The sequence below is a fragment of the Molothrus ater genome, chromosome 5, assembly GCF_012460135.2.
Source record: "Molothrus ater isolate BHLD 08-10-18 breed brown headed cowbird chromosome 5, BPBGC_Mater_1.1, whole genome shotgun sequence".
In the NCBI taxonomy this organism is placed as follows: Eukaryota; Metazoa; Chordata; class Aves; order Passeriformes; family Icteridae; genus Molothrus; species Molothrus ater.
The window spans coordinates 69512264-69584352 of NC_050482.2; the positions used below are offsets into that span (position 1 = coordinate 69512264).

General features: G+C 39.4%; 2 protein-coding genes across 3 annotated transcripts in view; one reads left to right on the forward strand and one right to left on the reverse strand.

The window, feature by feature from the left end:
- Positions 1-14370: 14370 nt before the first annotated feature.
- Positions 14371-41568, reverse strand: SLC15A5 (solute carrier family 15 member 5). Its single transcript, XM_036401223.2, has 9 exons — positions 41211-41568; positions 39362-39584; positions 35211-35380; positions 33130-33350; positions 30215-30401; positions 27449-27637; positions 23225-23356; positions 16566-16674; positions 14371-15037 (listed from the first exon to the last, which is right to left on the reverse strand). The coding sequence occupies exons 1-9, from the start codon at positions 41566-41568 to the stop codon at positions 14893-14895; spliced, it is 1734 nt and encodes a 577-aa protein (XP_036257116.2). The 3' UTR covers positions 14371-14892.
- Positions 41569-68885: 27317 nt separating this feature from the next.
- Positions 68886-72089, forward strand: part of MGST1 (microsomal glutathione S-transferase 1) — a 9036-nt gene continuing 5832 nt past the window's right edge. The window contains exons 1-2 of one of the 2 annotated variants that reach the window (XM_036401496.2): positions 68886-69010; positions 71154-71304. In XM_036401496.2, coding sequence (XP_036257389.1) covers positions 71179-71304 — 126 coding nt within the window. In that variant the 5' untranslated portion in view covers positions 68886-69010; positions 71154-71178. Of the gene's footprint in view, positions 69028-71153; positions 71305-72089 lie in introns of both variants that reach the window. The other variant, XM_036401494.2, reaches the window with a different exon arrangement.

Sequence of the window (72089 nt, forward strand, 5' to 3'; positions counted from 1 at the left end):
ATGTATCTTCGAATTCAGCATTTTGGAACTTTTTTCCATTCTCATTCTATGAAAAATTCATTTGTGCTATTAAAAACTGCTATGGCGGGATCCCAAAAACCCAAGCCAATTTCATAATGGAAGGCAATTAAGTTGATTGCTGAATGATAAACACCACATCTTTCTTCAATGGGATACTGGTTTTGAGTAAGCAAACTGCTTTTCTGTTCATGATTTTAAGAGAATGCATCACAAATCTCTCTCTCAAAAGTTCAATGGGAAGCAAACATTGATTAGAGTGTTCTTTAAAATCTCAGCCAATTAAAGAGCTTCTACACCAATGCTGGAGGCAGAAAAAAGGCAAAGTTACTCTCATGCAAAAGTATTTGAATTAGAAAAAGTACCACTAAATCCTGACCTCTAGAACCTCTAGAAAAAGTACCTCTGAATCCTCTCCTGTATTTTTACTTTCCAGGTGTCTATTGATTTTAAAAATGTCTTCCTCTGGAATTTGTAGGTTAAGACTGGAACGAGGGAGTTACTACAGAAGATATAATTATTATATAATTATATTTAAATGGCAAAGTTTATTTCTTAAGCAGGACCACAAATGTGCAAGAGAAACTTATTGATTTATTCCCTTGGTCCAGCCTATGTAAACTAAATAGGTTAAGATCCTTTATTCTGAAAACCAAACCAACCCCCGTCAAGAATTGACTCTGCCAACCTAGGAAATAATACAGAACACAGATAAATTTAGTGCTAGGCAAACCTGAAAAGAAAAATACAAGCTTAAATCTGCAGTAGAGATCAGTTTTGAAAATAAAGTCGGGCAAGAGTTGGGGGCAGTAATTATTATTTGCAGATTCCTAGACTTCAGGATTTTTTTTTTTCTGTAGTAAAATCATCAATGACAAAATGCCAGACCTTACTTTGGTTTAATCATAAAGATCTAAATTTAGGCTCTACCTTCTGTAAACCATACACATGACAGGTAAAATGTAGGAAATGTAAAAAACCCAGACCTGATAAAAATAATAAACAAAACCTTAAAGCAATGTTAGGATTTTTTGTGGTTGAAAAATTCAATAGATCATATTATACTGTGGAAAAGATCTCTTAGACCATCAAGTTCAACCTTCAGGCACACCCTGATGTTCATAAATGACCAATTCAAGCCAGGCAGCAGAATAAAAGCACGTATTAAACCCCAAACAAGGGTCCAGTGCAGTCATGATTCTCATGATCTAAACCAGACAGCATTCACCACCAGCTGAGAGGAAACTCAGATCACATGGAGTGATGTTATCAAATGGCATCAGCTGGAGAAGAGTTTTAATTGACTGGGATACGTGATATTTCTCTTGTTTCTCAGAATTCTGATTTTATTGTTTCAGAAGGCACAGACAAGTTCCTGGGGTCAGACACTCTCCATCTGTTGTATTTGAGCAATACACAGAGAAGCCAACCCTGGAATCTTTGGGCACACTGAGGAAAGCAACAGTGACGCCAAAAAAAGGTGAATATTCGTAGCAAGCTGCTCCTCCCTTCAACTCTCTTCTGTACAGGTGAGGTGAAGTGTTGACTAAAAGTAATACACTATTAAAAAAAAAAAAGAGCATTTTACAGTTCCATTAGGAAAACCCAAGGTTTTTTGATGCTTTTCAGTGTCAAGGGACAGGAGAAGCTCACTGAATTATGTATTTAAAAAGAGACTAAATAAGAACTATTTTGTGAAGCCATAAATGTGGCTGGGATGTGGAAAACAGTAAACAGTGCAAGCTACAGTAACCACTCTCAGAAAAGCCACAGTGAAATACCAGATGACTAAACACAGCAGATTGCAAGGAAGGTATTCCAAGTCAGAAGCCCCAAAACCTACATGAGGATAGGATCACTTTTAAGGCAATCTGAAAGTGTTTTTATGGGAAATGCTGGCTTTTTGTGTGCTGACAAACAGGATCTGGGTGTTTAAGGTGATGTTTCACCAGAGCATGATTTTCATCGAGGCAGCCCAAAGGGGCATTTTGGGTACCCCAAAGGGGCATTTTGACTAGAAGGTCCTGCCAGAACCATGGGAGTGATCCTGGACCTTTCCCTCTCGTTGAAGCTGTCAACTGGCTGTGGTGAATTCAAGGAAGATCAGTGCCTTCAGTAGCTCAACTCAATCTTTGAGATCTCTCTTTGAAAAGATTTGCTTCAATTGCATTTATTTTAACCAACTGCAATCCTCTGCAAGCTGCAACTCATTAGGTTTCTATTTGGGCAAAGACTGGGCTTAAGTAATTTGTGAAGCTCTTAAAAGACATACAGTCTGATAATTAAAACAAAAAAAGTGTGGCAGCTTGACATGACTCAGCAGTCAAATATTTTCATTCAGAGGCATTTAGCATTAAAATTCAAACAGACTCAGGTGCCATTAGTTATTTATGAGGGAAAGAATCTCAATTAAGTATCCTTGATTTGTTCAGAATTCAAGTTACAATGAAGCTTTTATTTCAATTGTAATCAAACAGTGTTATTAGTGCTCAAGGCAGACAAAACAGCAGTATTATCCTTATTCATTCACCATTATTACTAAAAAGTAACAAGAAAAGGCAACAGAAGCCCCCCAACCTCAATCTCTTCCTCCACCCCTCACGATATCCTTTCTAATCCTATAAAAGCATCTGTCTTTGATTTCAAGTGGAGTACCTGCTGTGCAGGATGCAATGCCAATCCAATTTGCCTGCAACAAAACCAAATGGGTTGAAATGAACTCTGCATTTTGAAGATGTTTTTGTTTAATCATCACCGCCACTCCTCCCTAATGAATACATTAATCAAGCAAAACTTCGAGCGCAAACGGAAAGGCTCATCTCTAGAAACGAAAAAACAAACATTAAAAAAAAAAAAAAATCCCAATCTCCACGATATCCCCTGCCACTGTCAAACCCTGCCACACTTCCCTTTGGCAGGGCTGGAAATGCATATTCCTGAGGGTTGTTGGTCTCGGGTTTTGTCTTGCTGAAATGGCTCTTGAGGTATTAAAGAGTCTTTTTTCCCAGCCTCACGATCGAGGAAGAAGTCAGGATGCCTCAGCTCTGGCTCTCAAGGTTGTTTATTTTCCCTCATCTCATACATTCTTTCTCTGACCTGCTGAGATCTGTCCAGCAGGTCGGGTTGAGGCACACTGACTGCCCTTGGGGTGGTGTTGGCTTTTTATACTAAGAACTACCTGTACTTTATTTACAATAATTTTCCAATACCTATCACCTATGTTAGACAGTCTGTCTCTGCTCTAAACCAGTCCAGAAGTGTCACCATCACAGCAGAAGATGGAGGCCAAGAAGAAGAAGGACAGGGCACGCCCAGATTCCTCCACCTTCCCTCTTGAACCCCCATTCTAAAAAACCCCAAAATTCTACTTTTTCACCCTGTGACTAATTCACTATCATTCTACTCAAACCCTTGTGGCTTGTAACTCTTCACACAAAGTTGGGAATTGTTTCCATGGGTTAAAATCAAAGGCACAGGTGTTTGTGACTCTGTGCCAAGGTCTCTGAGCCCCTGCCAGGGTCTGGAGTCCTCCAGGGCAGTCAGGGGAATGTCCTGGGTTCTGAAAGTTGGGAGCCACGGAGCAGCAGCAGAAGGAAGTGGAGGAGGAAGCAGGGGAGCAGCCAGCACTCCACTCAATGCTGATTAATGTGCTGCTGCACAGGATGTGCAGCCCAGCGCTTTCCTGACACCCCCCCAGATGTCCAGAATCCCACTTTATTTTAAGGAAATGATAACAGCCCCCACTGCAGTGTCAGCAGCATGGAAAGGCCACGTGCATAATGTTTATTCAGAGCTGTGAAATGCATTTCTTTCAAAACTCAGAATAATTTACCTTTTCCACCAGACAGCGAAAGGCACAGGGCTCTAGCCTAAAGACAGAGTGGTTTTTAAAAATTAGGCTTTCTAAATGCTCATTTCTGAGATAAATTCAGTCACACCCTTTATTTAGCTTATGATGTTTGTCCATATTTTTGAAGTAGGTACGGAAGATGAATTTGCAGGGAAGAGGAGAAAAGGAGAGAACACCTTCGCTTTTCCTGTCTGGCGTTCCCACCATCTCCATCACCCAGGAAAAAAATAAGGATTTGTTGAAATTTAACCATCATGGTACACTGCAAAAAGCCAGTTATTTCACAAATAAAGTGGAGGTAATTCAATATAATTTGCTTGAATGTCAAATGCATTTTTTTTTTCTTTATGTGAGTTTGCCTTGTTGAAGTTTTCATCCTCTTTCACAGAGGTAAAATTTAAAATCCATTGCTTCTTTCTTCCTTCATTTGTGTAAAGTAAAATTGACTTCTTTCTTACTTCATTTGTACATCGTATTTTTTTCCAAATGATTGAAGCATTTTGGCTGGTCACTGCCACCATGGTACTACATGCAAACCTGGGGAAAAGAATTGCTCCACCAAAGTTGCAGTGCTCCTTCAAAAGGCTTTGTTCCAGAGCTTTTCCAGGAGGAATTATCACACTGCACTCCATTAAAAGATCATAAAACTTTTAAAGGTGTTTTATGATTAGGCCAGTGACCTTTACTAGAGTTTCTCACGTGGCTTCCACAAATTTTATCTCATCATGGAAATGGTAAACAGCAAGGAATAATCATATTGCTTAAAATAATTTGTAATTTGACAACAAAATAAAGGCAGTCTTCCTTATATCAGATGGACTAAGAGAAATGTAGTAATATTACACAAAATTAGAATAAATTAATTTTTAAATATTTAAGATTTTTATGTGCTCTCTCAATCCCTGGAGGGTTCATACCCTTTTTTAATATTTCTGAAAAAAATGAGGGAGCAGGTTTGACCACACTGATGCAGAACAAAAAGGCATTTTGCTGTTCTGGTGCTAAGGTCAATTTGTGCCGTTTTTGGAGTTACCAAGAGAGCAAAGGACAGTTGGATCTTCTGCATGACTATACAACAAATTAAATATATATATTCAATTAATTTAAATAGATTCAACTTAATTTAACAAATTAAATATATATATATATATACATATAGTACAGATTTAGCAGGACAGGATAAGAAGCATCTCCCATCCTCTGATGGAAAGGTCTGGAATTCACAGCTATGCTATATTGTGACAACCGCAGAACAGGTCTATTTTTATTTGTATATTTAAAAATTCTATCTTGTTCAGAATCATTCCAGAAAAAAATACTCAGTTGGGAAAATGGGAGGCTCTGCTTCCACGATGAGCAGGGACTGAATCTGATCACTGCCAAGTTCAGAAAGGGAAGGAGACAGCTCCTCTCAGCCTCATTACAGACGCCAGATGAACCAAGGTGCACATGCATTATGCATGAGGTAATTTGAAAAAGTTGTATAAAAAGTTTAAGTTGTGATGATATTTGTCATCACTTAAAAAAAAAAAAAATTCCCTGTCACCACTAGCAATAACATTTATTTACCAGTTATTCCAGTGTTATGCATTCAAAAGAATAGCTCATATTTTCTTTACTCTTTCTTCCAAATCCTCAATTTGAAAAGCAATTAAAAGATATCCCCAGATATTTGTCTGCGAGAGACTCAACTTCCTGATTTCTGTTGCTGATAGATACGAAGCAACATCACATAAGGGGGAGAAAAAGACGAGAGAAAACAAGTCATCCCAACCTTCTGTCAGACACTTTACAGCATAATGAGCTATGATGAAAAACAAGTCAAACGCTGGGAAAACAAGAAAGCTTGGAAATTTGATCTCCCTGAAGGGATCGGGAGTAATTAATTATAACCCGTGTGACCACTGGATGTCCCCACTGTTCCTGGAATGCAGCAATTCCCTGGCAGCTCCAAAAAAACCAGGGCATCTGGCAAAGAGTGTGCAAGGACACACGGACACTGGCACATGATGATGATTCCTACAGATTCCAGCTGGATTCCTACAGAAATTCCAATTCCCAACGCACTCAGTGGGAGCAGAGCAAGGACCAGGGGAACAGCAGGGCACACTCAGAAACACTCTTTGAATTCAGCTTCCTCCAGGTTCACTCGCTGTCTGCTTGATGGTTAATAATGCAGCACTGAGTGGGGCTGGGTGACAGATCCTCAGAGGGAGCCAGGAAAGCAGAATTATTTCTGAGGAGATGTGAAGGAAGCCTGGATTAGAGCACGGGGTAGACCAAAAAGACCCTTGTGCCACAACAGGTGAGAGAAAAGGTGAGCAGGAGCAGGGATGCCAGCACAGGGCTGCTGAGAGCTGCCTGTCAAAAACAGCCAAAAGAGCTGAAAAAACAAGGAGAACATTTGTAGCACCCTGGGGGGCTCTTCATATCAAAGCTTGGAGAGCACTGGTGGATGAAAGCTGGAGAAGGTAAAGGAAAACAAAAACAAACTCCAAAATACCCAGGAAGACTACTTGCACACATCCTTCTTTGGAGGTCAGGCCATGAAAGGTTTAAGTTCATGTGAAGCTGTAGAAGCCAAGGAGTTAGCATCAACTCATTTTTATTTATTTCCAAAGGTGACAAAAAGCTAGGCCTAGTCCTTCCATCAGAGAAGACCCAAGTGCCTTGCTTACTGTGATGAAAAGGAAAGATCTCATCCTGTTTTTAAAGGAAAGAACTTCCTACAAATAAATTCTAAAGCTAACTTCAAATCAACCATGTGTCTGTTTTGTGGACTTCAAAAACTCAAGCTCCAATAGCTTATGACTTATTTCATTGTTGTAATGAGAGGTTACACCACAAAAAGCACCAGATCTGTCCCCACCTCATGTCATTAGCACAGCTCCCTGACTTTAGATGCTGAGCTACAAAGCTATGGGAAGGGCAGCTGTGGCTCAGACAAAATAATATTTGAAGAGAGTGCACTCTGTGAAGGTGATGTGCAGGTTTGTTCTCCCTCCTCCCTCCAAAATCCCCTTCCTACTACTTGTAGAAGCCTGATCAGGGAAGGGGCTGGCCCACAGCTGGTTTCACCTTGGGCTTCAAAAAGCAAGGCATAAAAACCCTATGAGCCAAAGTACTGGCAGAAAGATACTAAAACCAAATGTAAACTGAAAACAAGTACCTGAATTGAACATTAAACTTGATCATGCCAAACTGGTAATTAGGATTTTGTTTAGCTATTGTTTGTATTCTGATTGGTTACAGAAGCTTTTGGGAGAGCAGAAACACAGAATAAAGGGATCTCCTTCAGTCTGGGTCCCTCAAAGGCTTTACTCAGAAGGCTTTTGTGTCATTTATTCCCCCCCCCCAGTAAAAGGATGACTGGTCTGACACACTGTGGATATCCTTTTGTTCAGATTTCAGATGTTCACAAAACAGAGCTGCTCTGAAAAGGCAGGGGTTTTTAGGGGGAGAGCCCTGGGGGAGGGAAGTACATGAATATATTTGAATAATAAACTAATTTGAGGATTTAATGGTTTGCAATTAAATTAATTAGGCACTCAGGCTTACTGGACAGTGTCTTCAAGCTTGTTCCACTTGTTTTGAAGTGATGCACATGTACAAATGTGCCAGAAAACCTCCATAGCTTTTGTTCCCTCCCCTTGATTTCATTTGTACTTTCAGATCAGTGACTGACCACAGTGCAGACACTTCACAGGGAGAATAAAATGGATAAAGTGATTTGCTGAGATTTCACGATAATAACAGTAAAAAATATTGTTACCTGTTAGGCTGACTTCTGGAAGTCACCACTCTCTTTTGCCGCATGTTGTCTGACAGACAGAATTCATTGTGTACACCTCAGACTCCCAGAAAGTTGAATTACTATCGTGGCTCTTCATCCAAAGATCTGAGATTGCTAAACAACGTCAGGGATGCTTTATGACAGCTGCTCAAATTCTGAGCAGTTTCTTTACAGCTTTTGGCTCTCAGAGAGGATAAGTAACATATCTAATCCTGAGACCTGATAGCTTTCCCAGGTGTGAAAGGGAGACTGTGCACTCTCATTTTCAGACTCACTGTTGGAAAGCTGGCACCTCCTCCACTCTCAAAACAGCACAGATCCACTTGACTCCAAGTTGAAGTCAAGTAAGAGGGCCCGGCACTCTTCAGTGCTCAGTTTTTTGCATCTTAATCAAGTGCTACAATTGCATAGGCCTTAATTATGGCTAACCTGTAAATTTAGAAGAAAACAGTAGCAAAAGCTTAATTGCAACAAATAGTTAAAATCCCTTGAGCCAAATATTTTCGACACAAAAGTTCAAGATCACATCCAGTCTCTTGGGCTACAGCTCAGAGAAGGAAGAGTTTAATTACACTCATGTAAGAAAAACAGGGATTATTGGGGCATTGCTAAGGATCCTCTCAGTGCCTCCACAGGAAAGGTTTTGCCCATGCAAGCCAAAGATAATTGAATGGCAAAGTATTAAAAGATGCCCACAGAAGAAAAATAAAGACAAGATTTTGACCAAGTTTAGTCACACCTTTATTCTGTGGCATTTTTTCCTTATCAGTTATTTTAGCAGATAAAAATTTGGTCCAGAGTTGCTACATTGATCTCTGATGAGTGTTTTAGCTAATCATCTGTGATATTTATATATATAATTTGTGTCTGAAATGTAGTCCAGCCTCAAACCCTCACACTGCCTTCCTAGAGCCCTGATAAACCAGAACAAGGCTGCACAGTAAATCCTGTCTTGCACTAAGGAGTCTCACAAATTCAGTTTTGATTTTTGTAAACAGATTGCTCCTTGAGTTGTTATTATTAGTGTGAGCTGGACAGCTTGAATTAGAGAATAATTTATTCCCTGTGCATTTCTAATTACAGCAAAGAGGTTCACTCACTGACACACTTGTCCGTCTTGTTCTTTCCTGTCTTTCAGGCATGGCTGATTGCAGCTAAATAGACAGACCAGCACAAACTGCACGAGAAACACAACTCTGTCAAAAAAGGACTGAAGTGTTACCATTAATTATTCTGGACCATGTGCTCATTTACAACAGATCTAACACGAGAAATATTCTCAGAGGTGTCAAACAGCCTCAGTTTCATAGGTGCATGGGGGTAGCACTGACTAAATGTTTGACTGACTGGTAGGATGTGACCTGCCAGAGACCCTTGAAGCTTGGGGATTTCATGTGCAATTTGTGTTTCAGCATTCAATAGATAATTTAAATTGGGCCACTCTCTCTGAGCATTTCTGAAGGATCTACATGCCTGAGCCTGTGTCAGAACTGCGCAAATATCTAAAAAAACTCAACAACCCCCCCTGAAAAGCAAACAAACAAGCAAACCAACAAGCCCACCCCAAAACACTCATGAACATCTGTGCAAGTGATTGTTTGGAACTCACTGCATCTTAAAAAGGCTTGAAGAAAGTGAAAATGCCATTTACTGAAGAATGTTGAAAGGTAGGTGTAACAATCACTGAGTGCATACGAAGAGAGCTTGAAAATGCTAACTGGGGGAGAAGAACAAACCCCAAATCACCTTGCTTTAGTTAACCCCTGCTACAACCGGGGCTGTTGTTTTAAAAAATTGAACAGAGAATAGTTCATTGCAGCCATTAATCAGATGAACAAACTTTGCAAAGGCAAGAATCAATTGACTGCCAATTCACACTTGAACTGTCAGGAGAAACAGCCCTGGATTTACTAAGTTATACCCTTCAGCTACTTAAGCCAGAACTACAAAAGCATCATTTTCTGGTAATTTTTTTTTAGAATAATAATAAATAAACAGATTAATTTAGGTGTGCCCTTACTGCCACTGTATTTAGGATTTTTAGCACCTGTGCAATCTAACAGACAAGACCTTCCTCCACTCGCACATAATCTCATAAACATGAATTTCCTATCCCAAGGAGCAGCAATCAAAATCTTCAAGGAATAAAGTAACACCATTTTCAAATGGATAATAATCACCTCCTTCCCCTCTTCATACAGTTTGCTGTTCTCTATTCTTGAAACTGTTTGCTTATTTTTGCAAGGCCTGCATAATTTCTGTACTTGTATCTCTGCAATGAATTTTTTTCCCTGAAGTCACAGACATTCTCTGGTTCTTTTTTACAGAATATGTAAGGCTGCATAATATTTTTGCTGTTAAGGTTTTACACAATATTCTCACCTTTAAAGTTTAGTTTACAAACAGCTTAAGTTTAAAGAGCATTTCCATTAAATGACAGCTCTTTATAACCAGTGACACAGCTTGTTGAGGGGGTTATCTTCTGTCAGCATGATGTTAAAATCTCTCTGGTTTTTCCCCTGAATACTTTAAAAGGGAACAATTTCAAGACAACAGCAAAACTCTGTGAACTAAGATGAAGAAATTCAGAATTGCATGTAATGCTGGATTTGCTTTCAAGCAGCATGCTCTTGCAACCTTTGGTTTATTATTCAACAGTAGTTTTGAATTAACAATTTTGCTTGTTATCAAAGATTGCTCCATCCTGCCAGGTAAACAGGTAGTATCTTCATATCTCAGCCATTGACCATGCAAAAAATGAAACTGAGAAAACTCACTGTGCCTTTTTATTCAGTGACTACTACCCCCAACCTCATGGCAATCTTGCTTCTGAGCTTCACACAACATGGCAATAAAAGCATTTGGGATCTGCTTTCAAAAGATGCTTTTTATCAGGCTACAAAGCAGATAGGACAAACATCTACTGCTTTAAAGTTTGTTTTTCTGTTGATGTCCCCACTGATTTCTCCTGGGTGATTGGGTTTTTCGGATTGTTTGCTAAGAGTTTCAGCTTTCAAAACGTTTCCTCTGATCTCAAAGGAAAAAGAATATATATTTTTAAATAATAAAAGGAGAATCCAGAAAATATGCATAATCCGCATTCAGGTCCGACTGATCAGCACACTCTGCTGGGTATTCAAAATGAAAATTCAGTTGCAAAACCTCTGCTCAGAGCTAAGCTGTGACAGTGCAACCTCTTGAACAGAAGTTTCCCATATTAACAGGAAAGAGGCTTAACCCACAAAAATGCAAAGCTAACATCTGCAATATTTCCTAGACTTAAGCATTTTCTCAGAAGCAAGACAGGAATGAGGACATTTTGGCTCTACATAAAATTGTGGTAAGGTTGTGGACTACCCCTAAGTCAATTATAGATGTACAGACTCCTATTCCTTTATTTAAGCTATGGACAACAAACAAAAAAAAAATTCAGCCTCAAAACAAAATAAACAAAATCAAAGTAGGAAAAGATGTTTGTCATACAATATTTTAAAAAAAGCTTCGGCCAATTTTATTTTTGAAATAAAAAACAAATCTATAGACTGTATTTACAACTTGGTAGTCTTAGGGTGCAATATCCAGTACTCTAGAGATGAAATATCTCCAAAACACTGAAAAAATCTCCAGCAGAGCAGTTTCTTTCTCTCTTATTGCCACTGAGTATTAGAACTGATTAAAGAGCTAACACCAATACTAGTAGATTTCATAAGGTTTAGATGTCAACCCTCTCTGATTCATGGAAATCTATATTTGAAGTTACTGACAGAGATTGAAACTAGAATAATTTAAAGTACCACATCACCAGAATGCAACTTCTGTGGTGACACTTTCTGGAGACCAGGTAGATAGAAAGGAAAAGGTAATTTTTATTCTATTCAGAACAGAGAAATCATGAGGAGACTTGTGAATTTCCTTTTCTTTTCCAGATTAAAAAAAAAGCAGACTTTCAAAACATCCTCTGGAAGGCAGCTGCATTTGCCCTTGCCAAGACAAATCTGATACATGTTATAACAAACAGACTCCAAGCTCAAGTTAAAAGCTTTAGTTCTGCTCTGCAGTCCCACTCTGTAATGCCACAGGGAAGGGATTCTCCTACCTGACCTTTCCAACTCACAGCTCCCACAGGAACTGAACAAGGCTGGTTTCCATGTCTAGTGGATCATGCACCTCTTTCCTCCATCCCTGGCAGGAAACAAGCGATTCAAGAAAATTTACAAGAATTTTCAAGATGCTTCCACTAAAAGAGGGGAAAAGAAATCCAACATAGAACAAGACATCTCAGTTTAGTGCTGTGAAATGACCTTCAGGGTACTTTGATCAGACATTCTCAGAGTCCTTTAAAAAAATAAATTAAAAATTATAAAAGTTATTCTTTCTTTCCTACTCTAGGGAAACTGATTGAAACAAATGAAGTAACTTGCACAAGGGTATTCAAAGCCTGTGTAATTGTCTAATCTAGGTTCTACCTTCTGACTACCACTACTGAGCCTTAACAACTCCCTCTTTCCTCCACAAAGCTGCAGGCTTCAGCAAACAAAGCATTCCTTATAGCTAATTGGTATTACACAGAAACTCAACTGCTCTTATTTACAAAACTACAGATTTATGTCAAGCAAAGCCAATTATGCTTAATGTTTAAACTATTGCAGGTGCTCAGTGACATTGTGCTAGGCAGTAGAAGTGAAATTGCTCTTTTAATGCATCTTGTTCCAACTGGGAGCATGTGTTTTATAATCAGTGCAAACTTAACAGATGGAGATCTTAATCCTCTCCCCATCAAGTTTTCTTCAGTCCCCCCACCCCCCCCCCCCCAAAAAAAAAAAAAGAAAGATGTCCCATGCATTTAGACTTAACTGTGGAGGTCTATGGGTCTATGAATTGTCTAGGACAGAATTTGCTTTTTTTTTTTTTTGTAAGGGTGTCCATGAATACAGTACAAAACACACATTTAACCATTAAAAGACACCCCCAAACTGTACCAGCAGAAATCAGAAATCCATCTGTCTGTGCAAGGCCAGTAATGACTTCTGATGAGCACTCAGTTAAAACCAGCACAAACTCAGTTAAAACCTGCACAAAAGCAAGGTTTTCCAAGTCAAGGCTGAATCCAGAGTCCTTCATACTAGTTACAAGGGAAAATTACAGTGAGAAAATTAATTACAGTTAGAAAATTAAGGCAGTAATCAAACAGAAAACTGAACTGGGATGTTTCTGGCCACTCCTAATCTCATCTAGGAGGCAACTTTTTCCACAATACATTTCAGAACTATAAACCTTTATGATGAGGATTAAAACATGAGCATCCTAAATTTACTTTGTGCAAAGCAATCCAGACTGGCAACAGGTGACCTCAAACCCAAGCAGTCAGATCTGAGTGCTTGCTGAAAACTGCCACGGATCAACAAAAGGCTGAAAGAAAGCAGGTTCTCCTAACATTTCCCAGCTGTTTATTGCATCATTTTGTATGCACACACACATCATTTTTTCTGTCCTCCAATTTTTTTTAGTGTAAAAACTCACTATATTTTTCACAAGTGGAAAGCAGCTTCCTTCAAAGAGCAAACTTTTGGAGTCTTTTATATTGATTTATATTGTGTGCTGGCACAAGATTTATACAATTTAGGCAGTGCCCTGTATGCACAAAGGATTCCATCACTTTGAATGGAGTCCTGGATGCTGCAGTTCAAGAAAAATTCCTGTCTGTTGGTTTGGAGTGCTAAATTGCTCTGTCATAACAGTGAGATTGATTGATTGATTGATTTTTGCATGTAGTTTCCTCTGCTCCACCAAATGAACTAAGGCCAAATTCAGCATCCACTGCCCCCTTTTCTTCTGCCATCCATCTGAAAGGCCAAATACTTTATTAAATCTGATAGAAAAAATATTTCTCCTGTCCATGTCAGTATAGTCAATATTCAACTCTTCAGCCCAAAGCCCATTCTAAGGAATTCCTATCCAGGGAGTTGACTAATCCTCTTTTTTTGCAGAATCTTCATCTGTCCCTTGCTGGGAAGGGGTGTACTCATTACATTTTTCTCCCACTCCCACAATGCTCACCCTAAAGTTACAGCATCAAGTGTGGTTAATGGTGCAGAAGAGATTTCAGATTTTTTTTTTTTTTACCAACTCTTGCACAATTTCAACTCACAAGCTGTGAATTCCATCCTTTTCATGTAGCTACTCCTGTGGTAGAGCATTCCTCATATCTAGCAAGCATTCTGACTTCACTGTCCCTTCTGTTATGAACACCTTGATATCAAAGTATAAAGAACTAGCCTTTAGTTTTTTTGGGTTTGAGATGTTTTTTTATCACACAAGGACCTCACTTCTCTCATCACTATTTTTAGTTCTATGACTTTTGAATAGAAATATTAAGGGTTAGATTAACTCTCACAATAACAAAATCAGCCAGTTTTGGGAGTGTTTAACACTGTGTAGATCCTTAAACTGGAAAGCATTTTACTAATAATTATTTCCCCACATGTCCAGCTGCATCTACCTTTTCCCAATCTTCTTCTCCTAATTCCCTTCACCCCCTTCAGCTGGGCTGCAATTAGTAATTTTGGTGCTAATATATTCCAGTCTCCCATTAGCAATTTTCTTCACATCATCATTCAGGAATGGCAAATCTCACAGCGTTGCTGTCAAGTGAGACTGGATGCCCCAACATCAATGTTTCATGGCACACATTATGGACTGATGGCTGGTGTCAGGTTTCTAAGTTTTATTTTTGGTAGATTTCAAAGCAATTTGTAAATAATGTTTGTGTCCATTTCACTGACAGAGAAACTAAAGCAGCAAGAGCCAAGAGCAGTACACAAAACTCCCACCATTGCAAACATCAACCAGCCAATAGCAGATTTCAAAATCACTTGTAAATTATACTGCCACAAAGTAATTTGCTTAACAAACAAATTAGCATGTTTATTCATTTTTGACCACTCCTAAATATAAATAGATGTGGATACCTATTTCCATATAAAGATTAAAAGCCTCTCTCCAACTGTGGCAGGCAGTGAGCTCTCCTTGGCCTCCATGTGAATTATGACAGTGCAGCCTCCTTCAAGGCCAAATCCTATGAATATTGCTATGTTGTTAACTTCTAAAGAACATTATTATTCACCAGATAATTCATAAATACCAGAACATTGTTCCACTTAAGTGCGCTGGTCCTTTATCCTTAGATAAAAACCAAAATTTAGGGTTGAAATTTCATCAGGGTGAAAATTTATCAGGTTTTCTCCACAGGAGACAAAAGGGGAGAACTTTCCTGGACAGAATTATAATGCTTGATGGCTTTTTCATGCTTCAAAAGTTTTTCTCCAGGAAGACTTCCTCTGAACCCATTGGTGCAATCCTCATGAAGATTGTTGTATCTGGGGGGAGATATAGAAGGAAAATAACAAAATAATTATACTTTAAGGTATTAGCTTCACCCATTGTTTATACATAACTTTTTATATAATATATAAATACCTATATGATACTTTTTAAGTTAAAATGCCTTCCAAGTCCTGGGCTTCAAGGCAGTCAAAAAAAATAGGAAAATGCAAATATGCATTTTCCTAGAGCCTTTCAGAACTTCAGGATTGGAAGAATCAAACTAGGTGCAGATGTTAATACCTGTACTACGTCCTTTAAAAAAATAATTAATAATTAACATTCTTTGTTCCCTCAGAAGTTTTAGTGTATTTTTTCTTCTTACAAGTTTTAAGGTCTGTTTCCCCCCCTGCCTAAATCAGTTGATCTGAATAGTCCTCACTCTTTTTCCTCCCTGCTCAGAGAATTCTTATTCTTCAAAAAAAGAAATAACAATTTATTTCAAAAAAGCATATTTCTAGTAAGTCAAAACTTGTATTATTGAAAAATTAGATACCTTTATTCTGAAGTGAAATTCTGATTTAAAATAAACTTTTTAAAATGTTTGGTTTTCTATTTTCAGGAAGACTTGAGGTCAAAAGATTTCTTCATAAAAATGTTAAGCTGTGGCACATTTTTTTTTTAGTTTAAACCAATTTTATGTTAACATTTTGACAACCAAAACCTCTTAGTTTTCAGCAGTAAATGCCACACATGAAAATTTCAATTTACAGTAGAATAAAATCCCATATGAGGAGTACAAAGTACACTCAGGAGAAATGTTTTTAGTTGTGGCCCAGTTTAAAAAAGGAGAATCACATTGGGATAATCAACAAGATTAAATTTTGGTTGGTTGGTAAACCAGCTGCAAAGCTCTTCTTGACTTTATATTTATAATTCTGACAACAGAAAATGTATTTATTTATACTGCTGCCAACAGAAAATCACCTGGGATTAAATGCCCAGAATTGTGAGTGTTCCTGCATTTTACAGGCAAAACACAGGGATTAAACCCAGGCTCTACAGGTGGCATAGAGCTCTCTTGCCTCCAGCAGGAAGTTGCTTCCCTCCCATGCCCAGTAGAGTACCAGAAAATATTTGGGGGTTGTTGTGTTGCAACTGCTGCACACAAGCAGCAATGCAGCTTTCTCCCCACCCCTGTGTCCCACACTGAAGGTGTGAGCTCTCTGGGAGAGCAGCAATGCTTTCTGGAAATGGCTACAAAACCAAGGCCAGTGGAGGTCAGTTCCATGGCCAGTACAGCTTTGTGTTCCCATCTGAACTCCCTGCCAAAAAATTAACACCCTTCCAGAAAGAATATGATGAAAGTAAGAATACGACGCTCTTCTTTCTCTAGGGCTTTTTGAATTAAGACCCTTTGACTATTTAAGGTTAATTACATCAGTTTAGTTTAGGTTTTTTTTCACCCCTCCACATGTGATCTATCACTACCAATTCTTTATTACACACTAGTCCACAGATTTTATTAGAATTTCTACCTGCACCTACACACAAAACACCAAGTTTTCATTTTCTCACACGTACCTGTGTGCAATGGCCCAGAACCCCAGGGTGTTCACCATCATTAAGGATGCCAAGAAGAAGAAGAACCTCTCCAATTTACCTTCATGCAGCAAGTGTGGGAACCAGCTGCCTGGTGAAGGAGACATTTGCAGCAGAATTAGTTTGCTTTGCAGCAGGAGATGCATATCAGAGATCATTGGGAGATTTAGATGAAAAGCATAGCCCTGATCTGAACTACAGCAGCATCAGTGTGCCCAAAGTCACCTTTCCCCTGCATGAAAGTCTGGTATTAAATCCTGCCCATCTCAATAATGTGGCAATCCACCCCTTGAATGAGCTAATGGGAAAAGAAGGAAACCCAGACGCCTTACCACAGCTATATTGTAAAAACCTGATGGCCTTAACAGATCTTTTGGCCACTAATGCCACTTTTGCACACTGATTGCCATCCTTAGATTGTAAATATTTTTCTAATTAGAGACAAAGAGCAGTTCCACAGCATGGGAGAGACACCAAAGGATTACACCCTGCCAAACACACATTGATATATTTACATTTTTCTCTTCTCTTCACATCTTAGAGCTATAAACACATTTCTTTTCAGAGCTGTTGCCTTTAGTTCTCCTGGGGCTGACAGAGAACAAATGCCATCAGTTCTTCTAAGCTCCTGCAGAGCTCTCTCCATGCCACGTTACATTTTCGCCCATCACAGAGCAGCACCACCACACCTCTGCCTGCTCCCTTCCTTTGGCAGCATTATCTCAGAGCCAGTTTTAAAAACCCATCATCCCACACTGTAAGTGACTGAGCTCCTAGGTGCTGTAACTTCATTTTAGTAGCTTATAAACTTTTACTGTCATCATTCACAATCAGGTAGTTTTTCATTCTGCGTCATTTTGCATCCCCCAGGGGCCAATGGAAGGCAGAGCCAGAGCATGTGGATGTGATGAAAGAGAAATCATGCATGGGGGTCTGCACGGCAGCTTGCCAAAGCAGAGTTCACACTCTGCTGGGTTATCCACCTTGGCTGGGCTAACTGCAGGAGCAGCAGGAGCTTCCTCATGGAATGGCATTTACAGTGGAACCTGAACAGAAAACATATACTTAAAAAGTTGATAAAAACAATTTTGCAGCTTCTGAGTTTCAAAGGTCCATTTGCACCATTCTCTGTGTTATCACTGATAAAGACACCAAAGAAAAGCACTGAATTCCACTCTCACTTCTCCATGGCCTGGGTCAAAGATCCTTGCTTTCTCTCCTCCCTGATCTTTTAGGTGTTACCAGTGTTCAAACAGTGAGGCCGGGATAATGACAGAGAGCCTTTAGAAAATCCAAATTATCAACAGCACAGGCAGGGACAAAATCAGGCAGTATATTGGTGAGATACAGGTGAGGTTCCAGCTGCCATACAGCACACAATTTTTCTCTAGCTTCCTGCTCTGTCCAAAGCAAGAGCTGGGATCAAGGTTTTCTTTTCCAATCAGAGCTGGGATCAAGGCTTTCTTTTCCTCACAGAGAGGGACAACGAGCCTTGTTGTCCCTTCTTCTACAGGGGAACAAGGATGGCAGTAGTCTTAAGGATATCTAGACTATAATCCTTCAGTATACATTTTCATCAGTGGATGCAGCAAAAATTAATATAACCCTTCCCTACTTACAGCCAAAAAATAAGTACTTCTCACTCCTTTTTTCTCTTTCATTACTTTTCCTTTTAATTTTTTCTCCCCCATGAAATAGGGGATATACCTGGACTATATTTTACACCTGCTTATACTCACTTTACAGAGAATCCTCTCCTCTGCTTGCAGGAAGTCTTGAGAGAAAAGTCATCAGTGCTAGAACTTCACCCACATGTTTCAGGCACCAGAACTCCCTTCAGATGCTCTCACCCCTGACCCTCACCAACGCCTCCCACAAGCTCTCTGCAGGCTGACTGCCTTTGGGGTTCATCCTCTCAGGATTTCACCCTCAGCCATGAACACCAGCGTCTCCCTGGGCCAGTTTTCTGGTTTTGCTGTAATCAGGCACCACGGGCACTGCTGTGACTGAAGAGTCCAGCACTTCCCCATCCTTGCCCCAGCATGCAACATGCTAACAATTCACTTTCCCCCAAAAGATACTGCCTTTGGGCTCTGTGGAACTTCTTTTCTGTGGAGATCGCCAACAAAAGTGGCAATTACAAGGTTGGTTTGTCACACAGATAATTGCTCACTGGGAATTAACTTTCTGCAACAAGCTCCTGATTTCCATTTTTATTCCAACAATAGAAATACTTAGAAGCATGAATCACCACAAAGAAACAGAAAGTTTCCTTTAGGTACATTCTTTTAAATAGATTTTCTCTGCTGGTTAGAGGTGAATTACTTATGTATTTTATGGCAAATTTAGAACAAGTTGGAAAATGAAGCCTAGGCAGAGTCTGATCCTCAAGTCTGCTCTGCAATCATGGAAAGAAAGCACCTGGTAAATTCTCACTGACATTTTTGAGTCCTTTTGTATCAATTTTGCACCAAAAATCGCTCAGTTAGTCCAAGAAGAAGGGATAATTTACAATACCAAGAGGAAACAACTGATCCTTCCAAAACAGGCAGAGATGGAGGTGAAGCAGAGATTAGGACATGGACAAAAACTTTCCTGGGCTGTTTCTGGTGGGTGACTGACAGCAAGAAGCTGCTGGCAACACCAGCCATCGAACAAAACCTAAAAAGGGCCAGTCTTAGACAAATATTAGTGCACACAACATTTCTGCTTCTCTGGTGGCACCCTCAGAGAGCTCAAGGAAAAGTTGCACAGGGAGGCATCCAGGATTTTTTGCACTATTCTATTTTATTATGGGGAAAACCTTGAAGAAAAAACAAATGCCAGAAGTTATTCTATCCTGTAACATTCCTGCATCTTTGCAGCTATCCTGTAACCTATGCTATGATTATAAAAAAAATTAATTCTCATTTTAACAAGGTTTGTATTGCCTTCCTTGATTTCATCAATTTAGTGGACGCATATTTAGTGTTTGATCATATCCAAATTAAAGTCTCACTCTGCCTCTAATCCCTATTAGCTAAGTAGGCACCAGTGGCCACCACCATCTGGACTGCAAGAAATATCCTTTAGCTTTATCATCTTTGGTATTTAGAATCGCACAAGACTAAAATGATAAAAAGAACCAAAAAATCCAAACTCAAACCACAACACCCCCCCCCCATGATTCTCTAAATACAAGCAGGAAAACCGTGTCTGGGACAGCTTCCTTCCTCTGACCTTTTTTTATTTTTATTTCTTTCTTACATATTTATATTAATATTTTTAGAGAAATGTATTCTGAAATGATTGGCATAAGAGGACAGGTTTTGTCTTGCATCTTCTTCCGTTAAAATGTTAGGAGAGGTAAGAGATCCAAAAGAAAGCAGTTTCCCAGCTTGTACTGAAAATATCACTGTCACCCATCATCTGTTTGCACTCGTCAAATTTTTTAAAAAAAGTCTTATTTTATCATATTCACACCATCCTCCATAGATGCGTTAAAAATGATTAATGCAGCTTTGACTGTGACTGATATCTGATCAACTCTGCCAATAAAAACCCAAATAAAATTCTAAACTAGTGGCATAAAATAGGATATAAAAATGTTTAAATTTTGTCAACACCCTCTGTGCTTCAACACTTCAAAATACACAGTGGAGGATCTACTTTGCTGCAGGAACATGGAAAAACATGGTCTCAGTGCTAGAGATGGGAGAACCAGAAATAGTCTTGGCTCAGGTTTCAGTGAAACAAGAATCATGGGACAAGACAAAAGCATCCCTAGCCCAGGAGTCACTCATAAGCACTATCCTCTCTTGCTGCAAAAGAGAAAGAACTTGCTCTTCCAATATAAATAAATTAGTAAATTAGCTGAGCCTTTTTTAGGAAGAAAAAAAAAGTTCTGGTTGGTTTGCTTTACTCCCAGTTTCATAAATTGTCCAGATACTGAATATTTACAAGCTCTTTAAACAGACCTGAAAAAGTAAAAAGCTTAATTTGTGTCATTGGAATTTAATTTGACTTAAGAGAGGCCACAAATTTGTTCCCTATAGCAGTCATCCTTAGTGCATTCATTAGGCAACCACTAGGTTTTAATAAATTAAAAAATATTATTTTGCTGATTGTAATGAGCACCAAAGTCCCCTGTAAGAAGCTGTCCACTGTAAAAATTGTGTGTATAACATTTCCTACCAAACTAGGGGAAAACCAAAAGGGAGCCTAAAATGCATTTTTGTTTTGCTGTAGTCTATCCCCCCCTCCAAAAGTCTGATCCTAAACCTACTCTGATCCAGGAGTCAGCAGGAGAACGGCCTGGGATGAGCAGAGGAGTGTTAGAACACAAATGAACTCCCAGGAACATCATCACAATTCACACCTGTGAATTGTGTGGTAATTTGGAATTATTAATCTTATTCAAGGAACACTGAGAAAGAGATACCCAGTGAGATCCTAATTTTTCTTAAAAATAAAAAGTGAGAGCCCGGTAATATGTTGTTTACATATTAATAGGAAAAGTAATCTCTAACACTCTCCTAACTAGAGCCACAGAGGAATCACCAAGCATTTTTCACTTGATTTTCCCTAAAGCTTTTCAAGTTTTGCAGAGGACTTTTCCTGCTTAGCAGTAGTCATTCCCATCACAGCATCTTAATCTGAATACAGAGTGTCACTAATTCCCTTGGAAATTCCAGAGTGACTTTTGCTCAGGATAATGGTGCACTCAATTCCACCTACAGGAACAGCAGGTCTGACAAAGTTAAACAAAGACAGCTTTGGAAAAAGAAAAAAAAAAAAGAAAAAGAAAAAAGCTAAGTTGAGAAGTTTGCCACCCAACTTTCTAAGAGTAAGGAATATTTTAGCCAGGAAATTTTTCAGTTTGCTCAAGAATCCTGAACAAAAGGGGATAGAATGTGGCAACTGCAGCCTGTGGAGAATTTAGAGTTCAGGCTTCTTGGTTTCACCATCTCACCATCACTGTTAAAACACTATTTCTGGCAAGAAAAAACTTTTTATGAGTCAATTAAATGGTTTCACAAATAATGGATTAATCACCTTGATAGAAAACCATAAAAAATCTACTGAATTGCAAATCAAATGCAAAAATCGGTTTCCTCTATCACAGAGTACAGAAATACTCAGTAAAGAAATCAATTACATAATAGTGACACAACACAGGCAAAATATTTTGGTGCTGACATTATGCTTGATTATTTTGCAATTATTTATTTCCAAAATCAAATTACAGTAAAATGTCATTTTTACTAAATACTTCAGTTGCATAAAAATTAATAGTTTCCATACTTCAAAGAGGGGAAGAGAAAAATTCAGCAGCAGTCTGTCTTAAAATGTTTGTATAATTTAACCCATATTACACTGAACTCAGAATAATGAAAAACAACCTTTTCCACCAGGGGATATTCAAGGAGCTCAGTTCTCCACACTGGATGGCTTGGGGCTTAGTAGTTCTTTACCTGGTTCATCTGTGTAGACATTCCTGTTTTTTACCCATCTCCAGGTGATGTTTTATACCTTGTAATAAAATTTTAATTGAATTTTTAACTTAAAAACAGGACTGCATGTCAAAGCATCATTTGTTTGTTTAGATCTTGTGAGTAGGAATAAAAATTTCTTGTCACACTTTCAAAACACCCATTTCTGCTTGGTTTTAAATTACATGATGTAGGAAAGAGAAGAACCCAAAACTTTAACCCTAAACAGTTACAAAATCCTGCACCAATTGCAGTGGTGCCATGCATTAGGGCCAGCAGTTGTGGTTTCTAGTGGAAAATTCTCTGTAAATGTTCCACCAGAGCTTGGCGATGGCATCTTCAGAAATATTCCTTCAGCAAGTGGGACTATTTCAAATTTGTGAACAAATTTGGGATGCCTGTCTCTCAGTTCCTTGTGGAACAAGTCTTTTCTGTATTGAACAAAGATCAGCAGCAAAGGAAAACCAACTTTAAGACATTGCTGGTTGATTTTGAAAGTCAGTAACCCAGGAACAACAAGTTCAGAGCTTCTACTAAATGTACCTCAACAGGCTGAACCTGCAGTAACTCCTTTTGAAACTGGAAGATTTGTGGGAATTGCAGCATTCATCTGCAAAAGGACAAGCCCACAGTGAGACAGCATTGTCACAGAACCTGGCTGTTCCAAAAGCTGGGCAAAGCCAGAGGAACCAGTGGGTCCAGGAGAATGAATTCCCCAGACAGCTTTGAAACCCTCAGCCCTGAAACCCCAATCCTGTCCCACACTGGGACAGACAGACAGGAATATTTCCCATTCCTTAAAGCCCAGATCTTGCTCTCAAGGCCAGAGGCTTCCATGTAAGTGTGAACAACATAAATGTACTCCTTCATGAACACAAACAAGGTGCTTCCTAGCCAATTATTTTCAGTCTTCCATAATAGAAGTACAGAGATTGGACAGGAGGACTTCCTGCAAGATGCCATCCTCTAATTACTCCGACTACCAAAATTAAGATGACTCATTAAAATTGGATGAATACAGCTGGAAGGCTATTTCCTATCTTAATTCCATCTTAATTGTGAGAGCAAATCAATAAAACTTTGGCATCCCTTTTAATTCTGCTGCCTGATTCTCCAAATCAATAATGTTAGAAAACTGCTCAGGAGCACTCACCATGAGCATACTCTTACCTTGAGTGCCTGCATGGGCTGTCTGAACAATGAGAGCTCCCATAAAGCAGCCAGCTCCATTAAAGAGAGCTAAAAAATGCATGGAAATCCCTCTCATTCTTTCAGGCACAAGCCAGAATGAAAGTAAGGAACCTTAGGAAGGAAGAAAATACAGTTACAAGTTAAAAAAAACCCCAAAACAACAAAATAGTTAAATTATGGTAGAGCATAGATCATACAAAAATTTCAAAGCATCTCTATCAGTGAATATCCATATTTTATGCAGAGAATGTACTTTCTGCAAAGGGGCAATCAGATGTACCCTACAACATGTTAATATGTACCCTGTAACAACACATTATCTAAACTTAAATGAATATCTGTAATAAACTGCCCACACACAGCTATCTATATTCCACAAGTGCAGAAAGATCTTTCACCCAGACATTTGCTTGCACCTTTCAAAACCTCAGCCATGAGCAAGAGCAGAGAAACACCACCACAGCCAGTAAAGAATGAAGACAAAGGATGTGATATTTAACTGTAGAACAGCAGGACCTCCTGTCTCAGAGCCAGTGCAGCACAGCCACTTGTAAACACTTCCAAAATCTAGAGCTTTGCCTTAATTTGGACAGTTAGCTTGCTTTACCTTAAGGCTGGACAATGCTCCTCTTCCCTGGAGTGCAATCCCTAGGATCACTGGCTCATTTTTAAGACCTCATTTCTCACTTTCTTGCCAGAAGGCTGAACCAGAAGCAGCAGCAGCTTTGGTGGAGAGGGGAAGCTGCAGCATGCTGCTGTAGCATGGATGACTATAAATAATCCCACCAGCTTTAATTTGGCTGTAACAGCAAGACTTTATGATAGCTGTTCTTTTTGTGCAATTTTCACTAACACCAAGAACTTTTCTTTCCTGATTTCACTCCTTGAGTTCTCCTCCACAATTTTTCTCCCAACCCTGGAGTGTCCTCGCCTGCTTTATTTGTTGAATTAGAATGACCTTCAGCTTGAAAAACTTGCCAGCAGAGGGTCCTATTTGGATGCTGAGTTGCCTGAAGCCCCTCTGAATACAAATGAAACTTTGCAATCACCATCTTTCACCATTCTTAATTCGGATGTCCAAATGAGAGCTTTGAAAACACATGAAAGAAAAAAATACCATGGATAGTGTTTTCTTCCCAACTCACAATAGGAACCAGAAGCCTGAGGGCAAGAGAAAGCAGGTGAGCCTGGGTCACCATCTGTAGAGGCAACAGCCTGAAGCATTGTACAGCTAACTGGAGACCCTAAAAGACTTAAAAGTTTCTGCTTGTTCCTCCCTTCTAAAAGCAGGGGTGCAAAACATGCATCTTGGTCAAATTCAGCCTGGGTAATTGCATCCTACTTACCTAAATTACCCCTGCTGTTTCAATAGCCTGCTCCCCTCCTCCCTTTCCCCACAGTGCTGCTGAGAGCTGTTAGACAGCTGCTGCATTTCCCCCTAGAGACGATTGCAATTTATTGGTGGGCAAAGCCATCCCCAATATATCCTCTAACTAACAGAGCTGTGGCTTCCTGCTTTAAACCAAGCTGGGGTTACAAATTCAGCCTGTCAAAGGCTTGTGAGAACTTTGCAGCACTGTTGAGGAGAACAATATCCTTGTTTGATTTTATTTTTCAGACTTGCTTAGTGGCAGATATTATTCTAGAGATGCTCATGCCACCCGAAGCAGACGATTATTCAAAACTTCTGTCCACAAGATAATAAAAATATTGTATAAATACAGTTCTAAGTATCAGGGACCAAATTATAGAATAGATTAGGCTGGGAGGGACTTTAAAGTTCCTCCAGTTCCAAACCCCACTGCTCTGGACAAGGACACCTTCCATTAAACAAGGCTACTGAGAGCCCAAGCTGGCCTTGGACGCTGCCAGGGGTGGGAGTGTCACATCTTCTCTGGGTAGCCTGTGCCAGAGCCTCAGCACCCTCACAGCAAAGAATTTCCTCCTGATATCTAATTGAATCTACTCTCAGCCTGTCCCTGCTCCCCTTTTTCCTGTCACTCCATGCCCTTGTAAATAATCCCCATCTCTCTCGTAGGCTCTTGTCAAGTACTGAAATGACACAATTAAGTCACCTTGAAGCCTTCTCTTCCCCAGGCTGAACGATCTCAGTAAGAGAGGGACTAATGAAAATAAAGAGCTCAGTGTGCCAAACCTACATCTTTAACCAAGCTTTTCAGAAATGAGCTATCTCCTTTCTTCCCTCTGCTTAAGAAAGTGAACATTCCCCTCCTCAGCTTGGATCATGCACTTTCAGGTCCAGTAAATTATAATAATGACTGAATTTGACCTTCTGCATAAGAACGGCAGTAAAATCTCAGGAAAGGTGGGACAGCTCTGTGAGGGTCTAGGCTGTCACTGACATCCATGGAGAGTCACTGGATGAACTGAATTGCTGTTCAGGAACCAAACTGAAGTGGAAAGCCAGAGCTCAGGTCAGAAGCCTGAATGCAGAGGCTGGAGATGACTCAGTGGACCTCAGCCAGTGCAAGACCTGGGGGAAAGTCAGGCTCCTCTCCAGCAGCAGCTGGAGTTCTCAGACTGCAGAGAGCCAAGACACTCCATGACAAACAGGGCCAGGCACCAATTTTTACCATGAATGCAGACCTCCTTCCCCATCAGCTACAGCAATATCTTATTTTAGGCACCTCCCTTTAGCTTTTTATCTGCAACTCTTTAGACTTAGTCCCATTTAGCTGGGTTCTTAAGTCACACCTCTCAGCACAATGCTTAATCCCTATTTAAATAGGGAAGGAAAGCTTTTCTTCCTAAGAAATTATAACCACAATCCTTGAAAAAAGGTCTTTTCAAAAAAAAAAAAAAAAAAGGAAGACAAGCCCTAAGAAGGAGTTTTATTTCTTTTCTAAAGGCTAATGTAATCTTCTGGTCACTGGACTCCAGTTGTGTCCCAGTGTGCCAGATTAAAAGGCCTTATTCTACCAGCAATATTCTTCTCCTGCTTTTGCATGAGAAGACTGTAAGCAAGTCACCTCCTAACCTTTTTTTTTGTTAAGCTAAACAGAGAAGGTCACAGTTTTCAGTTACACTTAGCCTGTAACCTAGAAACCAAATTACCTGCCTAGAAACCTGTCTCAGTTAAGTACTTGAGAGCTATCAGATGAAGAGGCATTATGAAAGTGCTAAGTATTTAAAACTAGGGAAAATTACCTTTTTAATGACAGACTGTGACCCACAGCTCTCGGTAGTCTCAGACTATAAGAATGAAGCTGAGACACTGAAGTTATTTCCTGCTCTTAAACACAAACCTGAACATTTCTGGGGTTGTACTGGAATAAGAGACACTCAACCCAGAGAATTAAATGCCTGCAGAGACCAGCCATTCAATTACATTACCTGTGTCTCTAAATGAATGTTGCTGAGATTATTTTTATAATACTAATTTTTTTTTTTTTATTTTAAAAGCTCTGCAAGGTAAAACACTGGTAAGCACGCTGCATGCTCCTCAGAAGAAAACAAGCCTCAAAAATGTCAGTGTAGACACAGAAAAGTAAATTATGGAAAGCAGAAAAGGTTCAGACTCACAATCAAGAGTATGACTACATAATGTGTGGATGGCAGGCACAAGCTGAGCTCTGAAAAACAGGAGTGTTTATCTCTGTCTCCATGTCACAAGCTAAGACATGAGGATCTGAGGAGGAATGTTCTCATGACTCCTGATTGGAGCACTAACAAAAACCTTGCAGCTGCCTACACCCTTTTCCAGGTTAACCTGCCCACATATGCTCTGTGCCAGTGAAAAACACATGGTAATTCCATTAGCTGGGCCCAAAAATCAAATTTGCTTGACCTTGCTCTGACTGTGGCCTTTTAGGTGGTCTTTTATTCCAACCCAATAAAATCATCACAGGAGACTCCAGCTCAGAAGGGGTCTCAGGAGCTCACCAGTCCAGCCCCTGCCTGCAGCAGGTTCAGGTCCAGGACCAAACAGGGAATTGTGTTCCCCAGGGACCTGACTGGGCTGTGCTCCCTTCCCCTGGATCTGGAGCATCACTGCTCATCCTGAGCTACAGCCAGCAACACAAATTATGCTTCTCTGAAACAGGTAAAGCACAGATCTGCTCATTAAACCCGTGGAAGAGAGCCAGGGATAAAATATCAGATGACAGTAATTATTTTTAGGAAGCTGATACAGTTCTCTGAGAACCAGGACACCCTTCCTTTAGCCCATTCGATTTTACTCACAGGAGGGAGTCACCAAGGCTTCAGCCACTCCAAGCAGGACATACTGAGGAGCCAGGTGGAAGCAAGGCATGGAGGAGACCAGGAGAAGCTCCTCAGACAGAGTCTGCTCCACCTGGGGGAAGTGCTTGCGGTGGATCTCGGAGAAGCCAGCAGCCATCACGGAAAGGGCAGCAGATAAATGACCTACAACTGGGTGAAGGGCACAGAACATTCACCAAGGCCACACTTACAGGACCATCCTGGCTTTAGAGTGCAGAAAACTCCTAAGAAATGCAAAAAAACTTCCTACCCCCACCCCAAATAGTTTTTCTGGACACCTCAACACAAAAGAGTGCTTGCTATGTGTATGTGGCAAAAGGACACCAGCTCAGCACACACACAATTTCAGAGTTCAGAACGAGAGAGGAAAAACTTCTCTGAAATTCAAAGTAACAAAGAAGAACTTTTGACTATTTTTTTTTTGAAGATTGAGGGAGAAAAGGAAGGAGAAAAGAAAGAAGAGGCAAATGCCCTTCCAGATAATACAAGAGAAATGGTAGGAACAAAACCAAAAGGCAGCAGGAAATTTTTCCAAAACTCAGATGTATTATAACTATCCCACACTTTACCCATTGCATAGAGGGTAAAGTGTGGGATAGTAAATATTTTAATAATATTAAAATATATTATTTTCTATTTCTTGATCTTGATTTCATACTGATTTCTATTTCTTGATCTTGATTCATACTGATCTTGGCAGTATGAAATGGTTGTATCCTCTCAGAAAAACACAAAGAAAGCAAGGTTTCCAAGTCTCTGAACCTGAATTATCTATACTTCTTGTGGTTTGAGCTCCCATTGATTTTTTGACTAAAATGTGAGTAGAATTTGGTTGCTTTTGACAGTTTTGGCTCAAATGCTTAGACTATATTTTTCTTACCAAGCCTTCATGACTGGCAAGTGCTTCACTTATTAGATTGGACATCAACAGCTTTTGTTTCACATTAAATTTAAACATATATACACTTTGTCTTTTTTAGTGTCAGTGTTTTTTAGAAGAGAATAAAAAACTCAAATAGTTAAGTGGCCTTAGCCTTGCTGTGTTTTTTGCAGGCCTCTGTGTTTCTTCCTCAGCACCAAACTCTCACACCCTTATTCCAGCACAATTTCCTGTAGGTTCACAGCTTTAAAAATCCTACCCCCCCCTGCCTAACCTGAGCCTTGGAAGCTGTTTAGGCTCCTCTAGTGCTTACAGAGAATATCAATGAATTATTTCTTGAAAATTGATGACAGGAGGGAATTCAACAGTGTTTTCTGGCCAATGCACCTTATCAAAGCCAGGTATGAAGCCCTCAAGGAGCTTCTTGTAGTCATCCAAAGCAAGAGTTCTCCCAGCGAAAAATTATGTTGGTACTGAAGAAACCTCCAGCAGTTCAGTATTCCTAAACAGTGAAACAAACTTGAAGCATTTTCCTTTACTAAAAGCCAATACATTTCAGAAAAAGGAACCTCCAGGTGCCCAAAAGTTTCAGCTTTTTTTTTTTCCAAAGACTTTAAGAGGCAGAGGAAGAAACCAAGAGCCTTGGAGGTACAGTTTTCATCTTTTCTCTTCTCCCTTCAGTCCTCTATAAAACAAGAGACTTCTCTGGGGCTTGGGTTTTACAGGAGAACAAGTTGTTTTAGTAACATTTAGGGGTGATATTTAGGGGTGTTTTAGTAATATTTAAGGGACAAGGTTAATTTATAATATCTAGAAACTGTATTGGACCTTCATGAATAAACCAACAACTATAGAGAATGTAGCAGATTACAGTTTTTATGCAGATCCTTAATACTGAGCAACCAGGTATTTCAGTTGTCTGTATGGTTCATCCTTGAAAACTGCTATTCTTAACATGCTGACAATTTCCAGAAAACTATTTAAATTTCTTCTTCTTCTTACAAGAGTTGAATTAAAATATAGTTATAGGCTGGCTTAACACCAACTGCCTATTTATACTTCCAATTTTGTCGCTGAAAATAATTGAGAACCTAATTAACTGTTGGCAAAAATATTGGCTTAGAGGTCTACCATACTTGCAGGTGCAGTCATATCCTTGGATATCTAAAGCCATTGCCTGTACTCACAGGTATTTTTATGCCTCAGGTAGTTTATCACCCCTAACAGGAGGCTATTTTGATAAATGAACCTATTAAGAACAAACCACTGCATATATTCTACTGCTGTTCAACATAACAGGATAGAACATTAATACTAACTTGAAATTTCCATGGTTTAAAGGAAAATGATTATCTGAATGTGCTTTTTGTGCTTTAATGCAGATGTTATTTTAAAAACTAGGCTAATTGCAACCTGCTGTGTTATATGCTTCTGGTTTGTATAAAACTTAATAACACTCTTAATTAGGCTAATTTAGTCAGATTAATACCTCTGTGTGTGTCAGTACTCACTGTGCTGCCTGCCATGGGGCACTGAATTAATAGCAGCACACTGAGAAAATAGCAGTTTATAAATATTTTCATCTGAGGTTTGCAATGCAGACTGGAAGATAAAAAATGTAGGAAGTTTAATGAGAGTATCTATGAAAGGGAATAGTTTTAAGTTTAAGGACTGGGTTTTTTTCAATAATTTCTTTGAAACATTTTTACTTCTGAGCATCATCCCAAACAAATCCATGTTAACATTTATAGTCAGATATAATTGTCTAGGATCATCCATCCTGAAATTTCTCTTTCAAAACCAGAAAACATATTAAAGCTGTATAAACACGTGTGTTTTTCACATACCAATGTAAATTGTTGGAGAATGTCCAGTGTCCTTGGAGCTAAAGAGCCAGGAGTTCACACACTCCAAAATAGGAACAAGAATCAGTAGGGGCACGATGCTGATCACGTTCATTGCTGCAACTGGCAAGACAAATCCACCAAAGTGCAGGTTGGAATTCATGGTTTGGAGATAATATCCTGAAGGAATCTGTATTGAAGGATAAAACCACAGTCCATGGATAAGATTTTCACTGCATTTGGAAACCTCTCCAAGTTTTTCCTTCTGAAGAAGTCACATTAAACAAAATACCTGCTGGCAAAAAAGGAATGAGCATTCATGAAGAAAGCCTTTTAGATAATGACAAGATTGCTCTCTGCCAGAACATAACATTTCCCTTTTATGAGATTTTCTCCTACATTTAACAAATTAAGCAACAGTCTAAAAGTTTGTTTGATCAGCCCTATTTAGAGCCATCAGCAGCAATACTAAATAATTCCACACAAAACTTCAGTCACTTCACCCAGACAGTGTTTAACAGATCAGAATCTTGAAATTGCAAAATGCAGAGTGATTTAATTTTAGAATTGCAAGGCACAGGGTTACGATTCTGTGCTCAGGGTAGGAGCACTTGAAAAGCTCCAGGGAACAAAGATTTGGGTACAGCCTTAGAATCAGCTTAGTGCAACTCACAGTCAGGGCACCCATAGAGGAGTTCCTTTTACCTGGGGGAACTGAAAGCCAAAGACAGAAAGAAGATGAGGAACCCAGTGGCAGCCAACTGGGTACAAAATTAAGTAGATTTGTAAGACTCTCACTAAAAAAGAAAATTTTTTCTCCTGCCTATGTGAGGCTATAGAGAAGAGCTGTTGTGTTTATCAAAAAGTGTAAAATTGAAATCCTGATGGCTTCTACCAACAGATTTACAGATTTTTCAGTGGAGTTTTTTGTTTGTTTGGGTTTTTTTTGAGGAAGCTTGATTAATTAATTTCATGCGCAGAAGGGAGCCATAATCCACTGTATTTCACACAGACTGGGAAATTCCAACTTGAGCAATTCACAGAGTACAGTCATGACAGAACTCAACCTAGAATTGGGTTCTTTACTCTGTCTCCAAGTTCTGGATTCCTGCAGCATCCTGCACACTCTGATAAATATGATCACTGATTTCAAACCCACGGAGAATATTGCTGCTTTATAGATGTCCAAAAATCAATGTATAGTTGTTAACTGAGCTCATGTAGGGTTTCTCATCAATGGTTATAGCCAATCCTACCCACTCTGAGTCTGTTCAGTGCTCAAGAATTATTCAAATGCTAGCTCTTCACAAAAATATTTTTCACCTACATTCCACCTCAAAAGGAAATATAAATTGTAAAAGGGAGAATAAACAGTAACAGAACTATGTATGTTTAGAATGGAGTCAAATTTCATTGGTTCCTTTTTTCCAATGCCTATTACAAATAAGAATTGAATTCTGAATAGGAATTAAAATATCATCAATATGAATCACAAGCACTGAAAGCTGTTAACTTAATAATATGAAAAAAATACTATTAATCTTTACAAAAAAGATACTGATCTATCTCTGAGTTGAAGAAAGAGTCTTAAACTTGTAGGAAATTCTGCCAAAAGATTAACTTCTTTCAGCAGTGGAAAGACATCTGTATTTTCTAGATAAATACTTTATAATCAACTTGATAAGTTATAATATCTCTTTAATTTTCCTGTGGTCATTAATGCATAACCTTGGTCATGTATGTGTGTTTCTTGGTTTTGAATTTTTTTTTTGGTTTGCATGGGATTTTTTGTGCTTTTGTATTGGGACACACAAGACAGATGATGGACTTTGGACATGGTTAGCATAAGAGGTTTGATAACAGGAAGTCTTGGCAAGAACAAACAGCTTTAAAGATTGCAAGAAGATTAAATCAGACTAACTTACCAGAAAAGAAAATTACATCAACTTATGCAAGCAAGAGATGTTGTAATATGTATAAGTTTATGTGATGATTAACCCAACCATTGTAGTAAAACATTACCAGCCTTCCTAAAATACTACATAAGTATTCATACTTCACAATAAATTTGGATTCTCTAACCCTCTGAAAATCTTCCCCAACTCTCCAATTCCAATACTTTTGCAGGAAAGGGAGGAAATGGGGAGGGAAAAGAAGAAAGAGTGAGATGGATGGAACATGGAGTGATGGCATGAAGAAGTGTCAGTGCAGCAGTATATGCCACACACTTGTAAGAATTTCCTTAAGCAGCATTTTAACACCAATGAGTAAAAATTAATTTCCAAGCTGGCTCATAAACTCATCATTCCAGTTGCCTCCAATTCCAGGATCATCCAGACAGAAAGGAATCTGAAGGAATTGTGTCAGTTTAAGGAGCTTCTTGACACATTTACATCTATATCACACACATCTGCCCAGGACAGCCTGACAGAGGGGCTGTGAAAGGACTGGAAACCCACCCAAAACTTCAACTGTAGGTACAGCAGCCACACAAGCCTGTCAAAACTGTAGGAGAAACATGCAACCAAAACAGCAAATAAAGATTTGCTACCTCCCCCAAAAGTGAGGGAACATATTGGAAAATTGCATTTTCAGGAACACAGAGCCTTAGTCTCAGTGTTGGTAAGTGTGATTACATCACGAGGAGATCAGGACTCACACAAGATGGTTCAGCCAGTAAAAAGGTTCCAAGATAGCAGCAAGCACTCACACAAGCTTCTTAATGAGTCTTGACCAAGTCAATTCTCATTATTTGAGGGGATCAGAGGCTACAGCAAGGTGCATTCTTAGGCAATTAGAGCTACTTGGCAAGGCTGCTCAGCCGGCAAAGCAACAGTCAAAGAACACACCTAGAGAGATGGTGCTAAACACGCGCCAGAGCCTATTTCAAGATTTTTGTTTAAAAGCTGTGTACCCACCTGCATGATGCACGTTCTGTAGAGAATCTGGAAGGTGAACAAGGGGAAGAGTCTGGCCAGTGACTTTGTGCCCTCCACCTGAGTCTCACTGTAGTGGCCACCGTGGTGCTCCTTGGCGTGGTCCAGCCAGCTGGGCATGGCTGTGCTGAGGTAGCGGTGGCGCACGCAGCACATCTTCAGGGCACTGAAAATCACCCCAAAAATTGTCAGCAGGGAACTGTCTGCAAGCAATCAGAAGTTAGACACATCTGAACATTGATATGTTTTTACCTGTTGTCAAGATAAACATCAGCCAAGACAAAACACTTTGGGAGGGAAAGTACAAGCTGGTATATTCACCTTTATGTCTTTTTAGGAAGAGGAAAGGTAATAACTCTGGATTTGTTTTAAAAAATTCTCTTTTGAACCCAGTTGGTTCACAACCCAGTTACAGAAGCAATCCTGTCCAACAGCCATGGAGAAGACCTCCTTTTATTACCACTTATTTAACACACCACCATGTGTTTCTCTGGTTGAGCAGGTAAAAAACAAAAGAAATTCATACTTTCTTTCCATTTATTGAATGCCTGCTGAAATTTGGTAGCAAGGGAAGGGCAGTAGTGAAGTGAGAAGGAAAAGGAGTTTAAAAAAAGAGTTCAAGGCTTAAGAGAATTTTCATGGATGAATTTCAAGGCCAGAATTATCATCTCAGGTCTTCCAAGTAGCACACAGGACAAAAGAGGAGTTTCCAGTCTAGTACTTGACATATTAAAACTTATTGACTCGTTAGTGGGTTCAGGAATTGCCAACTTGTTTTTCAGATGAAATAAAAGTAGAATGAGCACAAAACTGTTAGCTTCAGGCTTGGGAATGCAGGTTCATTTACCTTTGGCAAATTGCCATCCATACAAATGGGGGTTGTGGCACTTTATGTTTTTCTGAGTGCTAAAGCACTACAATAATTTGAGTATCTATAAATAAATACTTTCCAAAACCCAAAATGAACTAAGATTGCAGAATGAAAATGTCTCCCTACTATCTCTGGTGTGGAAATTATTTTCTGGAAATATCCATTGGCACCTAGTGGAAGCACTTGTTTTAAAGTACTAAGCAAGGACATTTTATAAGATAAACTAATATTTATAACTCCCTGGCTGTGTGGAATTAACTTGCAGAATGTTGTCACTATAAAATAAAATCTGAAATAGCATATCAAAACCCAAAAACAGAGAGTTGGTAGAGTTTTTATTGCTCTGTAGGACTGTACTTGGCAACTATTCTCACCACTCATTGCAAGTGATGTTTAAGTTTCAGACCTAGATTATTTTAAGAGCAAATCTGAGGACTAAAAGAAAAAAAAAAAGTTCATAATTCCAGAGTGAATTGACTAAGAAGCTAACCACAAAATAAGTGGGACTTGGGGCTCTACTCAAAGCAGAGTTAGTTTCAGAAGTAAATAAAAGATAACAGGAAATTTGGTATTAGCTCAATTGACAGAGCTTGTAATGAGATGCTTCAAGTTAGAGAAATGTTGTTTTGCTTTGCTCTACACTGGAGATTGGACATACACAAAAAGAGAATAAGAAGCACTAATGGGGTTCTACTGCTCTGCAAGGGTTTGAACTCAGTCAGGTTTGAAATCAGAAGATGCACCGAGGGGCCCTTGACAAGCCCAGCAGAGAGTCAATAAAGCAGCAACACAGCTGTGTCCTGGCTCATCTGACCTGATCTCCAAAGCAGTCATGGCCCTCTCCTTTCCTTTGGAATGGAAGGGGTTGGGCAGATAAAAGGTTGAACAAAACATGACAAGTTCAATTCCACCAGCAGCAGGCATGTTACATCTCTTCCTGCACAGGCAAAGGCTGTGACATGCCCTGACATGACAGAAAACCATGAGTTTACCAGAGACTGCTTCCCACTTTTACAGCCTACCCAGAATCTCCAGAGGATGGACAGAATTTCTCACAGGCAGATTTTGGAGGGCTAAGCCCCAAGGATCTACCACCAAACAGGGCAGAGTTAGAGAAGAAATAGTTTAGATATTGATTTCTTCTGTGAAAGTAATCTCTGAAGATGTTTCCTGAGACAGAGCTGCCCCTTACCTGTTTTGGGTTTGTATATCATTTCACCCCGAACCATGTGAATTGTGATCATAGCCATAAGCCCAGACACAAATGGGATAAGAAAGCCAAGGTTCCTGGCCACAGACTGCTGGATGTAAGAAATGCTGACAAAGACCACTGCTGAATTCAAGTTAACTAGCCAGTGAAACCTGGAGCACACAGACAAGAGAGAGAAAAGTGGAGAGGCTGAATAACATAAAAGCTTTTACAGAAGATTAAAACATCCAATTAAAGGCATGGTTAAGTATAGTAATCATGGACAACATCAGTACCATGCACACATTAGCACAGCAATTAAAACAGATTTTCACTCAAATGTCTCAGCTCCAAGAGGTATATGATTAAAGTAAGTGTACTAAGGCAGCAGAGCTGAACAAATTATCAGTCTGGTACTGGAAATATTCTTGTGGGTGACATTAATTAAATACATCAACATTTACCATTTACACATTTAATATCTGGTAACAAGTTTTTCATATGAAATATCATCCAATCTTATGCTTCAAGATTAAGAGAATGTCTTAATGCCACCACCCTTTGGTTAAGAAATATTAAATGTTAAAAAAATGCAAGAAATATTGAAATTTGATTTATCAGTTATTAGCTGCAAGGCTCAGCTTGAATTTTTGTTGGCTTCTGGAATATCTTGATAAGGAGTTTCCCCACCATAATTGTCTCTGAGATGGTAATTTGTAGTAGAGGTGCTTCCCAAGTAAGTACTGGGCCCCTCCTAAGCACAGAAGACATCCAAAGGATAAATCACACACTCCTGGAAGCAGATGGCATACCATTAGTGCCAGGCCTTCTGCAGCTTGGAACCCCTGAAAAGAGCACAATTATTGAGCACTGCTGTCCCAATGTGTCAAAGATTACAGTCTAGAAGCAACTGCAAGAAGAGATTCCTCTGCCTTTGCTGGAACCATAGCAAAATTGTTTACCTTAAAGGTGAAATACACTATTATAAAGCTTAATACATATTACTGGAAGAAGAAAAGCTCATTTTCTTCTTCAGTGCCACTTCTGCATCATGCATGCTGTTTCAACTTGAGTGTTTGGGCTAATGAATCTGGAACTATCTTCTCAGTGACAAAAGATTTGGAATTATGTTACTCAATGATGATACAGTTGGAGGGATTTCGTACATAAAAATATTGACCCATTCAACTAAAGCTTTTAAAAAGATATAATTACATGACTCATTTGGCTAGAACTTATGTAAAAGTTTTGAATCAATTCTTAACTGACAATTATTAAGTCAGAAGCTTCAGTGGCTGTTTTCCAAACTTTTTAGAGTTGTGCCTGAGCTACCCAAGGTCCTGACATTTTTCATGATTCTGAGTGTTTGGCTGGAAATAGGAGCATCCAAAGAAAACCCTGAAGAGCAGAAAAAACAGGAGAGCACTTTCATTTTTCACTGCTGCATAGCAACATACTTTATGACAGAAATGTAAAGTTCCTGTCCTTTTACAAAACAGAGAATAAAAAAGCCCCATCCAATGTGTTCAGCAATCCCTATGGCCAAACCAAGAAAGATAAACTAACCTCAACACCCATACCAGAATTCTGGGCTGTGCTCATATTGTACTGACAGCGGCAGAACAAAGTTCAGGCTTTTATTACATAAAGAGTCCCAGACCTCACACCAGGGCATGGCAGATTAGTTAGATACATCGAGCTGAATGTTCTGTCTAGTTTGCCAGGGAAGAGCTCCTTCCTGAAAAGCCTCTTCACAGTGAGAACCAAAAGCCAGCTTGAGAGGTTCATTTCAAGACTGCAGTTCAGATGCAAACTTAAATGCTACAATCCCACGTAAACCTAATACTCTTCTTAAAACATTTTACAGAAATGCATTTGTGGTGAAAACGTTAAAGAAGTAACATCCAGGTGGTTCTTATTGAAAAGTATTGTTTATGTTTATACAGCTTGGCAGGAGGGGGTCAGTTTTCTCAGGATGGAGAAAAAGGAGTTCCCTGCAAAAACAAAATGGGGGAAAAAAGTCCCAAGGAGGTTAGAAAAAGTTTTTAAAAAGTCAAAATAAAGTGTATTGAGGAAATGGCAGAAATTGATCTGAAATATGTGGAAACAAAACTGAGAGAGTGAGGGTGGAAAACACCATTGGTCCCACATTCTCTGCATTTTTTTACAAGTTTGTAAGATGAGATACAGCTCTGCCCATTCTCACTGTACCCTTTGCTCTCATTCTCTGCCCCCGCAGACAGAGCATATTTATCCTCGTGCAAAACAGAACCAGTCCATAACCTTCACCCCAGAAATGCAGAAGGACCTAGAAAAAACTAATCCAACAGAATCCAAGTTGCTTCTTCACTTAGGATTGGTACATTGTACTTATTTATAAGGTCAGAGCCACAGTACATACTGCAGCTTAGAACCAAGCTGTAAGATGTGCCAAGCAATCTTCTTGAAGGATTGAATTAGAAAACAGGTAACTACCAGGACTTTTAACCCAATCTTTAATTCAGTAATTCTGATTGTTTAAACAGAACTTGGATAAGACCAGACTCAAACTCATCAAGAGTATGCCATGCCATTTCATAGAATTTTAAAATTCAATCCCATGACAAACACTCACCAAGAGAGAACAGGCTATCAAGAAAAAGTGATCATATTCTGAAGGGTTTAATTAGATAAAAAATGCTCAGACTGAACCCCCCATTTTTCTAAATTTTGAGATTGCATTCCATAGCCCCTCCTTGGGTGCCAGTGCAGAAATTAATTTTTTTGAATTGCACATGTGCCTTTCTTGATATTTCCAAAGTTCCAAGAAATGACCCATTTGGATTCCCCCAAGGAACTTTTTATTCATGTTATATCTCCTTTGTAATCAACACTGAAAAATGTCACTTTGATTAAACACAATTTTGAATGGCTGAGACCACAGTACAATAAACTCTCCAGAGCTATCCTTCAGAACAACTGATTGCTCTCCAGTCTTAATCCCCCAGAGTCTTATTTAATCAAAATGATGTTGCTAATTAAGGATTAAAACTCAGAATAAAGTAAAAAGGAAGGATTTTTTTCCCCTCTTCTCTGCTATGGGCAGGTCAAGGAGGCAGAATCGCTCTACGGAACTAAACAGTCTCATCCACCTTTGGTAAAGCTACTTTATTCACTGAAGTTTGGATTTAATTCAAAACTCCTTGATATTAACATAATTGGAGAAAAAAAGAATAGCCAGGAAAGCCATCCCCAAAGGAAGAGAGACCTGATTCACCAAGATCTTCATTGATTCTTCAGCATTGTATTGTTAATATGCAAATGTGCTCAGTTTTTATTTTAACAACCATGCATGTAAAGGAGAAAAAAAAGGGCAGTTTAGGGCTTTCTTTCACCCTGCCTTGAAGCAGAAATATGGGGAGTTCCACTGCATGGTTTAACCAGAAAATATAGCACTCTCTATAGGGCTACAGAAGGGGAAAATAAGGGCAAACTAACCATCAAAAATTACCTCCCTGGATGCATGGAGAAAGAAATAATTCATACAAAAAAAAATTAAAAAATCCAAACCCTGATTTAAGAACCATTTTAAGAGCAATTACTCCTATGAATGGGGGGGGGGGGGGGGAAATCAACCAAAATACAAATGCCAAGAGGTTTATCAGATGCCAGAACTTGGCAGCAGCAAAGCTGAATTAATACAGCAGACCCCTACCACTGAGTTTAGTATGAGACAACTCACAACCCTGACTTCCAGCAAACCAGTACTCTACTACTAAAAATTTACCCTGATGTAAATCTCAATATATTATTGAATTTTGACACTGTTAGGGAGCAACAGCAAAATATCCTAAAGGCATAGCCATGTTAAAGGCAGAAAACCAAATGTAGTAGGTTGTTCCAACAGCAAAAAGGTTAGCCAGTCTTTTGAGTATTGGGCAATTTTTTATCCTAAAAACTCTGACTGAGCACTTCTGTAGGTGTCCTAAAACAGATTATCATCTATGAGCAAAAGGAAGAAGTCAGGAAGAGTTTTAACTCTTGGAAACTCTTCCAAAAATCTCAGTTTTGATGTTAAAAACAAAACATGAAACCCACCATCCACAGAACCTTTGTATTTCAAGGCAATGCTCTACCACTCCCAACAGATATTTAGCCAACATTAAATTACCAACCAGTTGAAAAATGAAAGCAGCTCCTTTGGCCCACAGTCCTCGAGGCTGTAGGCACTCAGAGGGCACACAATGGCTCTTATTCCTCCTATTCCCAGGCTGGCTGTGAGGAGTGCAAAGTAGAACACAATTTTCTGCTCCCTTTTGGGCAGGGTGAGGAGGACGTGTCTTCTGTCGATGTGAACGTCTTCAAAGGGGAATGACACCACAGGTAACAGTGCTGTGCCTGGAATGGAAAGGAAATGGTCATTGGAAAAGAGGTAGAACCAGATGAATAAGATTTGCATTTTTTAGAGCATGTATGTTCTATGCAGGTATGAAAAGACAGATGGAAAATCAAAGATAAACAATAGAAAAGCATAGAGGCAGAATTCTGTAGAGAGGCAGAAATTTTTGGATGTTAGGTAAAGCAATACCACTCTGGACCTCTGAGAAACCAAATTTCCTCTGAAGTGCTTGCAAGGATTCAGGTTCTTCTATCAACTGAATCAACAATTAACCAAAAACACCCACAAAACATCCCACAGTGGAGTGCAGATTTTTTTCTTCTAAAATCACAGAATTGTAATAGGAATCATAATTTAAGAAATAAATTCTCAAAACTTTTTTTGGAAAAATTCTTCTTTCTGTAGCAGCTTCATAGAAAATATGATTTTTAGAAAATTTAACTATAGAAGCATTGCCACAAATTGCATTTGCCACTTCTAGTCTGCAAAGCAAGTCTTTCAGATTTAGTCAGCTGTAGATTTTTCAAGTCTTAATGGAGACTAAGCTCAAAATACATTGCTGTTTCAACAAAACCACTATTAGCCACTACTATGACTGTGCATTAAACTTTAATATATCAGGAATGTTTAATGATTTATCTCCAAAGGAAGAAGTGCTCTAGTTAAAACAATACCCAAATGCATCAAATTGTGTTTGTGTCTCCAATCTTCTACTTTAAGAAAAGCACTGAAAGGACAAGTGGCAGAAAGAGATTTAAACCAGAACACCAAAGGAGAAAGTGGAACACAACAGCAAACATTTTTCCAGACTGCTTGAATAATGGTTTTGCAATCAGCTCAAGAACATTTCAGGAATGTTCTGTTTTTTTTTAACTTGCTTTATTGTGTGTCTAAATAGCAATAACTGTCTGGCTATTGTAGAAATCAGACTTGCTCAACAACTGGTCCAAGCAAAAAGCATTTCTATCAACTTGGTTTCATTTGCCAGAGTAACCAGCAGGTTGTGCTGGGAGATACCCTACAGCAGGAGGCCAAAATAGCACATGGGAGATTCCCTACCTGCTACAGAGCAGGTGGATTTTGTTTGAGCAGTGCTTTTTCTGTAAAAAGTGCTCAAAATAACACTCAAGGAATGTTCAGAACATGCCAACAGCAGGCAGGCCCTCAGTGCAGGTATTAGGATACTTAAGGCAAAGTTTGTTTATACTGGTGTGTTCTTAAATAATTTTCCTCCTGTCCAAGTACAAAAGTCCTTTGTACCTTTACATATTATCTTACTCCTAACAGCAGGAAAGCAGTTAGGAGTTAGAATTTTCTCTGACTGCAGCTTGGCATTAGTGCCAAACACTAATAACCTTAGGGACCAACTTTAAGAGTTGAGCATCCTTGCTGCCAGCAGCTGACCCCACTTCAGAGGAGCCAAGTTGTGCACCAGCTACACAAGATGCACACAAACTCTGCTTTGTCTCACTGAAAGCTGCAAAGGTGAAAACACTGCAGAGCATTTTGCAGAGGAGGAGCTGAGTAACCAGCTGGTAGAGAAGCTTGGGGAATGGAGATGCCAAACACATGCTCAAGAGCACATTTCTACAAGAGAACCAGTAAAACACGGCGCTGTCACCTACCTAGGAAGTGCAGGAACATGCAGATGCACACCAGCTTGGTCCTCTCCACCAGGTACTCTGCCAGCCAGCCCACCAGCACTGGGGTGAGCATGGAGGTGCCCACGAAGCACATGTTGACCATGGCTGCCTGGTGGCTGGGGTAGCCCAGCCTGGCAGTGCAGAAGAGGATCATGTTGCAGACGATGCCGAAGAAGGTGAACCTCTCGCACAGCTCCACCAGCAGCACGCACACGGCCTCGTGCAGCTTCTTCTCACCTTCAGGCAGCTGCTTCCCAGCACGGCTGCTTCCCCCAGCTCGTTGCTCCTTGTCAGCCATGTGGTTCACAAATCCCTTCTCCTGCATGGCTGCGTCAGGCATGCCTGTCTTTCTTTTTTTTTTTTAATTTTTTTTGAGTAGATCAGCTTGAGTTACAGGTACACCTCTGTGCTCCTCCACTGTCATTAGCACACTGGTAAGAGTCTCGCTTTGAATTCCACACTCTGCTACTACAATTTCTTAGGGCACCTGTCACTTTTGAGATATTACACAGAGAATCAAAGAATAGTTAAAAAAACCCTCAAAAACAACAACAAATCAAAGAACTACATGAACATTTCAGCTCCTGAATACAGCAACACTAGGAAGTTAAGTAGTTGATTTAATTGGTTCACTTGGGGGTGAAAGAGATTTTTTTCCCCCAGAATTATATTACCTATTAAATTATGTGAATCCAATACTGTATGCTAAACTCAATCTGTATGTTAAAGATAAAGGTTTAAACACACATGAAAGCTAACATTTTCAGCAGAATTCAAATAACAGATTGAGAAAATAATTTGGTTAAAACCATCCAAAACTTTAATTAGGCGACAAGCAAAAAACAGCAAGTAGATAAACACAGGGATTTTTTTTAAGGTTAACATTATCAAATGATTGTGCTATTTCTTTCTATTTCTGGTTGAAATTCAGATAAAGGTAATTATAAAAATAAGCAATGCTACTAGGTTTAAGTTAAAAAACAAGTTTTGAAATAAAGCAAGTTGGATTTATAATCAAAAGAAAAAAGGGGAACCTAAAAACAGCCTAGTCCCAAACTGTTTCTTAAGGCAGATTCTGCCCTGTAGGTACCATGCACCAGAAGGGGCAGGGGCACAGACAATATTTGATATTTTCTTTCATATCAAACAAAATCTACTACAGCCTTGAAAGGGAATTAGGAAGAGCGAAACTCACAGTGCTTTATAATGTTCCTGCTACTTTATCCACAACAAAGTCTGCTGATTTCCCAGGTCAGCTTCTCCATTTTGTGGGGCTCATAAAGATCACTAACATCTAATCAAAATGCTCCCACCTACAACTGGAAGCATCCCTCATCTGTCTTGTGCAAATGTAAATGCATGCACAAGTTACAAGGAAGTGGAACACCAGGTCAGATTCTCTGAACAGAGGTCTCAGTGTTTCTGATGGCATTTTTTGAGATATGGGTTCCGCTCTTTGCTTCCATCTGTCCTTATAGCTACTCAAATTTGGCCTCTTCAGATCTGTTTAGAATATGAGGCGTACTACTCACAAACCAGAAGCACAATAGTATATAAGCAGCATGAGTAAAGATTCCAAGGTTACCTAAAAAAAAAAAAAAAACAAAAAAAAACCCAACAGTGATGCCAACGCAAAGCCTAAAAACTCTAAAGTTTAAATCTAAGTAGCAATAGGTTGTTTCCTAAAATTAAATATACTTTTAGCCTATTACAAGTCTAAAACAAGAACTCAGACAGCAAAAACCTCACAGTTTTCAGAGACATTCAATTGGGGATGAAAACAGCTGCGACTTATGCCAAGAACTACTTTTGTTTTCTGATCCATGATAGCTAAAATGATCCTCCTTTGAGCAAACCAACCAGAGAAGTTAAAAGTAGAACTCAGCTTAGTTTCTTCATCAAAGCCTAAAGAAGCCAATCTCAAATTAACACAGGACAGATAAAAGTATTTTAACTCAGAGGTGCACATAACTTCTGTTTCATGAAGCTACTTTTATCTAACTGTTCATAAGGAAAATAATTTTTCCTTAAGCAAATACAACTGTATTTTAACATCAGATAGAAAACATAAGGACAAATAAACCCTTGCTCTAATAGACATTTGGATGTAAAATACTCTGTTTTCCTTCAGAGTGCCAAGTTTACCTGTTCTCATGGGTGCTGGCAGCTCACAGTGAATCACATCAGGGAAGCAGCACAGAGAGCAGGGCTCCTAGCTAGGATGGCTCTTAGTCCCCATGTGGCTTCACTTACCCAAATTTGGGGTGGCAAGCTGGGAAAAGGACATAATTGACCAAGCCTTATAAATGCCCTAGAAAGCAGGAATTGGGTGATTTTCATGATTACTTTTGAATTGCCTTTGCATGTGATCAATAAGGGTGTGGTGCTGACAGTCCCAGATCAATCAGTACATGATTACCATGTGCAGTGCTAAGAGAATGTACAGCTTCATGTAACAATAGGATCTTTATTGATTTACTTTTTTAATCACTCCTGCAGCAATTATAGGTGGTCAGTCTATTAACTTGACGTGTTTTCTAGTGAATTCTAGTTGAATCATCTGGCATTCAGTTGGCTTATTCTTACCCAAGGTAATAAAACTGCATAAAGCCTGATGAAAAACTTCTATTATTTGCATTAACATATGTAGAGATTTATATCTACTGAAGCTCCTAGAAACTGGACACATAAAATAACTGCTATTTCAAAATCCAGCCCTTCTGGCAGTACTTCTGTCTGCCAATAAGGACTTTGTGTGTTTTTTAAACAAATCTTCTTTAAAGATCTGAAAATGTGGCAGCCACATCTTGGAGAGAGGTTTATAAAAATACTTATTTCTCAACTATTTCCTGGGTGTCAGCCCAGGAAAGATCTGTCTGTTAATAAAAGAGTTTCTCTTTGGTGCCCTTCCACCCAAGGTTAAAGGTTACTTCTTCTCGTACTGGAACCTACACATTAACATTAAGCAAGTGAATTAAGCTGCTCAGGTTGGACTGAAATTTTCTACTGATTTTCTCTGACAAGGGATGATAATTGTCAGTGTTTTTATTGTAGAGGTGTAATTTACTGAAATTGAAGAGGCAGAACTTCAGTATCTAGCACAACAGTTCTAGCTAAAAAGTAATAGTGGCTTTAGACCTCTGTTTGTGGTCTAGAAAGGTCAGTCTCTCTAATTTTTTTAGTAAATTTAATTCCTCTTTATTCTTTTTTAAAGAGCATGTGAGAGGTGTTACCCATCATCACAGCAGTGGCTGTGGTTCCTGCTAAATATTCAGGGTGGAAACAATTGGTATGGACAAGGCTGACAATGCAACACAAGAATTTTGACACTTGTAAATAAAACATTACATGGGTCAAATCTTTTTAGTTAGCACCAGGATTCCCAATAACTTGCATGGTTTGAGAAGCTGGCTCAATGACCACTGACTTAAAACACAGAAGAAATGCAGAGCAAAAGGTTCACAGTTAAAAAAAAATAACAAAACAACAACAACAAAAAACAATAAACAACAAAAAAACCCAAACAAAACAATTTAGCTTCTAGGCTGAACTTTATATTTTTCTATTTTTTTGGGGTTTTTTTTTTTGGATCCCTTTTTTTAAATCTTTAGGTGTCATGTTGGACAATGTGTTAATTCCTATGCCCTACATCTCCTACTTCTTTCACAGGTGAATAATGAAACTTCTTTTGTTGGAATTGTTACTCAGAAAACTATTTCAGTGATTTCTGCATTGCCGGTCACTGGAGTCTCAGAGTACTCTGGCCTGAGAGAGAACAGTGACCGATTTTGGCAGTACTTCTTTTGGAGTTTCCACAATTTCAATCCCATATCTGATGCTTCTGAGAAACTTCATCAGCATCAGTAAAAATGCTGCCTAGTTTTTGTCTGACTACATACCAGAAGAATGAATACTTGTGGAGCATGTAAAAGGTCAATTAAGAAACTGAAATGTAGTCATCATGAGTTTGAGAAAGCCAATTTATGAAATCTGTTATGTTAGCAAATCTACTAAAAATAAAATTGTTTTATATTTTATAAAGATCTCTCATTTTTTTAAAGGACACTTTGAAGGCTGAAAAATGGCATCTATGAAATAACCAGTTCTAAAAATTATTAATTATATGAGAAATTCTCTGAGAAGTTCTGGAACTATGGTACCACATCAACTTTGAATAATTTTATTTTCTCTCTGGTAAGTATTTTGGCAAAAGTTTCAACACTTTAGCCAGATGTTAACTGGAAACCTCATCCAGTTCTGCCTTGCTGCAGGAGGGATGTTATGTCTTTTTCCATGGCCACTTTTGTCTGTGAAAGTGCAAGATCAAGTTGAGACTTTAAATTTATGGAAAAGCTGTATTTTAAGAGGTATATTTGCTTTTTCCTAATATAGTAATAACCAAAAATAGTGTGGGAATGCCATTTTCTTTATTCTGCTGAAATGCAGCAGACCAAGAAAGAGAATTAAATCCCTCTCCCAAGAGGTCCTGATGGAGAGTGTAGACAGGACATCTTCTGCTAGAACCTTTATTTTCTCTGCCTGTCTTGCAAAAGCTTTCTCCCTGAATCCCACTTTCCCCCCAGTGCAATTTTTGTCCCTCTCTCTTTCTTATTTAACAGGGAGTGTGGCAAAAGCCCAGAACTGGCATGAAGCAGGAATTCCATGGCTTTTTCCATGGCAGCTGCTGCAGTGACTCTGCTCTGAGCAGGTGGGGTAGAGCAGAAAATTGCCGGAGGTTTCTTCAAACCAACCAGAGGTTCCTTCCTCAGGCCTTCTGTGATGCTGAGCAGCACCACCAAATACTTTGGCAAAGTAGACTCTAAGCAAGATGAAAAAAGCAAGAAGAAAAAAGTTTCTTGCCCAGTTGCAGGTCATGACCTCTCTGAGTGAGGGATTTACTTTACACTCTATGAGTGCTAATTTATTTTGATAATTTTTTTTCAGGGAGATGGTTTAAAATTGCTGATCCTCAAACCTTTAAATGAGAATTATTTTGGCATGATTACCCTGTTCCTTCAAACTGTACATGTTTTGTTTTGGGGATTTTGTTCAAACATATCTAATTATCTATGCTAAGCAGTTTATCATATGTTCTAAAGCTTTTGTCTTTATTGCACCTAGCTGACGGTTTTATAATTCAGGAGTAATTGAATTGCAATTATTTTTCATGATGCATGGTGTGGTTTTATATCATGTTGTTGGCAGATATTCTTTATGGTGTCGTTTGGTCTAATGGGAAAATTAGAAGTAGCTCTATCATATAGAAAGATGGCTTTTTTGTGTCATGTTATAGTTTGTAGATGGCACCCAGGATATTTTCTTTTGACATATAGATTTTTAGGTAGAAGCTGAAATGAGATTCTAAAGCAGAGCTCACAGTTGAGACAATATTATCTGTACATCCAAGATGATTTCAACTATTCTCCCATAGTGACAGTTCATTTATATTCAAGTCCATTTAGTAGACAGTGGTTAGTATTCTAAAATACATATATAAGTGCTATGTGGTGGTGGAGTTTCTACTCTAAATTCATCCCTGATCCAACAGAACTGGTTTCAGAGGACCCAGGAAAAGGTGTCAGCATCTTTTTTAGAAGCAAATCTCCACCAGACTGGGGGATTGACAGCAGATCTCCCACCTCAGTGAAGAGATTTCCAACAACTGCAGTGACCAGGTAGTCTTTTATCTCTCTTGCTTCACATTGTGTCAAGATTTGTGAGATGTATGGGAGCTGATTTTCTTAACCCAGAGATTAGGGCTGCTCTCCTGGAATTTGGGAAGAGGCAAATGCAAGGCTCCATGTCAATGAATAGTTAATTATGTCTGCAGAAGAGAAATTCTTCAACAGACAGGAGAGGGAAAAGCACCCTCTGAGAAAAGTAAAGTTTTGGCCCAAGAATGGTAGAAAATGAGAGCTGAAGGCTGGACCCAGCAGAGCATCCTTTTACAAAGGAAAAAGTATTTTAAAAAGTACCCAAAGTTTTCAGTTTTATCCACAAAATGATATCTGGAATCGCACAAATTTGCATGGGATGTGTCAATGGTTGGATGAACCCCAGATTGTCTGCCCATATAAAATCACACAGGTGACCACATAAAGGTTCATGGCAGGAAGTTTCAGACAGTCTCTTTAAATATTTTCTATTTCCCTTATATGTTCATACACATTTCTGCCTTGTAAGCTAGTACAGAAAGAAGTGTAACATAATTTTATTTATCCATCTGCAAACTTGAATGTCCATAAGCTGAGAACAGTTAATCACTACAGACCCTGTCTACAGTGCCTTGTGTTGCTTGATTTAGGGAGAAGCTGGCAGAATTTAAAATGTTTCTCTTGTAATGACCAATATTTTCTCATTAAAACTGATTTTTGATCGAGGTTTTGATCTTCATGACAGGTGTCAGCATGGTCAGCAGGTAAAAGGAGGTGATGCTTTCAGGTACAATGTCCTTTATTGCCAGCAATTTAGCTAAAATGAGAGAAACTGAAGTTACACTCCTAATCTGGGGATATGTACAGCAGAACTGTTACAAAATTAGCTTCAACTGACATACACCAGATTAACTTTTTCAACTCCATTTACTGTTAAACCTGGCTGATTTGGACCCAAACAGATGACAGAAGGTTCACACAATCCTTTCCACTGATGGAATGGATGGGTGCTGGGTGCTTTCAGCTGCAGAGGTTTATGAAGGAAGGGGAGGTTTTCCCATGCCTCAAACACTGATAACAACACATCACCCAACTCTATAGCTGGCTGCACCTCTGGGCCTCTGCTATTTGATTATGTGAGTACACCTTTTGCTAACTGCATTTGGCTCTTTAAAGACATCACTGAATTTCCCAAAGCACAGTTGCTGCCACTTGGATTGCAGTCTATGAGATCTGAATTTGTATTTGGAAATGCTGTTTTCAATTTCCACTTAAAAATCCCACTTACAGCCATCAGTGGCTCTTCCACCTGCTATTCAGTGCTCACACAGAATATTTGTCATGTTCAATGCAAGAGATGTCTGCAACATCTGCCCAGGCAGTTTTGAAAGAATGGAAGCAATGTAAGAGAAATACAGCTACAAAAATTATTACCTTTATTTATATTTGATACATCTTTAAGATTTGGAGTTATTGGCTTTTAAACACTGGACTTTAAATTTCAGTTTAAGTGCTGGTGTGTGAATTTCAGGACAGAAATACAATTATTTACATGGAATATACTGAGTTTAAAAATAATGCTCCTCCATTTTGAGACATGAAATATAATACATTTTGAAAAATTCTTTTTTTTTTTTTTAGAGAGGTGCACCTGAATGCGTGGTTCCAAAACAATATAATCAGACCAAATAGCTTTATCAAAGATAGCAATTCAAAGCTTTTAGTGCAAATGCATCACAAATGCTTGCACTTAGAAATTCTCTTTCTAAGGTCGTGTTTACAGACTCTGCCACAATAAAAGAACAAAAATATCTTTGATGATTTAGCAGAGAAAAGGGAGGTACTGAAAAAGAGATGAGAAAGAATGGGATGTGAGACACTATTGAAAAATAATTGATACTGTTACAGGAAGAGAGCCTAAACTCAAAAAGAAAGAAAGGGAATAATAGAGAAATAAATTTGGCATTAGGTGCTTACATTTTACAGTTAGATGCATAAGTATTTGTATATTTGTACATCAGTAGTTTAGTCACATTCATAATGCACATTGACCTAAACCTACATTTGAGTTTCTCAGCTTTTCTCCCTATTGCTTTCTCCTTGACAGACTTTTTGAAGATCTTAGATATGAAATCTCTTAGCGAGATGAGCATCAAGTAATTGTATTTGTGGCAGAAGAGATGAAGGTGGAGGAATGCAAACCAAGTTTTGGCTATCACACTAGGATCTGACAGGAAAAGAAAAACACAAGGACACCCTACTTTCCTCCCCCAACTGCCCTGGCTGAGCTGGAATGGTGGAGGAGAAGCCTATGTGCCAAGTGATGCACAAGGAGACCACATGGGCTGCAGGGTTTCACAGTGGTACAGCCACATCACCAAAATATTTGCCTTTCTCCATGTGTAACAGTGGGTATCAATTTCAGAGAAAGGACCTCAAGTTTTAACAAAAAAAAAAAGTCTGGCAAGTGTTCCAAGGGATGAGGAAGACACCTTTGGTTCCAGTGTCTTCTCACAATTTCAAGTTCCCATTCCATGGAAGAATTTCAGTGAGTTTATGTCTCTCAGATTATCACATTGCGCTACCTGAAAATAAACATTGAATTCAGATCAGTTCTCACGCTTACTTATGGATGACAGAGCACACAAATTGGTCTGGCTCCTTCCAAGAGAGAAGAATCATGCTTCCTGCTAAAAAAAAAATGGCAGGGAGACCATTTAATGTGATTGCAACTAACTGTTAAAATCCAGGCAGCTGTCAGGAGAAAAAACAGCAGAGTTATTTTGTCCCACTGCAGAGATGTTACATTTATAAGATAATCTCCAGCACAGTGCTCGTAGCTCATGTTTGTTCACATCCTTCAGAGGAATGTTTTCTAATCATCCAGAGAGGTTTACAGTGTTGTGTTGAGTTAACACCAGTGGAAATCAGGCCAGCAAGCAGGAGATCCATCATGAACAGCTGCACAGCACCTGTGTGTGCTGTGTGAGTGGCTGCTGCCCCCAGTTTGGTGAAGAAATCACAATACACATTTTTCACAGTGGAGGATTTTGGCAGTCACACAAACACACTTTCATGGAGTTGTAAAATCCTGATGGAGCTCTAAAATCCTGAGCAGATCCAAGCTTAAATTCGAAGTTTTAAAATTGTTTTTTCATGGTCCATAGTGTGCTTCACCTCTGGAATTTGCAGGTGGGATGGGCAGAGTTTGCCCTTCTCTGCTGGACAAAATGGAATACGCCAACCAAGACTAGGCAGGAGTTCAAGTCTTTGGCACTGAATGAGGGAAAAAATTAGGTTTCAAAATATGTGCACGAAAGTATCCATTAATATATTTGCTGTGATATGCAGTAATGTGTTTAAAATGCATCTTATCAGTGCACCAACTGTTTTCCAAGTCATTTGTGAATTTTCAGTGTGAATGTGTATCCAGAGGCTCAAGTTGATAGTCTTGAAGAGCGTCAATTTTCACAGGATGTCTCTAACCAGTCACTTCTGAAAACATTGTCTGCCGCTAATTAAGTCTGGCACGTTTCTGTCAGATAGGCAAGGAATGTTTGCCATGCTAGAGATGGGTCAGTTGTGGTACAGAGAAACTATGGCTCCCTTGCAAATTAACAGCAGGGCCAAATATAGAAATGAAGAATCCTAAAAAGAATCGGAGGAAAAACTAAGATCCTAAATAATGACCTTACTTACATAAGGTTGAATCAAAGCCACTCCAAATTTTACATGGGAGAGGAAAAAAAAAAGAATATTCAAAATATTCTTCAAAATTCAAAAGAATTTTCAAAATATCCAACACTGTGACAATCAGACAATGGGCTTTACATGTGGGGCATACCTTTTAAAGCTTTTCTGTCATGATACTGAACATTATGTTGATATTTGTCTTGCTGAGAGAATATCCACAGAACCCACAGAAATTTTCTAGATATTCTAGATTGAATATTTATTCTAGATTTTCTAGATATAATATTTCAGATAGTCTCTAAATTGCTCTGCATTGCAAAGAGGCAGTTAATTTAAGTGAATCTGATTTTTTGAAATCAGGCATTAAAATAAATTTACCCAGCTGCAATCCTTTATTGGAAACCCTTGGCAAGAATTGTTTTTCACTGCTTATTTGAAATCAGAAAACAAATACTGTACTCCAAGTATTTTAAGTTATTTGGCAATTTTTTACCATGGCCCAGACTTCAGTTCTACTTTGCAACATGGGGACAATGTGACTGCTGATTGAGAACATAAAATGGCTTTATTTCTGCACATGAGTTGGATGCTAAGAAATCCTTCTGTGCTCATTGGTAAGGCTGCTGATGCTACTGCCCCAAACTTGGTGTTTTTCTATCTTGGTGAAATGTTTTTGCCACACTCTTTTCATTGTCAATGGTATTTAATGCAGACTATAATGTGCTACCATTATCCCTGACCACAGAAAAATGTAGTTTGTACCTGAAACTGCTCACAATCCTTCTGATTTAGACTTTATCTACACTCAAAATCTCTCCCAGCATAACATTTTAGTAGCTTTTTTTTTTCTTTTGGATGTAACTGTAACATCAATAAAAAGCTTCAGTGTGCAATACAGTACAAAATCACCCTGCTCCCCTTGCTGTACAGGGACAAGTACATGACAGAATGATGTTTAACAGGGCTCTAACAACAGCCAATGGCTTGTAGCACTTTAATTACAGCGGTATATTTAAAGTGGCACAATTTTGGAGCGCAGACAAAGCCTTATTTACCACTTGAGGTATAACAGCTGCATAAAAAATTATACTCCACAGATAAATCACCCCGTGACAGTGGCAAAATACTGCATTTAGCATCTCTCTGTGCCAGTAGGAGTCTCAGCAAAGCCTCAGACACCTGCTAATGGAAAATAGAGAGGCTGCTTATTTTTATTACCTTCAAAGTTTTTGTGACACTAAGCTTTGGATGTATCAGAAATTACTGATTTTATTCCCACTTTGGAAATTTGAACTTTGCTGAAATAGAAAGAAAAAACTCCTAATGATTTCCTGTTTATGGTTTTTTTTTTTTTAAACAAGCTGTGATATTGAGCTTTTATATTCCCTAACCCAACTCTGTGCTGACCATATCTCAGGAGACATTAATGTGGGGAAGAAAATTGAGCTGCATTGTCCCCACTCAGTGTGGGGACAATTTTTTGCCACTGAGACACAGAATATTTGTCACCTGGCTACTTCTCCCCGAGTGTCAGGTAGATGCCTCAAGCAGTCAGGTTCCCAAAGTAAATGCAAACTTCCCAAGGGTGTGATAGTGTCTATCATCTGGGGACAGCTGGAGTATGAAAAGGTATCTTCATTTTCCCTGGTTTTTTCTTCTTTTTCAAAAATTCAAAGGGGATTTGGGGGTTTCCTGGAGATTAATTTTCTTTTATCTACCATCTGTCCGAGCAGTTAGTTACTTAAACAGACAAATTTTAAGAAAATACTGCCCAAGAATGGGATTTTTTGTTTTTTTGAAAGCAGTTTAGCCTCTGTTCTGTTTTTCACTAAGAAAAGTGAGCTGAAATCATGTGACATATTGGAAAGCACAGCTATGCTTCCTCTTTTTTAACTCCTTGTGTCTTCAAGCTACTCAGTACCTTTTTATAAGTGTACAGCTTGCACTTAGAAAGAAAAATAAGGGGATCAAATTAATATTTCTGCTAATTATGGAAGTTCAGCAGGGCAGGACTCCAGAGCAAGCAAGTGCATGGCAGTGACACCTATTCCTACTAGCTGTGAACACTTCTGCACAACTCACACCAACTTTACCAAACCAGCAGAAGGAATTTTTTTTTTCAATTCCTGATACATTCAATATTGCTTCTTCCAGGTCATAATCATTCCACTGATGTCCCACTGAAAAGTTCCAGGTTTCCACTGAGCAGGAGTTTGCCACATGCCTGTTGTCCCTTTCTGCACCTGGATGGGGATGGCTGGGCCACCAAGGCAAAGACCAGCATGGAAATTGTGAATCCCAGGAGCCAAAACCACCTATTTCCAACCAGGCATGTGCCCCAAAGCTGGCACAACAAAGGAGCTTCCTGTTAATACCAGGCTTCAAGGTGAGATATGTCTTCAGGAAGTAAGACTAATAAACAGAATTTAGGCGTTTTTAGAGCTTTGTTAAAGTTTTCGTTCTCTTTCCATTTTTACTCAGCTGATTCTGCTTTGGCTGATAGCAAGGATGTAGTGCAACTCTAGCCTTGAGACAGAAAGGTACTGACTAGAAAGTGAAAAGCTATCAGCCTCAGCAAGCCTGCAGACATTATGGTTCACTGCCTAAATTCCATCCATACAGCTCTCATCATAAGAAATTTGCTGGCTAAATTCAGGGGTAGGGTAACTGCCATTGATGTATAAACTTTCTAATTAGTTGTTGTTTTTGTTTTGCATGTAACTGTTTCTAGAAAAGGGTTTGATTTTATTTTTAAAGCAGCTCTGAAGTAAGCTAGATAGCAATGAAAACTGTCAAATGCCCAGTAATTGATGCTTATATATATATATATATTTTTAATAGAATGGGAAGAAATAAGTTCTGCAATAAATTGTCATTTGGTGGTTTTAAATGCTGGTCAGGACAAGCGTCCTCCAGCAGTTTAAATCCTGTAGTCCATTCAGCCTTCTGCCTGTTGGCCACAGCTGCCAAGCAAGGGTTATTTACTGAGTGCCAATTGTGACAGGACATTTTGCAATGCTGAAGGACCAAAGGGCACAGCACAACATGCTACGAGAAAAATGCCTCATCTTAATCGGGAAGCTTGTGAAGGAAAAAAAACCTCAGCCACCAAAAAACAACTGTTATTGAGGACTTTCTGCCTGATAAAGACTGAAAAAATATTTTAAACCTCATTAGAAAAATAAAGTTTGCCTATTTCTCCTGTTTCATGCACTGTGCAGGGAAGGAACACATATGCTGTCACATTCATATTTTACGGCCTCTTTTTTTCCCCCCAACCTTCGTACCTCAGATTTGAACTTTAAACTTGTGACAGTGTTATGTTCATTAGAATAAAAATCACTTGCTATTTCCATTGCAAAGCTCCCCCCCAGAGGTTATCTTAGCTGTTTTATAAACCATATCAGGAAGAAAGCTGGCATAAAGGTTGACAGCTCACTCTAGATAATCACTTCCCCTCCTCTTAAGTGACTTTAAGCAGAAAGGAGCATGTAGCTTGCCAGTTCAGTTTTTAGTGGTCAAGCATCCACATCTAACCACCACCAACACACTGACTAAATTAGCTTGTAAGTATTTTACTGAAATGCAGGAGGATCACAGGAGAAGGAATCTCAAACATTCATCAGCTATCAAGCCATATTTTCTCTGTCCTTCCAGGGCAGAGCTCATTACACAGAAGGACATGAACACCAAAGTCCTTTGACACAGGGTCCTTGAAGGGAACCTGGGGTTGAGATTACTGTTGATTTATCAGCTTCCTCAAGAGCTGGACTGATTAGACTAATGGCTTATAGGGGATATGATTTCCACATTAAAGTCCTGCATCCTGGAGGCAGACAAATGAAGCAAGTTAGATCTTGTAGTAAACAGAACCTACAACTCAAGGCAACAACCCATTAAGTAGAACATTAAAGCGAAAAAACACACACCAAAAGAATCCTGGGTTTAGGAGAAAAGGTCAGCTTATGTATTAAAATTTTTCTATATAAACCAACAAAACTAAATCCTAATCCTCTCTCAGAGAGACTGAAACAGTCTGGAAATGGTGCCACATCTTCCCAGGACGAGTCAGAAGAGAAAAATAATCGAGAAAACTTTCCCTTTAACACCTCACTTCCCCTGTAATCACCTGATTACAGGCATTTTGCAATCAATAGGGACCTTCCACTATTTCTTTTGAGCTTTAGAGGTAGAGTACTTGGAAGACAAAGTGTTAACTATAGCCAGGGGGGCACAGGAAGCAGATGGAAAACCTTTCTTTGAAGTTGGTTGTGATAGAAGCAAATATTAAGGAAGGAAAAACCTGAGAATATTAGCCTGAAACATAAGTATGATTCAGCTGCTAATCACTCCATCTATCCCTGAAACTGTTGTCTCTTGGTTAAATGAGGATAATGAGCCTGCCCTTTAGAAAAAGGCTAATCCTGAAAGTGAGTATCAGTAACAAAGATACAGGGAGCTTATTTTCTCACTGTCTCATAACAGAGAATCAGAAAAAAGATTCAGCTCAACGCTATTAGGAAATCCAACCCTGAGAAAACAATACTTTTTACTCAGCTTATAATTGGACTTTGCCATTAATTGCTCTTGGAAGCCAAGAACTTGACAATGTACAACAAAAACCTGGATATTTGTGCAGACAATGAAAATTATCTATAGGATTATTGATTTTGAGGAACAAATGTCAGGAAAATATATTAAATTTTATGCTTCAGATATTTGGCAACTATCAACTGAGCAGCTTAAGCTGACAAAGAGTACTTGACTAGGTTCCCCCAAATAAATAGTTAACTGTAGTGTTGTGGACATAAAGGAACTTCTGAAAGTAGAACAAAAATCAGATTCTTTGGCAATAATTTGCATGAAAATACTTCCAGTTAAGAGATGTTACACAAAACACTACCCATTGAAGTTCTTACTGGTTCTCAGCCTTCCCTGTCCTTTTATTAAGTTGATCTTAGCTTTTACAACATCTAGCTTTTACAGGAACCAGATGAAACTTTCATCTAGTACGCCCTGGTAACTTCAGAACTTGGCAGCCTCTTTACAATGATGAATGATGTATATATATAAGTGTTGTTCCTTTATTTACACACACAAATCTTAAAAAGGTGAAGGAATACATGAGACAGCACCCAGCAAAGAGGGTCAGAGTTGAGGGTGTGTTTGCAAGCAGGTGGGAGGGCACTGAGCATCCTTCATTACCAGATTCTTGCAGCATGGTGCTGGTCTTCATTTTTCAGACCTGTCAGGTTCCCTCAGGTCCACAAGAAGGAGAATGCAGAGATTCCTAGTCTTAGTAACGGTTCCCTGGCTTTTTGACATGGGAAATTGGCAGAGCTGGGTGTGCACTGGCTGTTTAGCAGATATTGTGCCTTGCTCTCACCTGTCACTGGGTTCAGTGCCTAGGAGCAGAACAGGGAGGCAGCTACAAAGTCAATATTGTGCTTGCTCTAAAGGAAGAAAAGAGGTGAGGAAACTCAACCAAAACCTCTGCATTGTGCCTTCCACCTATCTTCACACTTACTAAATGCAAATATTTGGTAATGAAACACTAAATTGTTACTATTCAACTATTAAAAGAGAGGCAATGACTGAGGGAAGAAGGACCATATCTGATTTCTACTGAAACTCCCTTTAGAAGAAAAGTAGTTAAAACTAGCTTAATTTTTAATGTAGCCATTAACTTCTTAAATGAGAATCTGCTGGAACAAAGCTGCAGCTATTCCAGAGCCTGGCTGAAGACTGCTATTGCATTTAAAACTGAGAGAGTGTGCTTTTAACTTTGCAGCTTGTGATGAAAGAGATTGGTTGCATCAGAGGGAGTTCCTGGCAAGAATCAGTTTCCCAGAGAAGAGCTTGCCTTGGGTAATCTCACAGAAAAAGAAACACTGCAATGTGGCTGGGTGCCAAGGTCAGTGACAAGCTTAGGACACAAAATAAGAATTTACTGGGTCCATTGTCTCCAGGAGTCCAAGTGACATAAAGCATCTTTCAAGAAACTAGAATATTCTTCTCCCACTGGGAAACCAGTTTTGCTGTGTTTTGCTGCTTATTTTAGCTTTGATCAGAAATGTGAAAAGGCATGAGGTGATGCTCATTCCTGGCAGTTTCTCATGGCATGGTTTCATTTCACCATGTACACTCCCTGAGGGACAGAGGGACCATTCATGGGTGCTGGGAAATTGCTTGGGACAAGCAATGCCTTGGGAACAGCCAGTGGTGTGTGTATGTGTGTCCATTTCAACAAGAATTAATGGCCATTCCCATTCTACCTTTGATTTGGACTCTGGAGATATTCTTATAAAAATGTAATTTCTGCAGAATGTTTTCTGAAAGCATCAACATGAGCTGTGGGATGAAGATATTGCCTTATTTACTCCAGACTCACCTTAACCTTGCCCCAGTTTTACACAGTCCTTTTGCATTTTGCTGTGAGAGATGCTAAGCCATTAGTGTGACTACCCTGTTGTACTAACCTGAAATTATTAAATTACATGTTGATGAATTTGGCTGCATTTCCTGGCTCCTTGAATGGGGACAGTTCAACACAATTTCTAACCTGCACATGCTTGCAGCCTGAGGGCTGTGAGTCATGTTTGCTTTAAGAGAGGCAGCACTCCCAGACTGTCACTCACCTGGGTTATTAGAAACAGAGCACTTTAAGAATTACTCTGCCACCTCCTCACCTCTAAATATAGCTGGTGTGCGTGGGTCTTAAGCAGTTTAGCTAGTCTGAGGAAAGGTCTCATTCCAAATAATCAATTAAAAATCCATCATTTTAAGAACTATGCAGGCCTCAGGCCAAATGCATCTTGGATGTAATACCTTTGACTGTTTAATGCTGGTATTAATTATTTGTATTACAGCTGCAGATCTCAGAATGAAATTTCTCTGCACTACCCAGCAGCAAGGCCTGTTCCAAAGAGTGCACTATTTAAGCAGGCATGATGGACAAAGAGCAGCAGCAGAAAATCATCATTATTCCCTGCTTCACGGATGGGAAACTGAAAGACAGATTCAATGACCTGCCAAGGGTCACATAGGAAAAGGACTAATTCATAAATCCCACCACAAGGTCTTAAACCATGAGATTTCCTCTCGTTCTTTAATCAATAATAAAACACCACAGATGTCTAAGAATCTAATATCTGCAAAACTGCTCCAAGGTCTATAGGCATGATACAATTAATTTCCATTAAGAGCAATGTGATGTGAGGGCACTCTGTAGTGACCAGAAAAGTAGGCCTTGCAGACTTTGCAGTTTTTAAATACTGTTTTAATAGACAATATAAAAATCAGGGATAGTCTCATTAAAATAAAAATATGGGGAAACAGTTGCCAAACCTTTGACCCAAGTTAAAACCAAAGGAACTGATTCAGGAAGTAAACCAATGTTTTTTAAAAAAATCAGGTCTAGAAAAAGCAAAGTCTTTAAGTGAAAATATTTGTAATGAAAAAAATTAAATTAATTTCATTTAAATCAATTAAATGAAAATATTTATTATTTTCCCTTTCTGAATGAGGATTATGTTTCTCAGTGTTGCCTGTGTTATTGTTTGACCTTTAGGGCTGTGCTCAGCCACAGTTTTTAACTCCTTCCTCCCCTACTAGCACAAAGGATTACCAAGAGAAATTCTCAGAGATTCACCTGCCTGCAAGACTCAGATTTCAGGAAAAACATAGAGTATCAAAGGACTTGCAACATGATCATAAACATCAGCAATGCTGTGTTGCATGAGACAACACCTGCAGGTTACAAGGAAGAAGTTAAGGAAAAGTTCACCTCACTCAGCCCCCACAGGGCCAACACAGGGAGCTTCCATAAACACCTCAGCTCCTTCTATTCAAATCCCTTTGCAGTTTCATTCATGTATTTCCACAACTCTAGCAGGAATCATCACTAGGTTGTGCAATATATAATCAGACTTTACCAGGTATAACTTCTAAATCTTCCTGTCACCCTCTCTTATTGTTTGTTAAACAAGTAGAAAAAATAAAATTAAAAAATTATTACTGCTCCAATAAGCCTGAGTGTTGCAGTGAGTTATGTTCGTGTCTAAATTTTGTGCAATGTACACATTACTGACATTAATGCAATTGCACAGTTAAGCATATATATCCATTTCTAGGTGTTGTGACAGGTCTGACTTTTATTTTATGCTTTTGAAGCATGTAGCTAGACTGGAACCTGTAGCTACTGTTCCAAATAAAAAAAAATCAAACAACAGCACTCATATTATTTTAATACAGCATGCTACGCTTTGAGCATTGATACCACCAAAAAAATAGAGAAATTAAACTTGTTTCTTTACAACCAGTCTTAAACCTCCAACATTCCCAATGCATAAATCAAACTGACAAAACATTAAAAAAAAACTTTTGGCTAGCACATTTTAACCACGATTCTGGAGAAATGCAGAAATTCTGGTTCAACCATTCATTCTGTAGAAAGACATTACAATACAGTACAGTACAATACAATACAATACAACACAATAAAATACTATTTTCCTTCCTTGCAGTGCTACACAATGAACTTTGATTCTCTATGGAATTTGCACAGGGTGCCACCCACTATTCTTTGTTAAAACTATTGCTCAGAAGCACAGAAGTGAAAAATCTAGTTCACTGCTTTATCAGAGGTGCCAAATTTACTGGCTGGCATGGACTAACTAGCTGGAAACTTTGGCCCATCAGTGTTTATTCTGATAAGTTATCTCCAGCTGTTGCAGAGTAAAATTCTCAGAAAATAGATGCCATTGCTGTTGCTCTCTGCACTTGAGAGAGGTGAGCTGCACATAGGCTGTACTCATTCAACATCTACTCTTAATCTTCTTCATCACCAAAAAAATTCAGGTTTAAAAGAGGTGCCACTACTTGTAACTGTGGTTATTTTTCAAAGCTGTGAAAATTAGTGAAATCCTTTGTGCGTCACTGAAGCTGGATGTGAGCCATGTCCCAAAAATTAAGAAAAAAAATCTGTTGGATTTCATAGGACTTGGATTGGGTCTATTGCAGTGGAAGAAACAAATCAACTACATTTATTTTTGCAAGAATAGCAGTCAAGAAACTTGAATTCAAGTCAGCAGAGCTCATCAAGCAATAGTTATATTTTAGGTGTTTCTGAACATATTGTAAAAGGTCATGAAACCTTGTAGGTGGCTTGTTTATTCAATAAAATTTAGAGAAGGAAGGAAACTTGCACTCCTCCTCATGGAATTAATGGAATGCCCACAGATTTTAACAGCACCTTCTGTGGAAAGCCAGTAGCAGAAAAATTGCATTCAGGCAAATCTGGCCACTCTGATGTGCCCTTGACCTTCCTGATGTAGCATTAATATCAATTTATTTGCCTTGTCAAGGGAAGAGTAGAGGGAATACTGAGTGGCAAGAATGAGTGATAAGAGTCCCTGAACTGGTTTCCAAAGTAGAGGAGGCACAATTTCAGAGAGGCTTTTCAGAGGCTAAAACTGAGATGGTGTACCTGAAATTTCAGAACTAAATGACTGAAGTAACTTCACCAAAAATTAAAGAAAACATGAATGAAATGTATTGGTGACCTTATATAAAATCTAAGAATGTGTGGCTAGAATTTGCCCTTGGCTTGGAAGGTTATGCAGGGCAGCTAAAGGGGCTCATTTATGAGCAGCTCTTTGTTTTGGCTGCTCTGGGTGGGGAAGGCAATGCCATGTCTGAGTGTATCATGCAGTGCAATGTTAACAGTTGGAAAAAAATGACAAAAAGATGGAAAAAATCTACACTAACCAAGAATAATCACTTAACTCTATTAAAAGTTAACTAAATACATTACAAAGTTAAGGGGCAAATCCTGTAGTCTTGACCAGGAGGAACAGTCAGCTCCAGCACAAGGGAAAAGACAGAACTTGGCTTCCATCCTTCACCTGAAGCTTCCTCTTCAAGGCTTCTCTCACCTCTTCTTGTAGATCATTCAGGTCATCACTGAGGTAGAGTCCAGGTTGTGATCTGCACACTCTGGGAGACTATTGCCAGGACAGTATGGCATGGACTGGGAGGAGATGGCATGTCAGGGATCTTTGCTTTGATCTTTTCTTGTCAAGCACATTTCTCCAACTCTCTTAAACTTGAAATACCATGAAAATCCTTTATTCTGCTTCACAAGAAAGTAATTATTCTTGTACAAAGGAGTTAATGCTACCATTGGAGGCCAAGTTTGCCTTTTGCAATAGGGACCTGTGTGGAAGTTAGGATAGTGTGAAAAGCACCAAGAGCTCAATTGCAAATAGCTTTAGTGCAACTACCAGGGAGAGAAGCCAATCTTCCACAGAAAGGAGAAAAATCCTACTGTTCTTAAAGTGGGAAGATGCTCACTTTTGTTTTAGGAACCCTTTCTCATTCTCTCTTGCTGCACAGCTCCAACACTCATTCTATACATATGCATATATTGATGATTCACTAGAGCTACTGTCAAGGACACATTTTCCCCTCAGTTTCAGCACACCCAAATATGTAGTAAAATGACCTCTCCTGCAGGAAAGTGGCTCATTCCTGCTGGAACAATGCAAGGTTGCTGCTCTACCATCCCTGCCATGTAAGGAGGCACAGACATGGCTTTTCAAGGCTCAGAAGAGCAGTATGTTTTGCACCAAGAGGAAGTGACCGGCCTCAGATCTGTAACATCTGCTGTTACAGATCTGTGTATGACTTCTCTCCAGCTCTGAATTCAACACTTCTTGTCAGAGTGCTGGAGATGGGAATAGAGAAGAGATAAATTCAAGGTCTTTCCCAGCTGCATGGTAAAAATTCTCTGCTCCTCCTGCTTGCCTTCACCCCAGGCAAGGCCTGTGGAGGCCTTCCCTGCAGAAAGGCACAAGGGAGTATTTCAGAGCTCCTGTGTGCAGTGCACACAGGTAAGAAAACCCTGGCCTAAGTGTGAAAAGACAGATTATAGTGAAGAAAAAACAACAACCCAACAAAAACTTGCACAGCTCCCAGAATTACGTTATTGAGGATGCTATTTGTCATCTGCTGGATAACAGAGCATACATTTTGAAACAGGCTGGCAATTCCATTTCATTCACTCTTCTCTTTCCTATTCCACAAGTGTCATTGAAGGTAAGCAGCAAAGTCACCCTCTTCATGAATTTCTCAAACTGAAATGCTCTCCTGAGGATTGTTATCCTGCTGCTATGTGATCTAGTCTGGAAGGCTGCATGTACCAAATTAAAGAGAGCTCTATGAATCAAAGCTGAGAGACTTGGTGCTGAGATATATAATGAGCACAAGAGCACAGGAGGCCCAGCCCTGCTCCCACAAAAATGAGCAGCAAGGGTCTGATTCTGATTTTGCTGATCCAGCTATAAATCAAGAGCAACTTCACTGAAGCACACACGAGTAAAAAGTGAACAAGCAGTCTTTCAGCCACTAAATTCCCAACATATCATGGACTGTGTTTTGTACAAAACATTGTCCCAGCTTGACTTTGCCTGCATGGCCATCCTGGGACAAAATGGTGAGGATATATTCAAAGTGTGTCTTAAGAGAAAAGCAGTTATGAAGCAGCAGAGGAGTGGGTTAGCAGAGCCCTCTGAGCCCCCACCAACTGCCCAGCTGAATTAAAAAGAAACAGGGAGCCTCTCAGAGTCCAAACTAAGCAAGTGTACTTCTCTTCCCCTGCTGTACTTCAGATCCTCCTGAGTCCCGAGCTGGAGGCAGGTTTTGATGACCAGATACCTGTTAAGAGATTCATAAAATTTTATGTGTTTATGAGCACTCTTTATTCAAGTAAAATTGACAGTGCAGCTGAAAATACCTTTGTATTTTAATAGTTAAAACAACAGAGAGCATCAAGCCACAACATGCTGTAACAGTCAAAAGATTTTCAACAGGACTAGTTAGAATTGCCATGGCAAGGAAGTTAATTAGTTGCAGCAGAGTGTTTATAGTGATTTGGAGGGGAAAAAATATAAATGGTATTTTTGTTAAGACATGGTATTCTTCAGAATAGCAAGGCTGAAGCTTTAAGAAAATAAATTGCCCATATTTATCAAAGGAATGTATGATTTTGTGATGTTCTTTGTAAATAGGATTGCACCAAAGAAGATCATCACCACTGAAGAGAATAATTCTACCCCTATCTTATCACCTTTTTATCTTTTTAATGAGAATTGCCTGGCAAAGAACCATACACTGGGTCACAACACTGCCCAAAGAGGATTTATGTCTGAGTAGTGACTGAGGATGTATTTGTAGCCTATTATTACTGGACATTATAGGGACCACTAAATGAAATATGGTCCCTGTCCCAATTAACTTTTAAATCAATTACACAACTCCATTTTTCTACCAGCTAAAAGATGCAGTAAGACACAGACTCTTGTCTTGCTACAGTGGCTTGTTTGTTTTTATTTCCCATCCCAGGGCTTTAGGGAGTGTATTTCTGCTAAGTATTTCTGCAGCTGTTCAGAAGCAATCTGACTGCACAATACAGTATCTGAATAATTGTCTCAAGTGACTATTAAAGTCTGCTGCTGCCCCATAAAACCACGAGGAGCAATCTTGCACCACAGCAGAAAATATCCAAGAGCCAACCCTGCAGAGTGTCATTTCTGTTAGGAGAGAGCTGCTGCAACTGAGTGGAGGTTCAGGGAAACAGAAGGAGCATAGGGAAGGCTCTGGACCTTAAATTGTTTCTTTTCTTGCTGACTAAGCAAAGCTGCTGATTGCTAAATATTGAATTGTCTGTATTCATCCCTGGCCAACTGTAGCCAATGGACAGACATGGAGGAGGACTTTAACCTGTTACACGAGGAATGTTTGTCTTCCCCTCTGCCTCTCTGTCTCTCCTTAAAGCCATTTATACACTGCTCTAAAGGAACTCTTTAAAGCCTAAGTATGGTAATACAGTTTAATTGTGGTTGGTTGGGCTGTTGGGGATAAAATGAGCTGGTTCCAAGTAATTTTGCTGACTCTAAACTTGGCTCTGTACAGAGAGCTGGAGGAGGGGGAATTACTAATAAAGATAGCTGTGCTACCTGGAGAAGCTCTGCATACTGCAAAGGTACTGTTAGACTAGGCCCTACAGTTGCAGATAATTGATTTTTTAAAACAGTGACATTTGCCTCACACTGCCTAACAGCCTGCCTCTTAACCCTTCTGTAGGAACAACTCACACACAAATGTAACTCCCAGACAAGCAGTCTCTTTCTAACTTAGCAAAATCTACTCACTTTGCATTCTTTACACAGCTCCTTTCATTCCTGGAGCTGGACTCGGCTGAAAGGTTGGAGGCAGAAATCTCCTGTCTTCCTTTCCTGCAGGATGAAAATAGACCCCAAATTTGGGGGGGGGGCTGTTTCTTCTACCCACATCCTCTGATATAGAACTTCTGCTGAATCCTATGTGAAATCCACCAGGTAGTGAGACCTGCCTGTTGTAAGGACAAGTGATTACTACTGATCAATATTTTACTTACATGGAACATTTAAATCTTTCAGATGGTTACTCCTCAAAAATAACCATCTGGGCAATAATATCCCTCTCCTTCCCTGCCTTCTTCTCACAATCATCACCAAAATGCCAGGCAGAAGCTGCTCTGTTAGCTAAGCATGGTTCACATCCCATTAGTGATATATGTATGTCCAAATAAAGTGTTAACAAACTCCAATTTTAGATGATGAATAACATACAAGGATCATTTAGCCTATTAACATTCAACTGTGATATAAATTCAGTTAAGATTAAAAGAAACCAAAGGTTCAAACCATCCTACAGTGGCATAGAAACCTCATGAGAAAATGAGCTTGCTGCAATCCCCAGGGCTGAGCTCTTTCACTGTCTTACATAAATAGGTACATCTACACAAGCAGTACAATGTAGGATCTGGGAGAGCTTCAGAAATCAACTTTATAACTCTACTAATTTATCCACAGACATACTAGGCCTGTCTGTTTGCAGGTATTTCCAATAACTGTAAAGCTTTTGCTTGTTTACTTATAGAAATATCTTGTCTGCAGAGATAAGTTAGCAACTTCTAGATACTTTTTATCATCTCTGTCTTCTCAGTAGCTCCCTCAAGCCTTCTGTGTGCAGTTGGAATGTCACTGTGGCAAGAAATCTGGTCTCCAGCTTTATAATTTCCATGTGTCTCTGGAGTAGAGAAGTAGTACAATAACAAGTAAAACCCACTGGACTCTTACATAAATGATCAAAACCTCAGTGTCTTAAAAATCCTTTTGCTCTCTACACTCTGTAATTTCAATCTGTGAAGTGAGATTTGAAAAGCATTCTGCTTTCATAGTGAATATTTTCTCCTTCTGCCACTTCAGTGTTATTTTAAAGGATCAGATTTTGTTCTGTGAGCTGTGTGTAATAATGTTTAACAAATAACTCTCTCATTGCATTAGTTTAAAAGAAAGTTACTGTGGTGGCTGCAAAATCTGTTTTATGAGCATGTATCATTTTTCTTATGTCCTTTAATGGTAATAATATCTTGCTTTCCCAACCAAAACAATAGTACAGCTCAAATAGCATCACAAAACTGAGTGAAGCTTTCCCCTCCAGTTCAGCATTGGGCTTTAAACACCTTACTTCACCACACATGCATTACTGCCAGCTGCAAAGCTGGTTCTGTGCTGCAGACTGATTTTCAGGAGCAACAGGGCTGTTGCAGTATTCTTATGCAGTGAAAAAGGAATCAAGGCAAAAGAAAAAGGTCCATGTTTCCATGTTCAGACCTACTGAAAAGATTTTCCTATATGCCCCCCAATCCCTTTCTGAGTTGTTCCTCAAGTGGGACATCAAGCTGGTAGGAATTACAGATTACAGATCATTTTCCTGTGTTGTACTATTTGTTATGATTGCTCTGCACCTGACTTTTGATCTGGAAGTTTTTAAGCAACTTTAGATGATAACTTGATAATGATCAGTAAATGAGCTTTGTGGGGTCTCTGCACAATGATAAATGATGTATATATCACATACATATAACCAGCAGATGTAACCACTCCTGTGCTTTGGGGAGTTTGTACCTTTTTCTCTCACTGCCTGTTGGTCACCACCCATTGTGAGTGGTCACTTCAATAATTTTCTACTGTTTTTGTCTCACTAGTGAGCATCTGGAATTCTGAAAAAAATGGCAAATTCCAATACTGAGAACGTCCTCTAAACAGTGGCATGGATAAAAGATAGGATGGACACTGCTGTTTTGGTGCTAGAAGCTCTAGCACCAAAAGGCAGCTTATGCCAGAGAAGCCTTTACTGAGCTATACCCAGCAGGAAGAATTCCCAAAGGATCCATTCTTGCTGTTTTTGAAGCAGTTCCCCAAAGAAACCCGACAGCAGCTTGAGATCTCATGTGGAAGAGGAAGTGTGTGAATCACAGTGAAATTACATAGGTGTCAACATTTAATATAGTGAAAATTCATGCTAACCAGAAGGTGCAGGTTTTAATAGGGTAGCACAAAAAATTACTCTAGTCCCTCACACTAAACATTTTTGTAACAATTTTCTTGTAGTATTTAAACAGCATTTCAGATTTTAAGTTAAAATATGGATTGGATCTTATTCATGATCTGATTAGTGTTCACCATGCTCTGCAAAGCACTGGTTTATTTAATGAAGCAGGCATAATTTGCCAGTTTTATTTGAAGAAAAAACTGATCTATATAAGCAAGGGGGTGGTGAACAAAAGCTTGAGGTGTGGTGAAAATGTACTGTTGCTACCTTCTTTACCACTCTAATTATGGTGAATAGATGGAGCATGAGAAGGAGACAGGACAGAAAAAGTCTGATCAATACTTGCCTCTCTTTTGCCCTCCCTGCAGTTAAAAGAGAATGACTGCACTTATCTGGCCTTCTAGGGGAGTATCCATTCCTTGCTGGAGGTTAAATGAAAAACTCTTTTATTCCTACTTTTATGCTGCCCCTAAACTCATGTCCTGATTCTACTGTCTCTGGCTACACGGATAGTTCTTCAAGCCGATGGGAAAATTGTCATGAAAAAGGGTTGCTGACATGAATGAGGCTTGCAAGATCAAACCCTTCATGATCACTACAACCCTGGGCTCTGGGCTGATGTGGCATCCCTGATTTACAGGAGTCATCCCATTAGCATCCGAGGGACAATTCACAGGAGTAAGAACTGTGGGAATGGGCCCCTCAGGAGCAACTACCAGCACAGTTATGCATCCAGCCTCACTCAGATCCTGCCTCACAGACCTGTCCAAATGTTCTGCAGGCACTTTATGCTGTAGAGGAGAAAATAGACCTTGGGCACAAGTTCACTTCTGCTTTACAGGCTATGGCCCCACTTTGGGACTCTTCTTATTCTCTGCCCTCAAAGAGCCTTCCTTCTAAGAACCTGAACCTTTTAAGTGGTTCAGGGTCTGCAAGAAATCTTGGCTTCTCTTGTTTCTTTCTTTCTTTTTTCCCTCTCTACCTTTCTTTTTCCCCCTCTTTGTTTCAGTCTTACTTTAATTTTTTTTAAATCTCTTCTTTTTAAATCTTTAAAATTTCCTTTTGTTAACATTTCCTTTTATTTTTTAGTCTCTTTTATCTTTTTCTTTTTATTCTTTCTCTTATCTTTTGTTGCCTTCTCCTTCTCATTTTGTTTGTATTTTTCTCTCTTTCATATTTTTCCCTACCCTGCTTTGTTTTAAAAATTCTTTCTCTTTTCACCTTCTTTCTTCTTTTTCATCCCTTCCTGTCCTTCGTCCTTCCTCCTAATCTTCTTTCTCAGAATTAGAGGTATTCAAAGAGGGTAGGAAAAAATTAACAAGATGTTTGCCTCAAAATTCAAAGACTGTGAGTACAGTAGCTTTCTCAGTTTCAGAAGGGCTTTTTTAAAGTCACATAAATCAATCAGAATTTCCAGAATCTGAAAAACTGGAATGCAAAATCCAAAGGAAAGCATGCAAATAGTAGAATTTCTACACGCATTTTTGCTTCTTTTTATATACTACCTACAAAGAATGAAAATCACCTTTTTTCTGGTATTCTGTTGTTTCCAGGTGTAGTTATGAGAACTTGTGTAAATCAATTACCAGCTTTTCTTCTCAAGTGTAATAATGTGTGTTTAGTTTTACTGTTAACTTAATAGGTTTATCTGCTTTTTAAACTGACTGTGAGTAAGGATTAGAATGCCAAACAAACAAAAAGGTGGCAAGAGAAGATAATTAGTTTCATTTCAGTCACACCATGTGATCATGATATGTGTTAGGCGTGGTAAAAAAACTATGAAGACACAATTCCTGCATTGAATTAAGGCATGAGCTGCAGAAATTCTTCCATGTTTTAGAAATAAATCTATTCGCTGGGATGGACCCATGCTCCTGTGAGTTTTTTGGTTGATTTCAGCAGAAACACAGTTTGCCATGTTCTTAGTGAGAACGAAGGCTGTTGAACCCAACCCCTATGAGAATTTCAAAACAGTTCTGATGCTACAGAAGTGTGATACAAATTTAAGACTAGCAGGACAGTTCTGTTATAACATGTTAACAAGATTGTTAAAACTTGAGCTCTTGCTCAAATGAGTTTTACTGTGGTTTATGATTTTAGAGAAGAGTTACACAGGAATTTGACATGACATGACAGTACATGGCATGAAGCACAGAAACAACATCAGTGAGCACGGAATGTATGTACCTAAGAGTAGAGATTTTTTCATAAGAACGCAGATTTAAAATTTGAATCCCTTTCCTATGGTGTACACATCTTTAGGATTAGCTTCGGACCCTTTCTAGGCATCTGAGTACATTTATGTCTATTTTTTTCAGTCTTGCTTATCATGAGCTGCTTAGTCACAAGCATTGCTCCTGTTGAAGAGGAGTGCTGTGGGGATAGCATAATTCTCCCTGAAGAACCACGGGTAAGCTCGGACACCAGGCTGCCTCCATTCATCACACTGTAGCACACTGGTATGAGAACTCTGTGGTCAGTTTCAGAATTCCTTTATTTTCTGTTTCACTTTGCAAAGCAATACGATGCATATCTATTGGAACAGTGCTGATGGCTTGGCAATACAAGCAGCTTGGCAATACAAGTTTCATTTCCTTGCCCTTTGGTAAAAGTTAAGGCCCACCAGAACAAGGGAGGGACGAAATACTGAGATTTTAGGTAAGGTTTGAGCCCTCTTGGGAATTTGCACAATCGCTGGACTTGGCTGTCACTACGAGTGTCTGTCTGGGTGACAGCCTTTGCTTCCCTCTGCCCAAGGGTGTTCAGACAGCAGAGCTTTCCCTCGCTCGTTCTCACACGTTTTCCCTCTCTTCCTCCCAGTTTTGCCATGCTCCGGGCCTGACTCGCCGCTCCCGCCCCGAGCCCGCGGGGCTCCGTGAGGGCGGCCCGGGCGGGACCCGCCTCCGCGGCCGGCGGGGCGAGGCGGGGCCGGGCCGGGCCGAGCCTCAGTGTCCGCCGGGGAGCAGCGGGGCTCGGATCGCCGCGGGCACGGCCGAGGTGCGGGCACGGCCGAGGTGCGGGCGCTGCGGGGTCCGAGCCCGCCCGGGTACGGGAGGGCGGTGCGGGGAGCGCGGCGTGAGGGGCCACCCGGGGAGGCGGCATCTGCCGGGGGCCGGGCCGGAAATCTGCAGCTGGATTGGGAGCGGAGCCAGCGGCCACACGGCGCTTGGAGAAGTCGCGTTTGAAACACGCACAAAAAGCGGCCCCCGTGGGCCCGTGGCCGCCCGCGGCCCCGGGACACGCGTGGCGGGGGCGGCGGGAGGGTCTGAGCACGGCGGCTGCGGAGCCATACCATTATTATTACCATTATTATTATTACTACTACCCCTGTACGTCAGGCTGTTTGTGACCGTAATGGGCATATCCCTTCAAACCCCGTGCTGTTTGTGTATTTGGGGCTTGTTTTTGCGGTTTCCGCTGGCGCTGAAATCCCGGGTTTTTCGGTGCCCTTCCATTTTGTACTGAAGGCAGGGCCTGGGCTGGGCATGCCGGGAGCTCGGAGGGCAGCGAGGGGAGATGGATAAATGTGGTGAAGCTCCCAAAGTGCTGCTGAACGCTGTCCCATGCCAATGACTTGGCATCATCCTTGGCTGCATTTACAGCATAGTTTAGGGGAAAATGCTCTGGCGCCGCGGATTTACTTTATTTTTTGTTGTGTGGAGCACTGTGTGCTTTTTGCTGTGATACAAAGTTAAGAGTAGCGGGACAGTTCTGTTGTAACATGTTAACGAGATTGTTAAAATGAATGGGAACAGTTACTGTCCATTTCTGAGAGGGGCCTTCGCCAAGCCGCTGTTTGGGAAGCTGGACTGTAGTGAGAGAGGAGGGAGAGTTACATTGAATTAATTTCCCAGGGTGTGCAGACCCTGTGCTGGGCCCAGTGACCCAAGGATAAAAGAGGGAGCAGAGTCCCATCACCACAGCAGGCAGGTCCAGGCAAGGCTTGTTTGAGCTTTGTTTTCACTGAGTAAACATCTACTTACCTCCATCCTGCCCGGTTCCTCAACGAGGACACGCCTTCAGAGCAAGTCTTCCATCGTGCTCTTTGCTCATCAAGTTCCCCTTGTTTGGCAATAGCTGACTGTGCTGAAAGGGAGATGAGAGGTTGTTAAAAGTGTAATCAAGTGAATATTAACATTTTTATTACTATTGTTAAAATTATATCGCAGGAAGTGAGTTAGCTGTAACAAAAAAAAAATCATTTATTTGGGTCTCTAGTGAAGCTAAGACATCCTAGTTGTATGGATTCCTAGTCACTAAATGCATGGTTGAAGCACTTGGTGAGGAAAAAGCCTGGGTCTGGGCAGTGCAAAAATTAAATGTGCACGGGGATGTGCTTTTTTTTCCACCTGCATTCACTCCTCAGCACCTCTTAACTTCCTGGTGTTGATAAAAGGTACTGCCTCCATAGGATTGTGGATTTGGTACGGTCTCATTGGAAAGAGACTTCATTAGTTTAAACCTCCCATGATAAAAGCAGAAATAGTCCTCTCCTTTTTGTCATTACAACTTAATCTTTGCCTGTGAGTCATGCTAAAAGCAATTTTTAAGAACAAGGTCTCAAAGGGGAAAAATGCATGTTTAACTCGGTTTGATCACAAGTTACTGCTGGGTAGGAAGATACTGGTTAGTTTGAAAGCTGAAGTGCAATTATAATTGTGTCATTTTACACACAAAAAAGGGTAGGCAATACTAATTTTCTTCTTTACATTTCATAGTTCATAGTATTGTCACATACTCCTCCTATCCTGGTAACTGCTTAGGGAAATTTGCTAATTCAAATGAATTGGTCTAAAATTGGTCTAAATCCTTGTGTTATTTCAGAAGAGTACTAATTTCTGTGACTAAGTGTTGTTTCTGCAATTACATTAAATATTTTGGTAGTTTGTACTTTGACAGTTTAATAAGCACTTATAATGGAAGCAAAATATTATAATTTATCATCTTAAGGTATTATATTATGCTATTGTGAAAAAAAAAAAGGGTAGAAAATTGCTTAAAAAGAAACTTTCCACGGTGGCAGAATCATGCTGTAATTGCAGTGATGCTAAAAAAACAAGGCTATTAGCAGAATGTTTTTGTCAGAACTTTGGATTGCAACGATGTCTTTTTTTTTTAACTAACTTTTAATGTTTTTTAGAGGTCATCAGTGAGAAGGGGGAGAAATGGCCAAATCGACTCAGTTAATTGACAATGAAGTCTTCCGGGCTTACGCTACTTACACAGCCATTGTTCTTCTGAAGATGATGCTAATGAGTCTGATAACAGCATACTTCAGGATCACAAGGAAGGTAATCTTTTGGAAATACTGGCTGGGAGAACAGACTGACCGTTTATATTGAAATACAGAGATCTCATGTATATATATATATATATATATGCATCTCTAGAATTCTGAGACTGAGGATATTTCACAAATTGGGATCAAGGCTGCCTTGGAAAGCAATCATGTAGCTCTCCTAAAATCAAAATATTTTCTTGACTTGTATCTGCCTTAGCAGTCCACAGAATGCATCTGTTACTACATGTGTCAGCAGGGAGAAATCAACTGTACATTGAGTCTGCACTGCCTGAATTAAATGTTCTTTTCAAGTAGTATCTTGCAGTATTTTGAGGTAATAATGGGTCATGTAAGTGTAAGAATTTGTACCTAAGAGGAAAGGGAGACACTTCCTTGGTCATAAATGAGAATGGGAATAAGGCTGTTGATGCTGTTGCTGTGTAGGCTTCTGCAGAAGGAAGGGATCCAAAAGGACTTTCAGATAATTTGTCAGGAATGGTGAAAAAGAGACTTGAGAGCTTCCACCTTGTAGGTGCCTATGTTCGGTCAGCCTACTGGGGTTACTGCAGGCTTGTTCATCTCACAAGAAGGCTTTATTTAAGTGCATAAATTGCATTGCATTAATTTGTCAGCACACAAATGTACAGGCTGGGCTCAAGAAAGCAGCAAACATTGTATTATTCCCTGTGCTTTTAACTTCAGGTAAGTTAAGTGAGGTTATTGAGGCATTGGCAAAAAGAGTGACCTTTATAGCAAGCTGCTTTGACTGGATAAAACATTTTGGCTACTAATGTC

Excerpts from the sequence above, each read along its gene's own strand:
- SLC15A5 (XM_036401223.2), bottom strand. The coding sequence starts at position 41,568 with ATGCCTGACGCAGCCATGCAGGAGAAGGGATTTGTGAACCACATGGCT. Across the intron at positions 39,585-41,210 it reads CATGTTCCTGCACTTCCTAG|GCACAGCACTGTTACCTGTG; the intron begins GTAGGTGACAGC and ends TTTCCATTCCAG. Across the intron at positions 35,381-39,361 it reads CTGCTTTCATTTTTCAACTG|GTTTCACTGGCTAGTTAACT; the intron begins GTTGGTAATTTA and ends TGTGTGCTCCAG.